Source organism: Pongo abelii, chromosome 23 (assembly GCF_028885655.2).
Source record: "Pongo abelii isolate AG06213 chromosome 23, NHGRI_mPonAbe1-v2.0_pri, whole genome shotgun sequence".
Classification (NCBI taxonomy): domain Eukaryota; kingdom Metazoa; phylum Chordata; class Mammalia; order Primates; family Hominidae; genus Pongo; species Pongo abelii.
Window position 1 is genome coordinate 25,799,733 of NC_085929.1, and position 62,269 is coordinate 25,862,001.

At 46.8% G+C, this 62,269-nt stretch overlaps 1 pseudogene and 3 gene segments (V, D, J or C); all 4 read right to left on the reverse strand.

The window, feature by feature from the left end:
• Window positions 1-14,003: 14,003 nt before the first annotated feature.
• On the reverse strand, window positions 14,004-14,698 carry LOC129052791 (immunoglobulin lambda variable 3-22-like; annotated as a pseudogene).
• A 1,893-nt stretch (window positions 14,699-16,591) lies between these two features.
• On the reverse strand, window positions 16,592-17,899 carry LOC129052701 (immunoglobulin lambda variable 2-8-like). The segment is given in 2 exon segments: window positions 16,592-17,707; window positions 17,815-17,899. Coding segments are annotated over 2 exon segments (570 nt in total).
• Window positions 17,900-23,396: 5,497 nt separating this feature from the next.
• Window positions 23,397-34,149, reverse strand: LOC129052792 (immunoglobulin lambda variable 3-19-like). The segment is given in 4 exon segments: window positions 23,397-23,533; window positions 33,443-33,458; window positions 33,598-33,923; window positions 34,070-34,149. Coding segments are annotated over 4 exon segments (525 nt in total).
• A 15,613-nt stretch (window positions 34,150-49,762) lies between these two features.
• LOC134761229 (immunoglobulin lambda variable 3-22-like) lies at window positions 49,763-50,456 on the reverse strand. The segment is given in 3 exon segments: window positions 49,763-49,807; window positions 49,939-50,258; window positions 50,411-50,456. Coding segments are annotated over 3 exon segments (411 nt in total).
• Window positions 50,457-62,269: the final 11,813 nt, after the last annotated feature.

A 62,269-nucleotide genomic window follows, 5' to 3' on the forward strand; every position in this document is an offset into this window, starting at 1 on the left:
AATCCTACTCTGAGAGGGAAGATTCCATGCAGTAGGGTGTCAGGATATATTCTCAGGAAAGAAGTGTGGGGCACATGACTGGGAATGTTTTACAACTGAGTGCTCAGCTAGAAGGCACTTCAATGTGATATTCAGGGTCTTAAATTAAAGCATGACTTTCAGATTAAGGCATCAGGGAGTCATTGCCCCTGAAACATGTTCTGAAATGGGCAATTCTTTAAGCAAAGCTATTGTCTGCTCTGCATGGCATTTTTTGGTGGGGAAGAGCTGTGAGAAGCCAGGGCCTCCCTGAAGCCCTGGGAGGATGGTGGGTGCATAATTCCTGAAATGGGAATCTAAGGGATGTCACAGTGCTCACTATGAAAAGCTTTCATGTTCAGAACATCAGGATGCAGAAAGCTGGGGCCTGAGGGTCTCAGTTAAACATGGGCAGTTTGGAGAAATAATCCAGGGTATTTGGGCCACAGAGTAGAGGCACTGTCTTGGGTTCAGTCAACATGCAGGAGGAAATTCAGGGACCATGAGCACTCAGTGGCTGTCTCCCTCTTACTGTCCTTCCACTCAGGTCATCTTGAGCCAAGGTACATCCACTCCAAGTAACAGCAGGACAGCCTGGTTCTGCCAGCCCCAAATCCTATCCTGACTCATTCTCTGCAGATCCTACCTGGAGAGCTGGAGTGAAGGGCAGCCTGGAGGGCTTCGATCCAGGTGACCTGGGCCAGCCCTGCTCATGACTGTCTCCACAGTCCTGCTATGGCTGGAGAAAGAGGGTGACACAGACAGTGAAGGTCTTCAGATCTCACTTTAAAATCTGTCTGTGTCATTGTGAGATGAGTACCACTGTTGTCCCATGAGTGACGGTAATAGTCAGCTTCATGTTCAACCTGAGCCCCAGTGATGGTCAGGGTGGCTGTGTTCCCGACTTGGAGTCAGAGAATTGGTCTGGGATCCCTGAGGGCTGGTTGTTGTTACCATGTATGACCGACACAGGGGCCTGTCCTGGCTTCTGCTGGTGCCAGTTTGTACCATGGCTTCTTAGGTTTTCTCCCTGGCAGGGTACCCTGGCTGATTGTCCCAGGGCCACAGACACTACCGGCTCCTGAGTCAGCATGGAGGAGGCCACAGAGCCTACAAGAGAGGACAGGAGAGGTAATTATGAAGATGAGGGTCATTCCCAGAGCCCCACACTCTGCATCACTCCCTGTGCTGAGCTGAAGCTCAGGGCCAGGCTGATCTCTGGTCCTTTGGGGGCTGAGCCCTGGGAGGCAGCACAGAGTAAGGAGGGTGAGCAGGGGAGTGGTCCAGGCCATGGTGGAGATGCCACAGAGCTCTGTCTCTGAGCCCACCGCTGGGGAGGGACCTTCAGGCCTCTCTTATCATAGGAAGGAGAGGCTCTTCATGCAAATCTACTTCTTTTATTCTTGTATTCTTGTTGGGTGGGCTCCCTGATGAGCACTGGATGCAAATCTACTCCTCATTCCCCAATGTGCCTGTCCTAGCTCTCATCTGAGCCTTGAGCCTTAGCTTAATACTGGCAATTTGCTAAGGTCAGAAGAAGCACCAGATGGGTGTCAGGAGTGGAGAGTAAATTTTACCCAATAGAAGGGGCCTGGGAGGAAGCAGCTGTGAGGCTCTTCGCACTTGAGCACTACCAGGGGACTTGGTGTCTTTCAGAGTCCTCAAACCAAGGTCCATAGTGCCACCTCTGCCCACAAGACGAAGGCCATCCTCCACGCATCACTTAAAATTCAGAATAACCACTTCTGAGAGCATAGTGTATGCCAGATACATTGCTGAGTGTTTTACAAGTGTGACCTCAAGAAGACTTGCATCACATGGAATAGGAGGATGAGGAACCCTATGCTGAAGGCCCGATTGTTATTAGGAAATTAATATTGGGGGGTTAATTGTCTTTCCCCAAGTCCCCAGACAGCAGTGAGTGGAGTCAGGATTCCACCCAGGAGATGCACCTCAGAGCCTGAACTTCCAGCCCCTCCCTGCTCCATCTCCTGCACCCTGCTCCATCTCCTCCTTCTCCCGCATCCAAGGTCTTTGGGGTCCCTTTTGTTTTCATTTGCTAGTGCTACCTTAATGAGATACCAAAGACCTGCTACCCTAAAGAGCAGACACTTATTTTCTCACAGTTCTGAAGCTGGGGAGTCAAGATGAAAGTGTTTATAGGTGTGGTTTCCCTGGAGGCCTCTCTCCTTGGCTTGCGGGTCACTACCTCCTTGCTGAGTCCTCACACGGTCTTTCCTTTCTAGGCTCATCTCTGGTGTCTCATTTCTCTGTGTGCAGATTTTCTCTTCTCAGGAGAACACCAGTCAGATTGGATAAGAACCCACCCTCATGACCTCATTTTTACTTAATCACCTCTTTAAAGACTGTCTCCAAATTCAGTCACACACTGTGCATTAGAGCTTCATTGTATGAATTCTGGGGGACACAATTCAGCCAATAACTCTCCAACCTACGGACCCAAAAACTCATGTATTTTTCACTTGTAAAGCACATTCACTCCATCCCAACAACCCAAATCCTGAACTAACTCAGCACCAACTCTAAGACCAAGCTCTCATTTAGATATAATCCAACTCAAGTGTGGGAGTTTCTCCAGGATGATTCCTCCTGAGGGTTTAAAGGATAACAGCTTTAGGGGGTTTCACCTCCTCTCTCCTGTTGTCATCTGGTTGTTCAGAAACATCAAATTTCCCACTTCGTTTGCTGAGGTTGGAAGAGATGAGTGAGTCAGCATCAGCAACATCTGTGAATTAGATGTGGGGAAATCACATCTGTCCACTCTTGAAATAATTTAAATAATCTAAATATCCATAAGTTGAATTTAATAATCATTAGCCGTGGAATATCTTTGCCAGTGTTTGGGAAAAAACAGAGCTGATACAGAAAATAGAACAAAAGATAACACAAGTTAAATTGTTTTAAGAACAGAGTATGTCCCTATTAAGATAAATTACAGACAGAAATGGTACAGTCAGAAGAAAATTCATCACATACACATATTAAACTACTATTTCCAATGTTACCATTAAGCATCAACATTTTGATGTGCAAATAAAGACTCTCCTAATGGTTATACAAAAGTGCATTATTTTTTCTATTTGATATTGAGGTTCCCTTGTGGGGTGAGGGTGGTTTTGAGTTTAGGAGAGAAGAATGTTCCATGGGATGTTTCCTTATACCTAAAAAATTATTTCATAGAAAATGGTAATTTGCAGCATAAACATATTTCTACCAAAAAGGTCCAGTTCTTTTCTTGGCAACTTGGCTTGTGGTCTTTATACGTTTAACATCTCAAGCTGTCTTCCTTATCCCATTGTTAAATTCTGTTCCAGAATTTTCATGTAGTATAAAAATATTCAATACATTCAAAACTTAAACTATTTAGTTATTTATTTGTTATTCTCAGAACTTCCATGTTCTCTTCTGTTTTTGGCTTCAGTCAAATACTGATATTAGGACCCTTCTCTCTGAGCGTGCCCTAGATATTCCAGCTTTAGTACAAGATTTCTTGCCGACTTGCTCCTCCCTCTCCCTCAGACTTTGCCTTAGGAGGAGTCTATTCCTGATATATTAAAACGCTCCCAAAACTCAGAACAAGCAATGCAGATAAAAGTTATGTGACTGTGACACAGGGTTGTCTTGGGCAAACCCATGAGCCCATCAAATAGATGATGCGAGCATGTTCTTATCCAAGGAAAGATCTCAGGCTAATACAGGAAGTGAAATACAGTGACCCTCACAGAGAGATCCCCACCTAGATCATATGCTAATGGAATTTTCAACCCTCAGATAACTCTACAAACCAGGGGCTGTTCAACCACATCCTGTGACCATCCCTGGCCTGACACCTGTTTTTGTATGGCCCAGAGCTGACAGTGGCTTTTATCATTTTAAATGGTTACATTGTAAATGATGCTATAAGTACCTGTGTAATATCCCTGAAGTTGATTCTTGGACCTCAAAGACTAAAATAATTCTTTTTTAAATTTATTTTTATGTTTTTTAATTTAATAGAGATGAGGGTTCACTGTGTGGCCCAGACTAATCTCAAACTCCTGGGATCAAGTAATTCACCCGTCTTACCTTTCCAAAGTCATTGGAATTGCAGGCGTGAGCCCCTGTGCCTGGCCACAAAGACTAAAATTCTTCTTATCTGGATATTTAAGAAAAAGTTGATGAAATCCTAAAAAAGAAAAAACTACTGAACTCTTTCTGAAAAGGCCCAAACATAAGCAGGAGACTCAAAAATAAAACTAACAAGGTACCATTTTTCAGTTTGATAGGTTGGCAAAAATTTCCACTTTCAACAACGTACTCTGAACAAGTACTTCCGGCCGGCATTGAAAATTAGTAGAATCTCCCTGGAGGGGAATCTGACAACAATGGGTGAAAATTACACACACACATCTTTCTGACCCGCAATTTCACTTTTAGAAATGAATCCTGTGGTCATATTCACACAGGAACTCAAAGGAGGCTGCATAGGGATGTTCGCTGCACTGCTATTTAAGATCAAAGTTGTGGCGATAACCATTAGAATGTAGTTGCTAAAATTCTACCCACAGTGTAGGGGATGGTGATGCATTTAGGGTAAAGACATCCCTGAAAAAAGCAGTGACTGCACCAATCAGGCAGCTCCTTGTCACTGTCCCTGCATTTGAAGAGCTGGGAAGAGTTGCACATTCAGGGACCACAGCACACAAGCATCAGGAAGCTGTCCCTGTCCTGGATGGGAAACGACAGGGCAGGTTTCCTTTTGGAATTCACGGTGGAAAGGGAAGGAGCTGAGAGAGAAGAATTTTCAAGGCCGCACTGCAGGAAGCCACTTGCACTGGGTGAGGAAGCATCTTCAGAGCAAGGAGGGAGCCTGAGAGCCCAGGGCAGGTTTTGGTCTCAGTTCCCCATGAACTTGGACCACTGTGGAAATTGTTGCTGCCTGCATATGAGCTGCAGTAATAATCAGCCTCGTCCTCAGCCTGGAGCCCAGAGATGGTCAGGGAGGCCGTGTTGCCAGACTTGGAGCCAGAGAAGCGATCAGGGACCCCTGAGGGCCGCTTACTGACATCATAAATCATGAGTTTGGGGGCTGTGCCTGGGTGCTGCTGGTACCAGGAGACATAGTTATAACCACCAACGTCACTGCTGGTTCCAGTGCAGGAAATGGTGATCGACTGTCCAGGAGACCCGGACACGGAGGGAGGCTGAGTCAGGGCAGACTGAGCCCAGGATCCTGGAAAAAGGAAGAAACACACTTTAGTAAGTCAGTGCTGGGCCCAGGTGAGCCTGAGGAGCAGGAGCCAAGGATCAGCCCTGAAGCCCCTTCCCTGGAGGCGTCACCTGTGTCCTGAGTGAGGAGGGTGAGGAGGAGCAGAGACCAGGCCATGGTGGAGATATTCCGAGAGACCGGCCTCCTGAGACCCCAGCACTGGGCCTGCCCCCAGCCCTGTCTTATCCCCTCTGCCTCAGAGGAGGGTGGGGCCTTTATGCAAATCTGCACCCTGAGCTCCTCTCCTCACCCCACCCTCACCTGGGCCTGGGCTCAGAGACTTCTGCTTCCCTGGACAGCGGGGCTCAGCCGAGGAGACTAGAGGCCCTTTTTGTCTATTCTGATGGCAGGATCTTAATTTCTTTGTGCCTGATTTGCTCAGGAGAGAAAGATCTGCTGACATCACTTACCTGAGTGAACTCCTGGCCCTCAGTGTCTCTGCTGTGTAGCGCCTGTGTCTCTGTGGCCCTCCAGGCCTGGGCACATGGCACAGTGCCCTCTGCTTGGCACCCACCTCCAGGCTGTCCCTACAGTCAGGAAATGGGGCAGCCTGCCCCATGGAAACCTCTGCTGGGCATCATTGGTCCCTGGTCTCCACAGCTGCAGCCTCATCCCATCCCCACTCCCTACCCTTGGTGCTGAAGCATCTGCCACATTGAATCCCTGGAGCACATCAGCCACCCCAGGCAGTGCACCCACATCCACACAGGCACATGTGGGAGGGACCCTGTGGAGAGAACAAGGAGCACTGACCAGGGCCACAGTCCTGAGCCTGAGTCCACTGCTCCCAATCCTTGCCCTTCCCACTCATGAGCAGGCCACTTGTCCTTCCCAGCCTCTAGTTCTCAGCCTGAGAAATGGGGACCAGAGAGTCCACTCTGCACACAGGTGATCCATGGTGATATGAGCCAGCAGGTCAAAGGGAAAGTTTGTTAACAGGCCTTTCTGTGTGCACCAGAGTGATATTTATTGTGAATGATTTATTGAAAGATTTTTTCCATTTTACTTTGATTTATGTTTTGAGTCGCAGAGATGTGTGTTTTTGGCTTTCTTGGTTTCTTCCATCTTAGCACATCCTTTGGGAACAATAAAACTGACCTCTCTCAACCCTGAAACCCTGAAGACACACAGACAGTCTACAAGTACATTGTTGGTTTTTTCCTTAAAAAGCTTTCAATCTACTTTCACTTTCCCATTGTCTATGACAAAACTCTTAACATTTCATATTAAAAAAACTATTGTGCTGGGCGCAGTGGCTCACGCCCGTAATTCCAGCACTTTGGGAGGCCGAGATGGGTGGATCACCTGAGGTCAAGAGTTCAACACCAACCCGACCAACATGGTGATACCCATCTCTACTAAAAATACAAAAATTAGCCGGCGTGAGGACGGGGGCCTGTAATCCCAGCTGCTTAGTAGGCTAATACAGGAGAATCACCCAGGAGGCAGAGGTTGCAGGGAGCCAGGTGTTTCTGCCAGGTTACTCTCTGCTGCCCCCTGGTGTCCTCTCTACATGGGCAGCTGGAGGCTAAGGGGCCTCCCAGGTCCAGGTGTAGCTTCAGAATCTGCTGCTCAGGCCCCTGATTCCTTGATTCATGGACTGCTGACCTCAGGGAAGAAGTTCCTCTTTTCTGTGTGGCTCCTTCCTGCCTCAGGACCTGGGCACAAGGTGCTCAGATTCCTGATGGAAATACAAACACTCCCACATGGATGAGGTGGTGACAGGGCCCCCCTGAGGCTCCCTGCATGTGTCTCTGAGTGGTGGGTGGTCCTGAAGGAGGACTGGGGCTTGATACTGAGGGATGAAGGAATGAAGTGTGGCTTTGACTGGGTCTGGCTGCAAATACAGGGCCAATGTGGGTTGGTGATGACTCCTGCAATACAACAGAGACAAAAGCTCATTCACCCAACAAATATTCACCCAACAAATATTCACCCTGACTCACTCTGTCCTGGTGAGACTGCATTTTAGGAATTCAGCACGAGGAAGACACAGTCCTTGCTCTGAGGAGTTTCCTGTCCTGTTGCTGGGTCAGTGCAGTAGGCAGACTGGGTTTACAGACCCAGCAGATACTCCCTACCACCTTCTACCTGTGTGTCATCCCCTCTATTCAACTGAAAGCCAGGCAAATTTCCAGTTGTTTCCCCCAGGGGTTTCCATGTAGCCTGGTGTTGGTCCATAGGATGTAACAGTCAGATGGCTGAGGTTCTTTTCAGGGAACTTTTCCTCTTGTGAACGAAAGACTAGATTGGATTTGTGCTTTGCTTTTTCTCTTGAACATGGGCGTGATAGCTGGAGCTGCCACAGCCATGCTGAGGTCTTACATCAACGACAATGAAAGCAAAGTCGACATCGCATTGAAAGGGAATGGAAAGTTAGAAATATTTGAGCTTCCTATGGAACTGGAGAGCATCTGGAAAACAAACACCAAGCACGTGCAGACTTATTTTTGTGGGAGAAAATTGGATGCTCCCTGGTTCCTGCCACATGTGTACTTGTAGTGAAAAAGCATTTCTGACTGATAATGCAATGATTAATAGAAATCAAACAATCAAAAGATAATGATAGAAAAAAGTAAACGTGGAAATGTAGGCTGTATGCAGATAATCATGGAAAGTTCCGACAGAAGCTGACTGGCCGGCTGCTGTAGATTCAGCGTTTGGAGAAGGCCTCCCTGTTTGAGGAAGGAGTGAAGAGACAAGTGATGGAAGTGTGTGCAGGGAGCTGTGTCTGTGCCCTGAGGGGAAAGGTCTTGGGTGTGTGAGGATCTGAAAGGACAGTGGGAAGCCTGAAGGGGATCTGAGATGTAAACCAGTTCAGGTCAGATGTGACATTTGCTCACAAGTGAGGAATTTGGGGACAAGCATGATATGCAGTGTGTGAAATTCACAGGTAAGAAATTAGGTGATCTGGGGCAGCATAGCAAACAAAATCACTGATGACCTCCAGAAAGATGCTACTCTGTGAAGACAGGTGTGGCTCCTGTGGGTCCAAACCATGTCCCAGCCCCGCCCTAGTTCACCTGACCCTCAAGACAGTCAGCGAGTGGTTTCTGGTCTGTCTCCTCTACCCGATGCCCACCAGGCAGCCCTGTGGGGACCTACCCTGCTGCCTGTGTGCCTGGTCCTTAGCCAGCTTTCTGGGTCCCCATGTGGGTGACCCAGCACTGCTTTCCCTGAAGTTCTAGAGCTTTGCTGACCCAGCAGCAGAGAATTCAGGGAGTCCACTTGACTGGGAAAGGAAGAGCTTATGAGAGGGAGTGACAATTCCAAGGTCACTGGGTAAGAATGAAAGACGAGCAGGATTAGGGAAGTTTTAGACCCATAATGATGAGCTCTTCTGAGTGCCCTGGGACCAGCCTGGGCTTAGGGAGGAACATGGAAAAATCCTGAGCCAAATTCTTGAGGCGCTGATGCAAACAGCTTCCCCTCTTCAGTTCCTCCAGCTGCCTGTGGGAAGCGCTGCTCTACCTGGACATGGAGCCAGTCAGGGCCTGGGAGGGCAGCCAGCTCCCTGCATTCATTGGCTGATTGCAGGCCAAAGTAAAAGACTCCAGCTTTTAATCAAACATTGGCTTTTTAATGATCTTTTCACCTGACAAAATTTTTCATACAATGTTTAAGGGTTAGGGGTCCCCCAATAAAAATGATTTCTCTAAGTTATTTTTCCATTAGCTCAATTAATAAGTTGTAGATATATTAATACAATAGTATTTCTCAATGCTTTTTTGAGCAGAGTATTACTTTCTTTTCTGTTTTTTTTTTCCATTTCCATGAAGTATGGCCACGAATACAAGCCATGAACATTGATACAGGAAGCCTCTGCTTTTCCTGTTCAATATATCCCACACCTGACACGCTTACAATATGCAGGTGTCCTTAAGTGAATTACAAAAAACATCAGCTGAAGCAATAGGCAGAGAAATGTCACCAATGGTAAAATTTTACCCAAGAGTCACACAAGGTATTTTCTCATGGAGCAAATAGATGATGCTCACACGCAGGTGACCCTGCACAGCTGTGACTGAGTCATTCCGGGTCAGATGTGAGCTGAGCACGTTTCCTTCCCACTGACCAAGGTGGCTTCTGTCCTGCTCAGCCCCGGGAGAAGCTCCCTCTCTACTCCTGGCTCTTCATGCGGGGAAGATGCTCTTCCTTTTGGGAATGCAGAGCTCAGGCTGTCAGGGGAGAATGAGGAGACCTCATCTGTGGGGTTTGATGTTACCAGACTCACAGGTCCTTATGCTTCTCTGGATGCCAATTTTTCAGGGAACAGAATATCAGAGCAGTGGTTCCTTACCTGTCCCAGGTTGTGCTGAAAAGGGTTTCCTAGTGCAGATCTCCCAGGAGGTCTCCAGGAGCCTGAAACTGGCTGAGTCAGTCCTTACTGAGGCCCAAGCAGCACAGAAACATGTGAAGCTTCCCTCTTCTGTTGTGATTCATCCAAATATTTAGTTTTCTTTGAAATCCCAAAATCCTGTCATTTGAAATTCTGAGCCTTGCAGAGACATGTTCACTGCATCAAGTGGTGGAAAGTCTCCAGATGGACAATTCCTGCATCTGTCTCTACTTTCAAAAGTCTCTAATTTAGAGCTCAGGCATGTTTGTAGAGCAGAAGTTCCAATAAAGTAGGTGTCTAAGAGTGTGTTAGATAAGCAAGGGAGATGGAGAGAGAGAACACATGAAAGCTTCCCAATCCCCTTCACCTCTAACCCCCATGGTCCACATCTCCCAGGAACATACAGATGAGAGGGGCATGGACAGCAGAGACTGAGGGCTGGAAATTCCATGTTTAGAGCCACAGGTTTCTTCAGCTTCCTGTTCCACTAGCTGATCTAATCCCCTTATGCTCATCAGATATAAGGTGTCCTCAGCCACTGTCTGTCCCTCCGTGTGACTCAGTGTCCAACAGCTATGAATGACCTTTTTCTTGAGAATCAAATTCAGATGTAGACTCAGCAGTGGACACGGTCCTCCCAAGCACAGGCATCAGAGTCCGCAGCACAGAATCTGCCCCGTGAGCACAGTGTGCACGGCTCCACTGCACACCCAGCATAGCCCTACTGCGTGGAAACAGTCCTGCTGCCAACAGTGAACACTGTCATCTTCAGTGGTACTTTTTACAAAACTCTTCCCAAGCCTTGACAAAGGATCCTGATTTAGAAATGCTGGCTGGAGACAGCCGACACTCAAATATGAGCATGAGAAGTTTGAGTATTCTTCCTGGCAACAAACTAACAGATTCAACAGACATTCCTGGAAAATTGGAAATGTGTGACTTTGGACCAGACAGAAGATCATTGTTAATTGGAGAAAGAGTGAGAAAGAGACAACATTGAGTTGTAGCATATAGAACAGAGAAAATGGTGCTTAGTACATAATTATTTCCATTTTTAACAGTTGTATGCTTTTGAAATTAAACTGGTATTACTTTGCTTCCAGAGTATGAAATATTTTTATTATGGTAAAATAAACATAACAAAATGTCTTATCTTTTTAATTATTTTTAAGTGTGTAATTAAGTGGCAGTAAGTACGGTAAAAGTGTTCAAACATCACCACTATCCAACCCCAGAGCTTTTTGATCAGCCCACACAGAACCTCTGTATTAGACAGCTACTTTAGCAACTTTGGACATTGTAGACAAAATGACGAGTGTATGATAAAAAGAAAATCCCAAGGATGAACCAAAGACGGTGTTTGCACTTCATCCCCAGCTTCTGTGGAATCTCAGTGCAGTAGGGGGTGTGCCTCATCCAGGAACCCAGAGGAGACGCAGCCCCTGGGGCCTTTTCTGGGCTGTTTCTTCCCAAGGAGCAGAGGAATTTCAACAGGACTGTGCCCTCTGAGACAGCTTTCTCCTCTCCCGCAGTACGTGTGATTACTTCTGGTGTCCTGATTTTCAGTTTACTGGACTGATCTCTACAATAGTTGAATGATCCTGGAAGATGAATTTGGATTTGTACAGACTCAGAAAGGCAATAGTGGCATTAGCAATATCTGTGCCAGATGGGGATCTCCTGGAACAGAATGCTATGGCTGCAGGTGCACAGTTACATCACTGAAGCAGATACTGAGGTCTTGTCTATTTCCCTCAGAGAATAGGATCAGAATCAGTGTGCATTCACGTGGAATGGACGACAGTATACATTCACACTTTTTCTGCCCAGCTTCATTAGCTCTCCCTTCCCTATCATGATATCATCATGCGGGCTCAGATCATCTGGATATCATAGTTCAATCACATGTACGTGATGGGCATGGTGTATTGGAAGCTTTTGTGAGATCCATGCACTTTTGATAGTGGAAAATAAACTAAGATGTTTCCTCCTCCATATTAGCTGAAATTGGGAGTTTAGTTGTCTGGAGCAGCAGAGTATCTCCTACAAAATAAACAATATGTTATGGCCGGACGCAGTGGCTCACGCCTGTAATCCCAGCACTTTGGGAGGCCAAGGCGGATGGATCATGAGGTCAGGAGATCAAGACCATCCTGGCTAACACGCTGAAACTCCATCTCTGCTAAAACAAAACAAAACCAAACAAAACAAAAAACAGCCGGGCTCGGTGACGTATGCCTGTAGTCCCAGCTACTAGGGAGGCTGAGGCAGGAGAATGGCGTGACCTGGGAGGCATAGCTTGCAGTGAGCCGAGATCACACCACTGCACTCCAGCCTGGGCTACAGAGTGAGACTCTGTCACAAGAACAAAACAAAAAACAAACAAACAAACAAAACACCAAACATGTTATTATATCCTTCAATTCTCCCCAGGAAGAAAGAGACACAAGGCCTATAAAGATCTAGGAGTAGCATATTTTACACTTGTGGATGTGACTCCAACACATATATCAGGAGCCATAAATGTCACCCACTGATGTCCAGGCCCAGAGCAGGGAGGCTGTGCAGCAGGTGCAGGCAGGGTTGTGAATGTCCTGCTGTTGGGGCCAGAGAATCCAGCAGACTCCACTATGGGAAATAAAACCTCCTGCACATGGCAAACCCCACTGGAGAATCCCAATGTAGACTCCTGGGGTTTTGGAAGAAGGCCATGTCATGTGCAGTAGAGTATTACTCCCCTTTCTAAAAGCAGCTCCTTTTGTCTTACTGGGCCCTGAGAGAGACAGGATAACACTGGACATCAAGCGACCATGTTGCCAGAAATGCCAGATCCCCCCAGTTGTGAGCTCAGGCAGGCCAGCAGTGGTCTCTGGTGAGATGGATGTGACACATCTAGGTTAGAGCAGGGTCAGGGCTCCAGGACTCAGTCACCTGCATAAACAGCTGGTCCACATCTGTGTTCTCATTTCTCTTCTACCAGTGCCTCTCCCTGGCTTTGAAAATATGTCCTACGGGTGGAGATGGGGCTTGCTGAAGCAGGTTACTCCACAGCACCTGTCACCTGAAAGGGTAAGACCAGACCAGCATTGTACAATCACAACATGATCTGAGTCTCATGTGAATCCTACTGTCCAATCACCATATTAGTGATAAAAAAATAAAAATGTAAACTAGTTTCAATAATACACTTTATTTAACACAAAGTGTAGAAAATAATATTTACACATGCACACAATCTAAAATCATTTATGAGACATTTTATAGATGTTTTCATAGCTACTGTTACTATTATTATTTTGAGGAGATTCTTTATATTGAGATTGTGTGGTTGATGGAGGTTTGAAGGAGTCTGATCGACAAGGGTGAGCTGTGCTGGCTTCGTAAGTGTCAATTTTGATAAGCTGAAGGAAGGGTGAAAAGATGATTGTGCAGGATGTGCAGGGTCAAGGTGGGCAGCATCCATCCTACAGGTGCCCCTGTGGGAGCAGCTCTGGTCTCTGCATGAGGTGAGGCTGCTCCCTTTTCCTTGGATTCCTTGCAGGAGGATTTGACTCCACCTCTCCTTCAGGACTCAGAGCACCTGGCATTTCAGGCTCCCTTTTCATTTTATAAGAATACAAGGAATTCTCAGAAATAGTTGGGCATTTGGATGCTCACAATGGAAATTTAGGAAATTCGCTGGTGCATTCCAGTGTATAGTGGCCACCTCAGGTCTATGGTGGTTCATTTTGGTGACAGCTGGCCATTTTAGTTTGGATTCCCTGGAAGTAGACTCTGAGATAAATATTTCCATGCACAGCGGATCTGAAAGGAGTGAGAGAGGCATCGCCCGCAGAAGGAGACCCTGACCCATCATAGGATTGTAACTGACAACTCAGGCATCCACAATGGGAGGTCTGGAGCTGGAAGGCCTTTCAACGTCATCCTGTATTAAGGCAGGGCCTTGGGTTCTTGGCTCAGGCAGTCATCAAACCAAAACTCTCAAAACTGAGCCTAAATATGAGAAAGGAAGCTTTCTGGAAACAAAATAGCACTTTCCTGTGAGGGCACAGCTTTGAGCTTCTAGAAACTCCCAGCAGTTGAGGGTGGGTGAGCTCAGAAAAGCATATCTAGGCAGATGCAACAGTGTCCCCTCCTCTGCTTTTCCTGTTCAAAATCCCAGGCTGCCATGGAAGCCTGGAACCTCAGGTGTTGAGCTGAGCTGGGCATTTTTGGGCACTGATGTAGGATATTTGGAAGGAGTGACCCAATCACCATCGTATGGAAATCTAAGGCCACGTGATGGATCTCTACATCTCTCTCATCTTCCATCCACTTCTTATTTCCCCAAATCACTCCTGAGGCCCCAAAACACCATAAATTCTGATTATAGCAGCCCTAAATCCACTCCTGCTCTACGCTCTGCAGCGCCAACCTGTAGGGGTGAACAAAAGGATGGTCTGGAGGTCTCAGATCCAGTAGTACTTGGCCAGACCTGCTCATGGCTTTGTCCACAGTCTTCCTGGTGCTGGAGGAAGAAGAAGAGACAGATGAAAAATGGATTTGTCTCACTTCCCCATCTGCCTGTGTCACTGCGGGATTGTTCTAATCCCCAGAAAAACAGTAATAGTCAGCCCCGCCTTTGGTCAGGACCCTGCTGATGGTCAGGGTGGTTGTGTTCCCTGAGGTGGACCCAGAGAAAGGCTCAGCGATTCCATGAGGCCCCTCACCATCTTGATATATCACCAGCACAGGGGCCTGGCCTGGTTTCTGCTGGTACCAGTCAGCATAATTATCCCTCAGTACATCTCCAGAGCAGGTGATCCTGGCTGTCTGTCCTGGGGACACTGACACCAAGGGTGGCTGTGTCAGCTCACAGTAGGCCACAGAGCCTGCAGGAGAGGACAGGAGAGGGGGCTTGAAGATAACAAACACATTTCCAATGGTATCACCCTGAGGCTATGCCTGGGCTGAGCTCAGGGTTCAGGGCAGGACCAGCTCAGGAGCCTGCAAGGGCTGAGCCTGGGGAAGGGCTTGGGGGCAGCACCTTCGAAGAGGGTGAGGAGGGAGAGCCGGACAGGGGTCCAGGCCATGATAAGACACCCAGAGCTCTGCCTCCTGAGCCCACAGCACAGCTGGGCTCCCCAGACCTGTCTTATTTCCTCTCAGGCCCCTTGGGCAGTGGATATTTGGTATTTATGCAAATTTACTTCTCTGGAACTCCTCATGGTGGGATGTCACTCAACCCAGATCTGGGGGACACAATTCAGCCAAGAACTTTCTACCCTATACACCCCAAAACTCATGTCTTTTTTACTTGTAAAACACATTCACCTCATCCCAACAACCTTAATCCCGAACTAACTCATCACCAACTCTGAGATGAAACTCTCATTTGCATATCATCCAACTCAAGTGTGGATGATTCTCCAGGTCTGATTCATCCTGAGGATTTAAAGAATAACAGCTTTGGGGGCTTCACCTCCTCTCTCCTGTTGTCATCTGGGTGTTCAGGAAAGTCATATTTCCCACTTTATTTGCTAAGATTAGAAAAGAAGAGCAAGTGAACATCAGCAACATCTGTGAGGTGGATGTGGGGAAATCACATACGTCCACTCTTGAACTAATTTACATAAGTTAAATATCCATTAATTAAATATATTAATCAGTAGTCATGGGATATCTTTGCCAGTGTTTAGAAAAAAACAACTGTTACAGAAAATAGAACAAAAAGTATATTAAGTTAAACTGTTCTAAGAGAAGAGTATGTCCTTATTAAGAAATATAACTCACAGAGAGAAATAGTCTAAAGAAAATTCATCTCATATGCATATTAAAATACTATTTCCAATGTTAACATTAAGCATCCACATTTTGATATGCAAATAGAGACTCTCTAATGGTTATACAAAGTGCATTATTTTTTCTATTTGATATTGACATTTTGTTTAGGTTCCCTTTGGGGTGAGGGTGATCTTGACTGTAGGAGAGAAGGATGTTCCATGGGATGTTTCCTTACACACACACACACACACACACACACACACACACACACACATATTATATGTATAAAGGGATAATTTGCAGCAGAAACATAGTTCCACCAAAAAGGTCCTGTTCTTTTCCTGGCAACTTGGCTTGGGGTCTTTATAGTTTTGACATTTCAAGCTCTTTTCCTTATCCCATGGTTAAATTCTGTTCTAGGGCTTTCATGGATTATAAAAATATTCAATACATTTAAAACTTAAACTATTTGTTTATTTGTCATTCTCAGAACCTCCATATTCTCTTCTGTTTTGGGCTTCAATCAAATGCTGATATTAGGACCTTTCTCTCTGAGCCTGCCCTGGATATTCCAGCTTTGGTATGAGCTTTCTGGCCCACTTGCCCGTCCCTCTCCCTCAGACTTTCCCTTAGGAGGACTCTATTCCTGATAAATTAAAGCTCTCCCAAAACTCAGAACAAGCAATGCAGATAAATGTTATGTGATTGTGACACAGGGCTGTCTTAAACCCATGATACAATCAAATAGATGATGTGAGCATGTTCTTATCCAAGGAAAGACCTCAGCCGAATACAGGAGGTGAAATACAGTGACCCTCACAGAGAGATTCCCACCTAGATCATGTGCTGGTGGAATTTTCAACATTCAGATAACTCTGCAAACCAGGGACCGTTCAACCACATCCTGTGGCCATTCCTGGCCTGACACCTGTTTTTGTATGGCCCAGAGCTGACAGTGGCTTTTATCATTTTAAATGGTTATGTTGTAAATGATGCTATAAGTACCTATGGAATATCCCTAAAGTTGATTCTTGGGCCACAAAGACTAAAATAATTCTTTTTTAAATTTATTTTTATTTGCATTAATTTAATAGAGATGAGGGTTTGCTGTGTGGCCCAGACTAATCTCAAACTCCTGGGAACAAGCAATTCACCTGTCTTACTATTCCAAAGTGCTTGGGATTACAGGTGTGAGCCACTGTGCCTGCCCACAAACACTGAAATTCTCCTTATCTGGATATTTTTTATAAAGTTTACCAAATCCTAAAAAAAGAAAAAGTGCTGAACTATTTCTGAAAAGGCCCAAATGTAAGCAGAACAGGAGACTCAAAAATAAAACTGTAACAAGGTACCATTTTTCTGTCTGATAAGTTGGCAAAAATTTCCACTTTCAACAACGTACTCTGAACAAGTTCTTCCAGCTGGCATTGTAAATTAGTAGAATCCCTCTGGAGGGGAATCTGATAACAATGGGTGAAAATTACACACACACATCTTTCTGACCCGCAATTTCCCTTTTAGAAATGAATCCTGTGGTCATATTCACACAGGAACTCAAAGGAGGCTGCATAGGGATGTTCGCTGCACTGCTATTTAAGATCAAAGTTGTGGCGATAACCATTAGAATGTAGGTGCTAAAATTCTACCCACAGTGTAGGGGATGATGATGCATTTAGGGTGAAGACATCCCTGAAAAAAAGCAGTGACTGCACCAATCAGGCAGCTGTTTGTCACTGTCCCTGCATTTGAAGAGCTGGGAAGAGTTGCACATTCAGGGACCACAGCACACAAGCATCAGGAAGCTGTCCCTGTCCTGGATGAGAAACCACAGAGCGGGTTTCCTTTTGGAATTCGTGGTGGAAAGGAGAGGAGCTGAGAGAGAAGAATTCTCAAGGCCGTGCTGCAGGAAGCCCCTTGCACTGGGTGAGGAAGCATCTTCAGAGCAAAAAGGGAGCCTGAGAGCCCAGGGCAGGTTTTGGTCTCAGTTCCCCATGAACTTGGACCACTGTGGAAAGTGTCTCCGCTTCTATATGAGCTGCAGTAATAATCAGCCTCGTCCTCAGCCTGGAGCCCAGAGATGGTCAGGGAGGCCGTGTTGCCAGACTTGGAGCCAGAGAAGCGATCAGGGACCCCTGAGGGCCGCTTACTGACATCATAAATCATGAGTTTGGGGGCTGTGCCTGGGTGCTGCTGGTACCAGGAGACATAGTTATAACCACCAACGTCACTGCTGGTTCCAGTGCAGGAAATGGTGATCGACTGTCCAGGAGACCCGGACACGGAGGGAGGCTGAGTCAGGGCAGACTGAGCCCAGGATCCTGGAAAAAGGAAGAAACACACTTTAGTAAGTCAGTGCTGAGCCCAGGTGAGCCTGAGGAGCAGGAGCCAAGGATCAGCCCTGAAGCCCCTTCCCTGGAGGCATCACCTGTGTCCTGAGTGAGGAGGGTGAGGAGGAGCAGAGACCAGGCCATGGTGGAGATATTCCGAGAGAGCTGCCTCCTGAGACCCCAGCACTGGGCCTGCCCCCAGCCCTGTCTTATCCCCTCTGCCTCAGAGGAGGGTGGGGCTTTTATGCAAATCTGCACCCTGAGCTCCTCTCCTCACCCCACCCTCACCTGGGCCTGGGCTCAGAGACTTCTGCTTCCCTGGACAGCGGGGCTCAGCCGAGGAGACTAGAGGCCCTTTTTGTCTATTCTGATGGCAGGATCTTAATTTCTTTGTACCTGATTTGCTCAGGAGAGAAAGATCTGCTGACATCACTTACCTGAGTGAACTCCTGGCCCTCAGTGTCTCTGCTGTGTAGCGCCTGTGTCTCTGTGGCCCTCCAGGCCTGGGCACATGGCACAGTGCCCTCTGCTTGGCAACCACCTCCAGGCTGTCTCTACTGTCAGGAAATGGGGCTGCCCTCCCCGTGGAAACCTCTGCTGGGCATCATTGGTCCCTGGTCTCCACAGCTGCAGCCTTATCCCATCCCCACTCCCTACCCTTGGTGCTGAAGCATCTGCCACATTGAATCCCTGGAGCACATCAGCCACCCCAGGCAGTGCACCCACATCCACACAGGCACATGTGGGAGGGACCCTGTGGAGGGAACAAGGAGCACTGACCAGGGCCACAGTCCTGAGCCTGAGTCCACTGCTCCCAGTCCTGCCCCTCCCACTCATGAGCAGGCCACTTGTCCTTCCCAGCCTCTGGTTCTCAGCCTGAGAAATGGGGACCAGAGAGTCCACTCTGCACACAGGTGATCCATGCAGATATGACCCAGCAGGGGAAAGGGAAAGTTTGCTAACAGGCCTTTCTGTGTGCATCAGAGTGATATTTATTGTGAATGTTTGATTTATTGAAAGATTTATTTCCATTACTGTGATTTATGTGTCAGGTCACAGAGATGTGTGTTTCCTGCTTTCTTGCTTTTTCCCATCTGAGCACATCCTCAGGGCAACCTAAAGCTGGCTGCGCTCAACTCTGCGACACTGAAGACACACAGACATTCGATAAATACATTTTTGTTTTTTTCCTCAAAATAACTTTAATATCTTTTCCTCTTTCCTCATTGCTTATGACAAAATTCTTTTGTTTCATATTAAAATAAATATTAATGGATTCAGCTTCCATTTAAATATTATAACATACACTATCCTGTCTTCCCACCTAGATTCATCTCTGAAACCATGACAAGTGCATGGAGCAGCTATTTGAGCATCAGGAAAGGAAACGGTACGCAGTAGTTTGGGATGGCCCCAGCAGATGAAATACAACAGTCAGTGTGAGACTCCCGGATTTCCTAAGTGTCCCCTGGCTGGAATCCAGACAGCCCCAAACCTGAAGGGGCACAAGCCTGAAAGCAAAAAGAAGTCCAGAAAGCCCTCTTGTTCAGGATTGAACCTGGGAAAGAAAACTTATTTGGCTCAAAGTGAAGGCTCAGTCCCCTGCACAAGCAGGTGGTTCACACCTGGGTTCTCATCTCTCTTATACCAGCGCCTCTCCCTGGGTTCACACTGATGTCCTGTGGATAGAGACGGGGTTTCCTGCACCAGGTCACTCCACAGCCCCTGTAACCTGAAGCCTTGCAGACCAGCCTTGTTCAATCACAATATGATGTGAGCCTCATGGGAATCCCACTGTCTTAGTCATCATGTTATAAATACAAACAGAAGAAGTCAATGAGTTTAAATAATGTATTTTATTTACCTAGCGTATCAAAAAGAGTATCATTTTCATATATTATCTAAGTACAATTATTTATGATATATGTCATATACTTTGCATGGCTATTGCTATTATTTTTTGAAGAATCTTGGAGATTGTGTGGCTGACGGAAATGTGAATGGGTTTCCTGTTGACAAGGGTGGGCTGTGGTGGCTTTTTAAGTGTCAACTTTGATAGGCTGAAGGAGGGGTGGAAAGAATGATTTTTTGCACAGGATGTGGAGGGTGGAGGTGGGCAGTGTCCATCCTGCAGCTCACCCTGTGGGTGCATTTGTAGTCCCTGCATGGGGTAAGGCTGCTCCTCCTGCCCCAGGTTTCCCTGCAGGGAGATCTGACTCCAACTCTCCCTCAGAACCCAGAGCACCTGGCGAGTCAGGCTCCCTTTTTGTTCCATACAAATGCAAGAAAAACTCAGGTCTTATTGGGCATTTGGATACTCACAATGCTAACTTAGGAATAAACGGGTGCTTTCCAGTGTGCTGTGGCCTCCTGAGGTCCCGCATGGCCCATGTTGGGGATGGCTGGTGATCTTAATTTGGGTTCCCCGGAAACAGACTCTGAGATGGAGAATTGCATGCACAGAGGATGTGAAAGGAGCTGAGGGAGGCAACACCGGGCAGGAGACCCCGACCCTCATTGAGGTCTCAGTCTCTGCTACAGGGAGCTGTGGAGCGGGAAGGATTTTTAGGTCCTCCTATGTTGAGGCAGAGTTTTGAGATCTTGTCCTGGGGCAGTCATGAAATCTAAGCTCGCTGAGGAAGGGCATAAACCTGGAGGAGGCAGTTTTCTGCACTGAGCCACACTTCCCAGTGAAGGCACAGCTCTCAGCTGCCACAAGCTCCCAGGAGAGCTGGGTGGGTGAGCTCAGAAGAAGAATCTGGGCAGATCCCACAATGTCCACTCCACTGGTTTCTCTGTAGAGAATGGCACGACATGAGCTGGGCAGTTCTGGGAACTGATCCAGGATATTCAGGCCAAGGACTGGCTTGTCATGATCTATGGAAATCCAGAGACCTACTGTCTGATGATTCAATCAGGCCCCATTTCCCTAAGTCACAACTGAGTCCCCAAACCGCAGTACATCCTGGTCACCTAATTCGTACCCACTCGTGACACCCCCTCTTCAGAGTCTGCCTGGAGGACTGGAGGGACTCAGTTCTGAGGTTCTCAGATCCAGGTGAACTGGGCCAGCCCTGCTCATGAATTTGTCCACAGTCTTCCTGGCTGGAGGAAATGTCCCATCCTGGCAATTTCCTCTAAATGATGGATTGTGTCATTAGGACACTAGTTAACTATTTCAGTGAGAATAGTTGAGTCATTTATGGAAGCCTTCACCCATGTGGAGTCATCAGGATGTCTGGTCTCATTTCACCCATGGTGCCGATGCTCCTAGGCCATTACCATCCCCACAGTAGACCAGCCATTGCCATCCTCAGCTCTGCCATTGTTTATTTTTCCCACCAATAATTTATGTATACTGGTAAAAAGCACCAAGATTCTCTATCCAATGTGGTTTTCTGGTGCTTTTTACAAGTTTACATGAAATATTGATGGGAAATTCAACTTTAAGCCCCATGGTCTCAGTGAGCATCCTGGGGACACAGCCTTTGCATAGGGTGTGGCCTCCATAGGATGGGTGGTCCCTGGTCCCTGCAATGAGATGTATCTTGTCAATGAGCCAAAGACCACCTGGTGGCCAGAGCTGTGGCCTGAGGCAGGTGAGAATCCCCTTCCCTGTGGAGAGCATCTCCTCAAGGAGGCTGGGGATGCCCCATCCAGGAACCAGGGCCCTGAATGCACCACCCCACCCACCTGAGACTCTCCTGAGCACAGAAGCTGCCCCCAGAGCCAGAGTGTGCTTGGAACTGGAAGGAAAGGTAGAGGAAGAAGGGGGTGGGGGTCTCTTGAAGTGCCCAGGATTGAGGGCTCAGATCCTCAGAATGTTGCTGAACAGAGAGAGAAAAGACCCTGAGAGTGGCAGAAGGCTCAGGTAGCCATCCTGGGTGAAGGACTCAGGCCCTGGGAGCCCCATCGCCTCACACTGTGTTCCCATCCTAGAGCACCTCAACCTCGGGGCATCTCCCAGGGAATCCCAGCCCTGTGGGAGCTGCCCAGGCTGACAGCGGGCCCAGATGCCTCCAGCTGCATTTCCCAGGCGAGGCCCTCATGTTCCCTATCTCCTGTCAGTGTCCTGGGTGAATGCTGTGTAAATCTAGCACTCAGGATGGGGTAACTGCAGCCCGAGGGGATAGGATGCACTTTACTGGGCTTCCAGACCCAGGACTGATCCTCAAACACCTCCTGAGCCTTCAGGGCTGGCCTCCCTCTTAGGCTCCTCCTGGGCAGCCCCGGAGCTTCTGGCTGCAGCTCTGCTGCCTCCTGCTGGTCAAGAAGAGGGAACCCAGGAGCTTCCTTCCTCCAGGTGACTCCAGGACACCTGACACCTGGGAGGTTGAAAACTATGGAGTCCAGCCTCAGTCTGTGCCATATGTGAACCCCTCTGGCTCAGCACAGAGAGGTGACAGATATGGTTACAGGGAGGTGGGGCAGGTGCAATCCTAGTAACTGAGTCTCAGGTTGAAATGCTCTTCTTTTCCGTGGTTTTTGATCACAGAATGGATAGTGCAGGATAAACTGTATATCTTCTGTTTAAAATATAAGTCCAGTGAAATGTGGTCATATCCACATGTACTCCTGCTTCCTGTGTATACTGAACACAAGATTCATTTTCCCACCCCAATAAGAACAGCTGCACTGTAACCGGGAGTACCTGATGTTTCTGTCACTAAACCTCAGTGTGTACTTGAACCATCGTCACCATCATTGTCATGGTATTCTTTCCATTAATCGTAAGAACAAGAAGATTAAGGTAGAAAATTATGAGCATAACTAGGTGGGACCTTTCTGTGTTCAAACCACATATGAGAAACTCTATAGCATTCCCTACAACTGTGGTTTTATCAGCATGGTTTTATTTTTCCTTATAAACTTAAATATTTATCAAAAGTTAACATTTCAGTGATTAAAACTGATGCATTTCTTCCCCAAGATTTTGATCACTTTTATGTTTTTGATGTGAAACTGTGCTTTTTATTGCTAGAAGGCCTTTTCTTTCCTGTGGGAATAATAAAAAAATACTTTCAATCGACAGTAGGCCCCTGTTGGATCACAGGCCCTAAGTGGATTCCTAGGTCCCAGGTGCACATCAGGAGCAGGTGTACAAGCAGGCCCTGGGTGGACTTACCTGTGTACAGGTAAGGAGCTGACCTGGGGGGAGGGTGAGCAGCCAGCAGCCCAGGGGGTTCTGAGTAGGTCTTATGGAAGGAAGGGGCTGAGGATATGGAAACTTGAAGAAGTGACTTCACTTCCTTGGTGATATACCCTCACAGAACTTAGAACTCTGGTAACCAGGCACCCACATCCTAGAGACAGTCCTGCAGCCAGTTCCCTTTGTGGGAGATACTCAGGAGAGCAAGATGTTCTCATGCTGCATCCGCACATCTTGAGGCTCCTGCTTCAGGAGGGCCCAGAGTGAGAGCCTTTTCCCATGATGACAATGCAGTTTCATTCCTCACCCCAGGCACCTCTGGCCGAAGGTGCCCCCAGGTACAACAGGACAGCCCTGGGCAGGCCCTACGAGGCCAGGCCTCACTGGTGATCCCATCCGGGCCACATCTGTGCATTGTCTTTGGCCAGCTGGAGCCTCTGGAGTCCCTCCAGGTACAGGCACACGGTGAGGGGGGCCTGTAGTTTTGGAGACTTTGTGGGGGCAGTGTTTTTGGACTGGAATTCCTTTAATTCAGTGAGGCTGATTCTGTGTGTGGAAATTCCAGTGGAAAGTGACTGACATTGGTGACTCTTTCTTCTTTTTCATCTCCTGCTCAATGTGCAGCAATACAGGACCTTCCAGCACCAGCTGATGAGCCAGTGCCAGCACTAGGGGAAGAGCCCCCTTCAGGGACAGAACTGGACCTAGAGGCAGCTGCAGAGCCCTCCTGCCCCTGCCCTGGCCCGGCCAAGGACCAGCCCATTAAGGAGCTGCCTGACATCATGGCACCTGCTCTAGCCACTGGCCTCAGCCCTGGGGCTGAAAGCATGGCTGGAGCAAGAGGTGGAAGAGAGTGGGTGGCCAGCACAGCCCCAGTCAGCAGCTGCCACTCTGCTCTCAGCCCTGGGCACTGTGGGAGGCATGGAGGCAGAGAGCCGGGTATGTGGCCTGGGCTGTCTGACTCACTGGAGTCAGCACTGAGTGGTCAGCACATTTTGTGTCTGGTGAGGGCTTCCTTCCTGGTTCATAGATGGCCATCTTTGTACTGTGTCCTCACATGACAGAAGGGATGAGGGAGCTCTCAGCTGTCCCTTTGATAGGGACACTGATCCCATTCACGGGTTCTCTGCTTTCATCACTTAATCACCTTCCAAGGCCTCACCTCCAAATCCCATCACATAGGGAATTAGATTTTAACACATGAATTAGAGGGGACAGTAAGATTTAGTCTATAGCATCAGGGCACTCTGAGCCCTTTGCACTCACAGGAAATCTCTAATCTTCTACAAGTGTTTGCTGGTCCCCTTTGGGTTTAGGGAAATTTGTAATTGCCGCTCTTGATTCAGCTTGGTCCAAACTTAAATTTTACATTTGCCCACATAACTTGTTCAGGAGACAGAGGGAACTTTATTGGCAACTGACCATTTGGAGGTTTAGCGAATCCGTGGGGGAGGGCTTGGGATCTGGATGAGCAGAAGTAGAGGGAGGAAAGGAGGAAGGTGCAGAAGGAGAGAGGGCAGAATATGAAAGGGGAAGAGGACCTCTGGATGCAAGGGTCAACTGAAGGGCAAGAAAGGTAATTTTCCTGGCATTGTAAAGTCGGATCCCGTATCATGTCAGCATCATCTGAGGAATACATTGTTTCAATGCATATTCCTGGGTTCTGAAAATGTTGATTTCGGAAATCTGGAGTTATGTCAATTTGTCTGTATTTATCATAAGAATTTTGGATAATTCTGATGAAATTAGACCACAAAGCAGAGCTTGACAACCACTCATTTGGGATGTGTATCTGGAAGACATTTGATTATATGAAATAATCACAGAAATCTGAGGAGGAATTGTTTATCTAAAAATGCTTGCATATAATTCAACTCTTCCTATATATGCAGTTTGACCACACATTTGGTCTCTATAATACTAAGATTGGAAATGTGCAGAAAGTCTTTTAAAAGTCAAGTAGACGGAGGAAAGGAATTGGAGAGAAAAGAAAACTGACAATTATCTGATAAGAAGAGAAGAGAAGCGAAGGGGAAGGATGTAGCACATTTTTGTACATTATTTGATGACATCTAAATTATAAGCTCAAATTGTGTTTCTAAGAAAGCCAATAATACAAGTTTTCAGAGTATAGAGGGTGTAGTGCCAACACTGATTTGCTGGGAAAGAGAAGTGTACTCTGTCTTGCGGCATAATGTGAAACAGGCTCAAAAAAAGGGTCATTATTTAAGAAGTGTTTGTTTTATTGGTGCTGAATTATTTTATCTCATACTTAGTTGAAAATGAAAGGGCTGTAAAGTGCTTAGGTTGAACACAAAGTCCTCTGCTATCGGTAACATCTTCAGGAGCCGTATTACAGGAGGGACAGGTAGCAATGGTGGAGTGAATGGCTCTTTGCTTATGTATTAAACCAAACAGTATGGCATGTATTTTATTAAGAAATCTGTTAAAATGAAGTAAACCTCTGGTTCTTGTTCTTAATAGGCACACTATTTGCTATGGCAGCAAGAGCAAAAGGCTTAAGTACCAAAAATGTACGTTAACAACAAACATTTTCGTATAAACAAAACAATGTGAACATCCATATGTGACAGTAACTCCTAAGCCCAAAATATTTTTAACTGAGATTGAAATCATTTTCTGCATAACAAATGTTATTATTGTATTCTGAGATGATGTATTATTTGTATATAGACACTATAAATATTAACTTATCTAAGTTACTCATTATTTATTCAACAAATCTCTGGAATCTACAAAATGCTGGTTTCGGCACTGAATGTAAAATTTATATAAAATATAATACTTTTTCTTAGTGGTTGATTAAAAACACAATATATACATATTAGATGGAGGCTGTACGATTGAAATCAGGCAGAGACTGACTTGCTAATAAAAAAATCAGGAAACCCAGTGTGATTATTTTTAATAATAATCTATATTTAATACAGGGCTCTTGTTTTTTCTCATAGACATATATTACAATATGGAATTGCTGGTGTTTGGTATCTGAATGTTTTAGTATAGCAGGTATAGTGAGTTTTCCAAAGACATATTACGTGGAACCACATCCTCTCCAACAACTTCTAGTATCAGTCTTTGTAAAGTGTGTCCATTAAATGGGTGTGGGTTTTGCAGGTGATTATTCTGTTATTGAAAGATAACAGGATACCTAGCTGTAATAAGCAAGGCATGCAGAGGCACATGTTTAGAGTGTGTCCCGACCCTGGAATTAAAACAAATCCAATTTGTGCCTCCACTGTTCAATAAAAAGTTTCCTTAATAATCCAGAGATCAGGCATTCTTTTGAGAAACCACTCTAATATGGTTTCTCACCTACTCACTCCAAGAAAATTGCTCTTATCAAAGCACAAACAATATCCATATCGTTAAATGATGAATTGAAGCATAATTCCTCAGGCTTTGTCTTAATTATGTATCAGCAGCATTGAAAGCAGTTGATCTCTCCCTCCCTCCTTTTTTCAAAACTTTCTTTGAGAGAATTCCAGAACACTTAACCTACTTCCCCCTTGACATTTTTGATAATTACCCCTAGTACTTTTTTGCTGGTTTCTTCTCATCTTTATCACTTTTTTTTCTTTTTGAGATGAAGTTTTGCTCTTGTTTCCCAGGCTGGAGTGCAATGATGCAATCTCGACTCACCGCACCCTCCACCTCCTGGCTTCAAGCGATTCTCCTGCCTCAGCCTCCTGAGTAGCTGGTATTACAGGCATGAGCCACCACACCCAGCTGATTTTGTAGTTTTAGTAGAGATAGGGTTTCTCCATATTGGTCAGGCTGGCCTCGAACTCCCGACCTCAGGAGATCTGCCCGCCTTGGCCTTCCAAAGTGCTGGGATTCCAGGCATGAGCCACCGCGCCCGGCCTACTACTTTTTGGGTGTTAGATAACCACTGGACTCAGGACTTTGACTAACATTTCTTAAGTTTGCTTTCTTACTAATTTTTGTGTCATTCATTTCCTGATATTTTCTTTGATACCATAACACTAGACTATGCACAACACTGTCTGACTTCTCCATTTGGACATCTGTTAGGAATGTCAAAATAAGTCCACATGGAGCCACTGATACTCCTCAAACTTGCTCTTCCCCATTCTGTTTAATGGCAATTCCCGTTTTATAGTTTCTCAGCTCAATATTCATGGTGTCCGCTTTTAATTCTCTCTGTCACTGCAGCTCTGTCGTCCTCTCTCTGTATCTGTCTGGTTTTCACTCTCTCTTTCTCTCTCTGTCTCTCTCTCTGTAACACACACACACACACACACACATTTTTTCAGATCTGACATGTATGAAAATCCTGCCAGCTTTACCTTTAAAGTGAAGTCATTCCAAATGGTATTTGCAAATTCACCTTCCCACCCTCACCGCTTGGTGACTATAGTACTTCCCTCCCAAGGCCAAAGCTCTACTGCACAGATTTCTTGAGGAAATAATGAGAACTATTATACATTCTTATTTCAAGAGCCCTCAAAATACAGGCTAGCCATATTCTATATGAATTTAAGCTCCTCTCATCACCCTATTTTTCAATCCAGTCTCCACACAGCAAGCACAGGATGCAGTTAGAATTCCAAGCCATATCACAACACTCCTGTTTTAAAGTCCCTGATTAATTATTTCTTTTTTCCTCATTAGAATTTAAGTTTAACGAAGCTGGGCAACTTTGTATGTTTTTCCACTGACCTATCTTCAGAGCTGGAGATCACTTGGTACAAGATAAATGATCAGTAAATATTTTCAAACAGCAGAATCAATTATAAATAGTTTTACTATAGAGTATACACTGAGACTTAAAAATCAAGAAAATAGATTCATCAAGAGAATTCTGTTTTGATTTTGTTATCCCTTGATTGGATTATCTGTCTTAGTATAAATTTCAGTGTGGAAAGCTGTAAGCGTTTTCTAAATTTTAAAATAAAAGACAAGGAATTTAAATATCTGCTCCTTTTATTTAAGGGATAAAAAAGACAAGCTTATCTTTTAAAATAAATTTTATATATGTATACACAATCTAAATTTATTTTTCTCTCTTTATCCCTGAATACTTTGTAAAGGTATTCACATCCTCATTTTTTTAAAATCCACTTCAATGATAACATTTTAAAAGATATTTGCAACTTCCTTAAGAATATCTTGGTGTTCCACTGAACAGCTTGCCAAGTAATACATTAGCAGTACAACTTCCTCATAATGCTTTAACTTGTTTGATTAAATTTATAAATTTCCTACTCTCAACTCATAATTTCATTCACACATAATACATCCTACTTGATCTCTGTGGGGTGTTCATACCATATATTTACTATTGAAAATGGTTTTGATATCTGAACAGAAATTTATAATTGTATTGCTTATTAGACTGTTCTATAGAATCTCTTTCAGTTTTGGTTCTGTTGCTTATTGATTACAGAGTGGCTCTGGTACTCTAAAGCTTGAAATATCTTCTTTCTTTTTTTCTTTCTCCTTCCTTCCTTCCTTCCTGCCTGCCTGGCTTCCTTCTTTCCTTCCTTCCTTCCTTCCTTCCTTCCTCATCCTTCCTTCTCTTTCTTTCTTTCAACAGGTTTTGCTCTGTTGCCCAGGCTGGAATGCAGTGGTGCTAACAGGGCTCATTTCAATTATTTTTTAAACAGAATCATATCTAATTACATTAATCAAATTTCTTTTCAATGTAACCAACATTTCTTTTAAGTGATGGATTAAACATTTACCATGTTTTAGCCTCGACAGTTTACCTTCTGCAGCCTCAGCTTGTCTGGCTCCAGCAATCCTCCCATCTCAGTCTCTTGAGTAGATGGGACTACAGGCGGTGCCACCATGCCTGGCAAAGTTTTGTAACTTTTGGTAGAGATGGAGTTTCATCATGTTGCCCAGGCTGGTCTTGAGCTCCTGGGATCAGTCAAAACTCACAGCTCGTCCTCCCAAATTGCTGGGATTATAGACTTGAGCCACCATGCCCAGCCAAAAGGTTGAAACATTTTCTAAGTTTGAAAACAAAGTTCATGTTATTTAAATACCTGTTACTTAAAATTTGGAAGACATGTTAACACCATATAAACCCAGAGCCTGCATTTTTAGATTAGTAACCTGTAGATGTTTTTCATTCCTTCTAAAGTTAAAACAATGCATATTTTGTATTCAGATAATTCTTGATAACAGAAGGTAACTATTTAATTTTTCACTTAAAAGAAATGCGGTTACTTTGAAAAGACATTTGGTTAAGGTAAGTGAGATAAATTTCTGTTTAAAAAATAACTTAAGAAAAATAATGCTCAAAGAGCAGAGGTCATGGCATTTATCCCAGAGAGAGGAAGTTGATCTTGTTCTGCCTGTGATAGCAAAAGTGTATGGATCAAGATTATTCTATAGGGTCATAGATTACAAGATAGCATAACATTTTATTTTAAAAATGAAGACAATTTTGGGTACATGTATTAAATGTAAGAGAATGAACAAGCAGCTTAAAAAATGAACTTTTCATGCTCACTTTTGGGGGATATTATGGGATACAAACAAGTGCAGACAGCAGTGTGAGGAATAAAATTCTCATCCTGGCTTAGGAATAAAATTCTCATCCTGGCTTAGTGTAGGCAGAACCTCACAGTCTCTGAGCAACCCCACAATGTGGTATGGTTAGGGCATGGACCCTCAATATAAAACGTGTTCTCATTTGGTGAGAATTGAAATAAAAATGTATACTACTAACCTCAACACCAAATGATTGGTTCATTATTTGATAGACCCTGTGACTTTATAACATATACAATTGTGTTATCATTCTATAAGGTTTATCATTTGTGACACTGAAAACCAGAATAATTTCAAATTTGAAGTGAAAGAAGTCCTTTAGAGAAATAAATTTCAAGATACAACCCCCTATCTATCTATATCTATATCATCTATGATATCGGCCATTTTCATATTGCAAAAAGCAAGGGCATTCTTCTAGGTCTTCTAAATGTTATAGGATCACACAGACATTGACACAATGGCGATAGACACAGATAGATGTTAATATTATTTGGAAAACAGTTTCATTTCTAGTGTGATGAACAAATGTTTAAGGTGTTGGTGGTCTTAGGCATTATTTCCCACTAGGGTCCATATTTTTGCGTGTGAAAAATAGTTACTAGAGGGAGAGCAAAGACAGAGCGCTCTCATTGTTCCCAGAGAATCGGACTAGAGAAATATGAAGTCGCCTACCTTCACCAGCATTTGCACTTTTTGTCTTTTTGCTCATAGCCATTCCAGCTAGGGTGAGATTGTATCTCACTGGAGTTTTGATTCTCATTCCCTCGCTAATTAGTGATGTTCAACATTTTTCTCGTATGCCTGTTGGCCATTTGTATATCTTCTATTGAGAAAAGTCTCTTCAAATTCTTGGCCCACTTTTTAATGGTATTATTAGTTTTTTATGCTAGTGAGTTATTTCAGTTTTTTTTTTTTTTAATTTTCTTATACTGAATGTTAGGTCCTTGTCAGGTGAACAGTTTGCAAATATTTTCTCTCATTCAACACGTTGTCTTTACTCTGTTGATTGTTTCTTTTGCCTTTCAGGAGCTTTGTAGTTTAAAGAAGTCCCATATCTCTATTATTTGTTGTTGTCTGTGCTTTTGAAGTCTTGGCCATATAATTTTTTATCTAGAACAATGTCCTAAAGAATTTGTTCCTCCCCTACATTAAGTTCCCTTCTAGTAGTTTTATAGTTTGGGGTGTTATATTTTGGTCTTTAATCCGTTTTTAGTTGATATTTTTTGTGGAGAGGATAAGTGTCTAGTTTCATTGTTCTGTACATGGGTATCCAGTTTTCTCGTCACCATTTATTGAAAATTGTGCCATTTTCTCAGTGTACATTCTTGACATCTTTGTTGAAAATCAGTCAGCTATATATAGATATATGGATTTATTTACGGGTTTTCTATTTTGTTATATTGGTGTCAGTGTCTGATTGCATGCCAATAACTTCCTGTTTTGGTTACTATAGTTTGTAGCATATTTTAATTCTAGTAGCGTGATATCTTCAGCTGTGTTCTTTTTGCTCAGTACTGCTTTGGCTATTCAGGGTCTTTTCTAGTTTTATACCAATTTTAGAGGTTTTTTTAATTTCTGTGAATAATGTCATTGGTATTTTGATAGAAATTGCATTGAGTTTGTAGATTGCTTTGGGTAGTAAGTTTCTTTATTTAATATATTCTAAATATAACTCCACTGATTTAGGCTTGCATTACTTCTAATAAGAAATCAACTATTATCTGGGGATGGTTACTGGGTAAGAAAAAACTAGTTAGAAATAATCAATAAGGCCTACTATTTGACAGCACAACAGGATGACTATAGTCAATAACAACTTAATTGTACATTTTATAAAGCTAAAAGAGTGTAATTGAATAGTTTATAATACAAAGGACAAATGCTTGAGTGAATGAATACTGAATTTTCCATAATGTGACTATTTCACATTGCATGCCTGTTTTGAAACATCTTGTGTACCCAATAAAAATATATGCCTACTATGCAGCCACTAAAATTAAAAAAATTTTTAAAAACCAAATTTGTTCTTGTCATTATGTTGTTCACCTGTATCTCTCTCTCTCCCTTTCTCTCTCTCTCTCTCTGTCTGTGTGTGTGTGTGTCTTTGGGACATGTTAAACTTTTTGGAATAGTAGGTTTCTAGTTTTCACAAAATTAGGGAAATTTTGGCCATTGTTCCTTTAAATTGTTTTTCTGCCTTTTCTCTTCCCTATCCAATCTTACCTCCTTTAATGACTTTCATTATACCAATTTAGGCGGTTGAAGATGTTCTAAAGCTCACTGATGCTCTGTTTACGCTTTTGTGCTTCGTCATGAATAGCTGCCATTGCCATATCTTCAAGTTCACTCATCTATTCTTTCACAGAATCCAATCTGCAATCAGTCTCATTCAGTGTATTTTTTATTGCAGACATATTATGGATCATTTATAAGAGCATACCTTGCGTCTCTCTTTATATGTTTTATGTATCCACTTAACATGATTTTTCAATGTTATATCCTCATGAACAAGTAGAATAGAATAGAGTTATAAGAATTTCTTTCATATCCTTGCCTACAAGGTCTATCATGTGTGCAATTTTATTGCCATTTGGGATTGATTCACTTCTCTGTTTGACATAGCATATATTTTCTGATTACCTTGCAGGAAATATTGACAGGATGAAGGCATTGTGCATTTTTCCTGCTGGGTTGAGAATTCTTTCGCAGTTCATTCTCTATTTCTGTCTTTTATTGTTGAATTCAGTAAAATTACTTGAAAACAGTTTGAGTTTTTCTGTTTGCTTTTACAATTTCTTTTTCTTTTTTTTTTTTTTTTTTTGAGAGAGTCTCTCTCTGTCGCCCAGGCTGGAGTGCAGTGGCGCCATGTCTGCTCACAGCAAGCTCTGCCTCCCGGGTTCCCGCCATTCTCCTGCCTCAGCATCCTGAGTAGCTGGTACTACAGGCACCCACCACCACCCCCAGCTATTTTTTGTATTTTTAGTAGAGATGGAGTTTCATCGTGTTAGCCAGTATGGTCTCAATCTCCTGACCTCGTGATCCGCCCGCCTCGGCCTCCTAAAATGCTGGGATACACTTTCATAGTTGAGATCTGAGCAGCATTTTGTCTAGGGTGACATTTTCCCCAGTACTGAGGCAAAGCTCTTCTGATGAGTCAACCTCATGCCCTGTAACTCAGGCTTTTCCTCTATGACTGTAGTGTGTGAGTGTGAGTGCGTGGAGGTGTGTGTGTGAGAGTGAGCTCTGTGAGGTGCTCCCTCAAGAGTCTTTGCATGGTTCTTTTCTCTTTCAGAGGTGTTTCTTTACACACAAGTGCTCATCAGTTCATGTATATTTGCAGACCTCAGAGTTCTCTGCATGTGCAACTGCCTCCTCTTTGATACTCTTCCAACTAGACTGTTTTTGTTCATTTTTAAAAAATTTTTGAGATCACTGGAATCCTACTCTAAGAAGCAGGATTCCATGCAGTAGGGTTTCATGATATACTCTCAGGAAAGAAGTGTGGGAGGCGTGACTGGGAATGTGTTACAACTGACTGCTCAGCTAGAAGGCGCTTCAAGATCATTCTAAATTAAAGTATGGCTTTGGGATTAAAGCATCAGGTAGTCATTGCTCCTGAACTACATTCTGAAGGAGGCACATCTTTGCATGAAGCCATTCTTTGCACTCAAAGGCATTTTTCGGTGGGGAATTGCAGTGTGAAGCTGGGGTGCGAAGGGATGCCACAGTGCTCACTAGGAAAGACTTTCTTGTTCAGAACATCAGGATGCATGGAGCTGGGGCTTGAGGGTCTCAGTTAAACATGGGGAGTTCAGACCAATAATCCAGGGCATTTGGGCCACAAAGTACAGGCATTGTGTTAGATCCAGTCACCACACAAGAGGAACTCCAGGGATCATGACCACTCAACAGCTGTCCGTCTCCTTCTTGCGGTCCTTCCACTCAGGTCATCTTGAGGCAAGGCAAACTCAGTCCAAACAACAGCAGAAGGCTTGATGTCCTTCAAGCCTTACATCATCCTGACCCACCTTCTGCAGAGCCTACCTGGAGGAATGGAGGGAAAGGCAGCCTGGAGGTCTCAGATCCAAGTGAACTGGGCCAGCCCTGCTTATGGCTTTGTTCACAGTCCTGCTGGGGCTGGAGAGAGAGGATGACACAGATAGTGAAGGGGTTTCTGTCTCACTTCCCCATCTGTCTGTGTCACTGTGGGATGGTTACCACTGCCGTCCCAGGAGTTACAGTAATAGTCAGCCTCATCTTCCGCCTGAGCCCCAGTGATGGTCAAGGAAGCTGTGTTTCCTGAGCTGGCGCCAGAGAATCGGTCTGGGATCCCCGAGGGCCGGTTGTTGTTACCATAGATGACAAGCACAGGGGCCTGTCCTGGCTTCTGCTGGTACCAGCTTGCATAATAGCTTCTGAGGCTGTCTCCTTGGCAGGTGATCTTGACTGTCTGTCCCAAGGTCACAGACACAGCAGGGTCCTGAGTCAGCTCAGAAGAAACCACAGAACCTGCAAAAGAGGACAGGAGAGGTGAGGATAAGGGTTTCACGCTTAGAGTCCCACACCCCACACTACTCCCTGTGTTGAGCCAAAGCTCAGGGCCAGGCTGGCACAGCTAGCATGATAATATGGGGTTGAGCCCTGGGAGGCAGCACCTATGCAAAGAGTGAGGAGACTAAGCCAGAGAGGGGTCCAGGCCATGGTGGAGACACTCCAAAACTCTGCCTCTGAGCCCACAGCTGAGGAGGAAACTCCAGGCCTCTCTTATCATAGGAAGGGAAGTCTCTTCATGCAAATCTACTTCCTTTATTCTTGTGTCGTCGTTAGGTGGCTCTGGTGAGCAGTGGATGCAAATCTGTTCTCCATTCCCTAAAACATTTGTCCTGGTTCTTGTCTGAGCCCTGAGCCTGATGGCCTTCTCCGAGTAATTTCTCAAGATCAGAAGACAGGCCAAGTGCGTTTTCAGATTTACCCACTAGAAGGGGCCTCAAAGGAAGCAACAGTCAGGCCCTTTGCACTTGAGCATTACCAGGTGCTTGGACTCATTAGAGGCCTCAGACTAAACCTCACAGTGCCCCCTGGTGCACACAGCATGAATGCCATTTTCTGCACATCACTAGATCACTCAGAAGGGCTACTTATGAGTCCATAATACATGCCAGATGCATTAGCGAGAGTTTTACAAGTGTTACCTCAAGAAGACTTTTGTAATATAGAGTAGGATGATGGGGAGCCTTATGCTTCAAGCCCATCTTTATTAGTGAGTGAATATTAGGAGGTTAAATGTTTTTCCCAAGTCCTCCAGACAATAGAGAGTGGAGTCAAGATTCCACCCAGGAGATGCACCTCAGAGCCCGACCTTCCAGCCCCTCCCTGCTCCACCTCCTGCACCCTGCTCCATCTCTTCCTTCTCCCTCATCCAAGGTCTTTGGGGTCCCTCTTGTTTTTGCTAGAGCTCCCACAAGAAGATAGGAAAGAATTAGTGACCGAAATGGCAGAAACATATTGTCTCACGGTTCTGAAGCTGGAAAACCCAAGATAAAGGTGGTAGTGGGTTTGGTTTCACCTGAGGACTCTCTCCTTGGCTTGCAGGTTGCTACCTCCTTGCTGTATCCTCACCTGGTCTTTTCTCTGCATGCTCACCTCTGGTGCCTCATTTCTGTGTGTGCAAATTTCTTCTTCCTAGGAGGACATCAGTCCAATTTGAGAAGAATCCACCCTAATTTTTTCATTTTCACTTAGTCACCTCTTTAAAGACCCTATGCACAATTTCAGTCACATATTGTGTGTTACAGCTTCAATGCATACATTTTGGGGGACTTAATTCAGCCAATAACCCCCACCCTCTGGATTCCAAAAAACTCATGTCTTTCTCACTTGTAAAAACATTCACCTCATTACAACAGCCCAAGTCCTAAACTAACTCAGCACCTACTCTAAGACCCAACTCTCATCTAGATATCACCCAAATCAAGTGTGGGTGATTCTCCAGGATGATTCATCCTGAGGGTTTAAAGGAAAACAGTTTGGGAGGTTTCCTCTCCAGTCTCCTGTTATCATCCAGGTTCCAGAAAAGTAAATTCCTACTTCAATAAGAATGAAATAAAAAAGTGAGTCAACATCAGCAACATTTTTGAGTCAGATGTGAAAAATTCACATATGTGCATTTTTAAAATAATTTAGAGTATAGAATAAATTAAATGCCATAAAATTGAATTTTATAATCAGTAGCCATGGGCTATTTCTGACAGCATTTGGAAAAGAGCTATAGTTGATACAGAAAATATAACCCAAAAAGCAAGAGTTGTTTTTAGAGCAGAATATTTCCAAGTTAACTAAGATAAATCGTACACAGAAATAATATAATCCAAAGAAAATTAATCTCTTGTAGGCATATTAAATTACTAAATCCAATTTTAGCATTGAGCATCAACATTTTGGTGTGCAAATAAAGCCACCTCTCAGGGGTTATATAAAAGGGCAGTTGTTTCCTACTTCATGTTACAGTTTATGTGTGGCTTAATGGTGCTTTGACAGTCAGAGAGAAGGTGCTCCAGAGGATGTTTCCTTTACCTAAGAAAGGGAAAATATTCTTTTACATAAAATGATAATTTGCAGGATAACATATTTCCACTTCACCATCCCTGTTCTTGTCATGGCAACTTAGTTGGAGGACTTACAGTTAAAATCTCAAACTCGGCCGGGCACGGTAACTCATGCCTGTAATTCCAGCACTTTGGGAGGCTGAGGCAGGTGGATCATGAGGTCAGGAGATCGACACCATCCTGGCCAACATTGTGAAACCATGTCTCTACAAAAAATACAAAAATTAGCCTGGCATGATGGCAGGAGCTTGTAATCCCAGCTACTTGGGAGGCTGAGGCAGGAGAATTTCTTGAACCCGGGAGGTGGATGTTGCAGTGAGCCGCGATTGTGCCACTGCACTCCAGCCTGGCAACAGAGTGAGACTCCACCTCAAAAATAAATTAATTAATTAATTAATTTTAAAAACATCTCAAACTCTCTTCTTTATTCCATTGTTGCATTCTGAGTTTAACGATCTACTTGCTTTATAAAAATTTGAAATACATTTAAAAGTTGAACTTCATTTATCATTTGTTAATGATGCTCAGAACACCAACCATCTTGTGTGTTTTTGGTTTCAGCTACAAGGCTGATTTTAAGAACTTTTTTCTCTCAGCCTACACTGGATCACTCCCGACTTGGTGCAAACTTCCTTGCCCATTTGCCCCTCCCTCTCCCTCTAATTTTTCACCTCAGAGGAACCTCTATTCCTGATATACTGAAGCTCTCACAAAACTTAGAGCAAATGGATGAAGATGAAAGTCATGAGCTTGTGACACAGGACTGTCTTGAGCAGACACAAGATCCAATCAAACACATGGTACAGGTATGTTCTTATCCAAAGAAAGACCTCAGGCCCCTAGAGGAGGTGAATTACAGTGTCCCTCACAAAGAGATCTCCACCTAGAACATATGTGGGTGCACTGTTCAAACTTCAAATAACCCTAGAAACCAGGGACCGTTAAACCACATCCTGTGGGACATCCCTGGCCTGCCACCTATTTTTTTAATGGCCCCAGAACTGATAGTGATTTTTATATGTTTTAATGATTACGTCGCAGGTGGTGTATCAGAACCTACATATTATCCCAACGTTGTCTCATGCGTGGCAAAGACTAAAATATCTCTTATTGAGACATTGAAGAAAAAGTTTACCAAATCCTAAAAAATAATGAGCACTGAAATATATGAGTAAATGCTCAACCTCAAGCAAAATAGGAGAAATCAAAAATAAATGTGTAACAAGATAACTTTTTATATCTGATAGGTTGGCACAAACTTGCACTTTCACCAGTGAGTTCCAATCAATATGTAGGGCTGGTATTGTAAACTGGTAGAACTGGAGGGGAATGTGAAAACAATGGATAAAAGTTAGAAATGCACATCCTTTTGACCCAGCAATTCCACTTCTGGAAATTTATCCTACGGTGATACGCACACATGAACTCAAAGGAGTCTGCACAGGGATGCTCGCTGCTGTGTGATTTGTAAGATCAAAATCATGGTGATAACCATTAGAGGCTGCATGGCTAAAATCCTACTGTGGAATACTCTACAGCTTTAGAATGAATGGGCAGTACTCTATGCCTAGAATGTCCCAGGAAAGAATAAGAAATGGTGCAGGTATGGGATGGCCTTTGACAAGTGTGACGAAGGCAGGCGCCTTACACTTCACTCTCTCCTTTTCCGCTGAGCTTTTCCACATCAGACAAACTGCTTAGGGACAGTGGAAGGCCCTCAGGCTGGGCCTGGCCACCTGCTCTGGCCTCGGAATGCAGCCTGGCCTGACAGCTTGGCTGCAACTTCATGACCAACCCAGAACCAGAACCACAAAACTAAGCTGCTCTCAATTCCAGATGCACCGAAGTGACAAGATTACAAACACGTGTTCTCTTACCATGCTAACTATCAGGGAGCAATTTTTATGCAACAATAGACAATAAATACAATTGGTTTTTGAAATATATTTTCTTGTGGATATTTCAGGTACACAACATGTTGATATAGTCTAAACACATAATAAAATGGTTACTTTGTTTTTAATAAAATCTATTTAATAAAAGTTTATGAAGCCTAAATTATATATAATAATGGCTATGTCTACCAATTGACTCATAAGATTTAAATATTGGATGCAACTAATGTCTGAATATTTGTTAAATTCATTCTCACCTTTAGTAGATTAAGGACGATTTCAGCTACAAAAGTATTGACACCCATGGAAATTACAAATGCTGAATGTCAATGAGGAAGAAGGAATGGACTCAGGTTAACTCTTCCCTGTGGGGCCATTTTGGAAACTCCCAACCTATAGGGACACCATCCACTTTTGGGGAGTTTCCAGGACAGGGCCTCAGCGATGTGAGACAGGAGGATTTTGAGGGAGCACTGAGCCTGTCATGCAAAATCTTCCCAGCTCAGCAACCTGAGGTATTGAGGCAAAGAGGAGGAGCAAAAAAACAAAAAAAACAAAAAAAAAACACAGCCAGGTGCAGTGGCTCATGTGTGTATTCCCACCCCTTTGAGAGGCCAAGGTGGGTACATCACCTGAGATCAGGAGTTCAAGACCAGCCTGACCAACATGGTGAAACCCCGTCTCTACTAAATATACAAAAATTAGCCAGGCATGGTGGTGGGCATCTGTTATCCCAGCTACTCGGGAGGCTGAGGCGGGGAGCATTGGTAGAGCCTGGGAGGCTGAGATTTCAGTAAGCCAAGATTCTGCCACTGCACTCCAGCCTGGCGACCGAGCAAAAGTTTGTTTCAAAAACGAAAACAAAAGAATAACAAAAACAACAGCTTCCTCTCGTCCTTAATACCTCACAAACATGTTCAGATCTTCTCACAGTGGTCACTGCTTCAGGACAGACATGCAGAGGAATAGTCCATCCAGGAGGGCCATCTTTACCAGACCGTGGTGGACACAATTGAATAAGATGCAGTTTCTTGAAACTCCCCGTAATGACTTCTGTCCAGATTGTTCTTCACAGTGTGGGAGGAGGATGCATTTTGGGTGAGGACATCCCTAAAAACAGCAGTGAATGCACCAGTCAGGCAGCTTTTCTCACTATGTGCCTGCATTTGAAGAGCTAGGAAGAGTTGCACATTCAGGGACCACAGCACACAAGCATCAGGAAGCTGTCACTGTCCTGGATGAGAAACCGCAGAGCAGGTTTCCTTTTGGACTTCCTGGTGAGAAAGGAGAGGAGCTGAGAGAGGGGAAATTCTCAAGGCGGTGCTGCAAGAAGCCCCTTGCACAGGATGAGGAAGCATTTTCAGAGCAAGAGAGAGGCCGAGAGCCCAGGGCAAGTTTGGGTCTCAATTCTCCATGAACTTGGACCACTGTGGAAAGTGCCACCTCTCCTACGTGAGTTGCAGTAATAATCAGACTCATCCTCAGCCTGGAAGCCAGAGATGGTCATGGAGGCTGTGTTTCCAGACTTGGAGCCAGAGAAGCCATCAGGGACCCCTGAGGCCTGAATACTGACACCATAAATCATGGGTCTGAGAACTGTGTCACCCATTGTTTTGGGGCCAAGAGCAGAAAGGCTGTGCAGCAGGTGCAGGTGGGGGTGTGAGTGTCCTGCTATTGGGCCAGAGAAACTAGCAGACTCTACCATAATAGAGGAACTGGACATAGGAACTGAAACCTTGTGCTTAAGGCAAGGCTTTGGAGGAGAATCCTACTCTAGACCCATGGATTTAGCAACAAGTCTATGTCATGTGCAGCAGGTAATTATTTCCTTTTGAAAACAACCTCTTCTATATACGAGGGCTTTGTTACATCCAGAACCACATGAGACACCAGTAACCACACAGTCAGACCTCCCATATCCCCTCAGTCATGAGCTCAGGCAGGGCACGAAATATTACACCATGAGGTGAATGTGGCACACATAGGATGGAGCAGGAGCAGGGCTCAAGGGCACTGTCTTCCGCATAAGCAGGTTCTTCTCTCTATTGTTCCAGTGCCTCTTCCTGGGTTCACACTTACATGGTCTGGTGGAGATGCAGATGCTTGCAGCAGGTTACTTAACAGCACCTGTCACCTGAAAGAGTTGGGACCAGCTCTGTGCCATAACGGTATGACACGATCCTCCTGTGACCCCCTAGTGTCTAGTCACCACATTAAATATGAAAAGATAAGACAAATAAATTCAGATAAATATATAAAATATATTTTATTTATTTCAGTACAGCAAAATGCTATCATTTTCACATGTTATCAACATGAAATTATTTATGAGATAAATTACATCGATTTTCATGTCTATTGTTGTTATTTTTCTGGAGATGGAAAATTTGGAAACTATGTAGTTGATAGGGATGTGATTGGGTTCTTTGTTGACCAGGGTGTCCTGCAGTGGGATTTGAAGCGATGAGTGATCCGTATTTTACGTAGTTCACCACATCTACATATCTGATTGGAGTTGTAGAAGGGAGCAACATTTACAGAGGATGTGGAGGGTGGAGGTGGGCAGCGTCCATCCTGCAGCTCACCCTGCGGGTGTATCTGTGGTTCCTGGGAGGGGTGAGGCTGCTCTCCCTGCCCCGGGCTTCCCTACAGGGAGATCTGACTCCAACGCTCCCTCAACCCAGAGCACCTGGCATGTCAGTCTCCCTTTTCATTCCATAAAAATTCAAGGAACCATCAGTTTGGGCATTTCAACATTTACTCTGAAAATTTGGACAGAAACCAGAGTTTTCAGTTTATAGTGGCGTCCTCAGGTCCCTGATGACCCATATTGGGGACAGCTGGCCATCTTAGATGGGGTTCTCTGGAAGCCAACTCTGCAATAGAGATGTCCATGCACAGAAGATTCAGAAGGGAGTGAGGGAGGCAACACGGGGCAGAAGAAGACCCTGACTCATGATGGAGTTGACATTGAGGCTCAGGCTCCACAGAGGGAGCTCTGGAGCTGGGAGGCCCTTCATTCAGTGGCATCTTAAATTGAGGCAAGGACTTGAGATCTTGGTTGATTAAACCCCTCTGAGAAGGGACATAAACTTGAGGAAGCTTTCTGCAACCAACAGCACTTCCCAGTGAGGGTACAGCTCTGAGCTGCTGGGCTTCTCAGCAGTGCCAGCTGGGTCACATTGAGGAGGGGATCTGGGCAGAGTTCACAGTGTCCATTCCTCTGGTTTGCTCTGTTGGGAATCACAGGCTGCCACACAGCCTCAGGCCCAGGACCTCAGCAGAACTGGGCAGTAATTCTGGGGCCTGATCCAGACAGTTGGTTTAAGGACTGGCCCTGTCCCCACCATATGACCATCCAGAGGCAGAACAGTGGACAGAGGTTGCCTCTGTTTGTCTTTCCACCCAGGCCCTCATTCTCTAACTCACACAACAGCCCCAAGTCACCAGATGATTCTGGCCCTTCCGGGCCATGTGTATGTCTGATGTATGCTCTGTAGAGACTCCTGGAGGGGGCTGGAGGGAAGGGCAGCCTGAAAGGCTCAGATCCAGGTGAACCGGGCTAGATCCACTCATGGCTTTATCAACAGTCTTCCCGGGGCTGAAGCAAGAGGGTCACTGAGGCTGGGAGGGTGTTTTTGTCTCACTTCCTCATCTGCCTGTGTCACTGTGGGATAATCACTACTACTGTCCCACACCTGACAGTAATAGTCGGCCTCATCCCCGGCTTCCACCCTGCTGATGGTCAGGGTGGCGGTGTTCCCAGAGTTGGAGCCAGAGAATCGCTCAGAGATCCCTGAGGGCCGGTTGCTATCACCATAGATGACCAGCACAGGGGCCTGGCCTGGCTTCTGCTGGTACCAGTGCACACTTTTACTTCCAATGTTGTTTCCCCCACAGGTAATCCTGGCCGTCTGTCTTGGGGCCACTGACACCGAGGGTGGCTGAGTCAGCTCATAGGAGGTCGCAGAGCCTGCAAAGATAAAAATAAATAAATAAATAAATAAATAAATAAATAAATAAATAAAGAGACAGAGGTTGGCTTGCAGGTGAAAGATGCTTCTTATGAAATCCCTTGCCCTGCTGCCCCGGACAAGCTCCAGAGAGTCTGAGAACACTCAGGGTATCCCCTGCAGTCAGCCCCAGCCCCAGTGGCCCATGACTTTCCTGTTGTATGGAGACTTTGAACTGAAAACTCACTACTCTCTCCTGGCAGGTGCAGTCCCTCAGGCTCTCACAAGCCTTTGAGCAGAGTTTGGGGGGAGTTCAGCCCCACCAGCCTCCCACCCTGCAACAGGGTCATGAGCATCCTGCCCAGCACAGGAAGGGCCCTCCTGAGCTCAGAATCAAGGACACGCTGGACCCAGAGCCCTTGGGCTGGGCAGGTTGGTGAGACCCTGGGCGGAGCACCTGTGCAGTGAGCGAGGAGGCCGAGGAGAAGAACGGTCCAGGCCATGGCTGAGGCACCACCAATGCTGCTTCCTTAGGCCTAGACTGAGCAGGTTCCTCCCAGGCCTCTCTTATCCCCTTGCTGGAGAGAGCGGCCCGTGATGCAAATCAGCAGAGTCAGAGGCTGCTGCTGGAGGAGATCTGTGGTTTCCAGAGAAGGGCTCAGCCCCAAAGGAAACAGAGAGAGGAGGGATGGCCCCTGCTTACCCACTCCCTCAGCCCACGCGATTTTCCTTCACCCACTGGTCCCATGGTCTGGGCTCACATCTTTACCCAGGTTGTGCCCAGCCTTGCTCCTTGGCTGGGCTGGTCATGGAAAAGCTCAGAGCTGACTTCCTCTGTATTTTCTAGGGGATATAAAGTCCTTCCTGTGGGATAGATGTTGGCTGTGATTTAAGAGGTTGTTAGAGTCACAGTGGTGACGCGGGAATTATCTGGGGTCCACAGTCCCCTCCTCCACTCCATCCTGGCTCAGGAGGGAGGTGATTAGCTTTTTTCTGCTTCTCTAGTAATGTCCTGATTGTAAATATTTTCTGTCAGACATGAGATGTCTGGTACAGGCCTAAGTCCATTTTAAGTCACATTCCAGAGCCCAATGCCGGGACCCTCTTCATCCTCACTCATGTCCAAGACGGGTCCCCAAGAGCCCAATGCGGGGACCCTTCTCATCTCCCACAGGGGACAGCACAAGCCTTGGACAGGTACAGGCCCCACTCCAGGGCACAGCTCCTCTGTGCTAGAGGAGAATGCAATCCTTGGTTGCCAAGGGCACATAGAATTTTGGAAGATCCATGGGACGCGGTAAGTTTCTACTTTGGCTGTGAGTTCTAGTGCCAGGTCATAGGTGCTGTGCCTCAGTACCACCAGGGTGCTGTTAGGACCAGGGACAGATCAGGAGTTGAAGGAAATGTTTGCTTCATGAGAAAATGAGAGGGGGCTGCAAACTCCAAGACCCTGGAAGTGAATGTTTATTATAACTATGTTGTCTTCAGTTGCTGGGAAAATGTATCAATGGATAAAACGTTAAGTCAACAAAAGATTAATCAGTAAGTATTGTGTGCCTCATAAGGAAATCAAGAACTATGAATTGGCAGGTTCCCCAGGACAGAGTCAGGAAAGACCAGGGACAGTGGATGTTGAGGGTGGCCAGGGACGGAGAAGCTGCTGTGTCTGCAGGACAGGGGCTCCCAGAGCAAAGGCAGGGAGGTGGGACACGTGTGACTGCAGGATGGGATGGCATGTGTGACAGTGAGATGGGGGCCATGTCGATGAGAAGAGGCAAAGTGGCAAAGTGCCTGAATGTGTGTGAGAAAAATAAGGATCATCTCCAAGAGTCAGATCTGAGAACCAGGAAGTCAGAAGAATGTAAACATCGGCGTCAAGGACAAATACTCTAAGAAAAGAAGAACCTCTTTCCCTCTGGATCTCAGGTCATGTTCACTGACCCTCCCTGCTTGTCAGCATCTCCCTGATGCCCAGGCTCACCCCATCCCGAGGTGTTTCTGCCAGGTTACTCTCTGCTGCCCCCTGGTGGCCAGTCTGCACTGGCGGCTGGAGGCTCAGGGGCCTCCTGGGTCCCGGTGTTGCTTCAGAATCTGTTGCTCAAGTCCCTGATCCCTTCGTTCATGGACTGCTGACCTCAGGGAGGAACTTCTTCTTCTCTGTGTGGCCCCTTCCTGCCTCAAGACCCGGCACAAGGTGCTCAAGATTCCTGATGGAAATACAAACACTCCATGTAGTAGTGGAGGTTTCAGGTTCTTCCTCGGGCTCCCTGCACCTCTGTCTCTCTGGGTGATGGGTGGTCCTGAAGGGGGACTGGGGCTTGGCACTGAGAACTGCAGGACTCAGGGGTGGCTTTGACTGGTTCTGGATAGAAATACAGGGCCAGCGTAGCTTGGTAGTGACTCCTGCAATAAAACAGAGACAGAAGCTCATTCACCCAACATATGTTCACACTGGCCCACTCTATCCTGGTAAGACTGCTTTTTAGGAGTTCAGCATGAGGAAAACACAGTCCTTGCTCTGAGGAGTTTCCTGTCCTATTCCTGGGTCAGTCCAGTAACCAGTGCATGGGTCCAGACCAGGTCCCAGTCCCTCCCTAGTTCACCTGGCCCTAAGGACACTCAGGGGAGTTGGTCCTGGTCACTCCCCTCTACCCGATGCCCACCAGGCAGCCCTGTGGGGACCCACCCTGCGGCCTGTGTGTCTGGTCCTGGGCCAGCTTTCTGGGGCCTCATTGGGTCACCCAGCACTGCTTTCCCTGAAGTTCCAGGGCTTTCCTGACCAGGACCAGAGAATTCAGGGAGTGTAATTGACAAGGAAAGGAAGGGCCTGTGAGAGGGAGTAACAATCTTAAGGCCACTGGGGAAGGAAGAAAGAAGAGCAGGACCAGGGAAGTCCTAGACCCATAATGATGTGCTCTTCTGAGTGTCCTGGGACCCGCCTGGACTTCGGGAGGGGACATGGGAAAATCCTGAGTCAAATTTTTGAGGCCCTGATGCAAACAGCTTCCCCTCATCAGTTCCTCCAGCTGCCTGTGGGGAGCCCTGCTCTACCTGGACATGGAACCAGTCAGGGCCTGGGAGAGCAGCCAGCTTCCTGCACTCATTGGCTGATTAGAAGACTCAAAGTACAGTACTCCAGGTTTCGATCAAACATAGGCCTTTTAATGATCCTTTAACCTGACAAATTTTTAATATAATGTTTAAGGATTAGGGATCCCCCTATAAAAATGATCTATGTATGTTAATATTTCATTAGCTCAATAAAAGAGTTGTCGATCTATTAATACCATAGTATTTCTCAGTGCTTTTTTGAGGAGAGTATCATTTTCTTTTCTGTTTCCCCATTTCCATGAGGTATGGGCCCAAATACAAGCCATGAGCATTGATATGGGAAGCCTCTGCTTTTCCTGTTCAATACGTCCTACACCTGACATGCTTACCTTATGCCAGTGTCCTAAAGGGAATCATGAAAAACATCGGCTGAAGCAATAGGCACAGAAATGTCACCTATGGTATGATTTTACCCAAGAGCCACACAAGGTATTTTCTCATGGAACACATAGATGATGCTCACACGCAGGTGACCCTGCACAGCTGTGACTGAGTCATTCCGGGTCAGATGTGAGCTGAGCACGTTTCCTTCCCACTGACCAAGGCGGCTTCTGCCCTGCTCAGCCCCCGGGAGAAGCTCCCTCTTTGCTCCTGGCTCTTCATGCCGGGAAGATGCTCTTTTTTTGGGAAAGCAGAGCTGAGGCTGTCATGGGAGAATGAGGGGACCTCGTCTGTGGGCTTTGAAATTCCGGGACTCACAGGTCCTAATTCTCCTCTGGATGCAAAATTATCAGGCAGCAGAATATCAGAGCAAGCGCCCCTTACCAGCCCCAGGTTGTGCTGAAAAGGGTTTCCTAGTGCAGATCTCCCAGGCGGTCTCCAGGAGCCTGAGACTGGGTGAGTCAGTCCTCACTGAGGCCCAAGCGGCAGGGAAATGTGTGAACCTTCCCTCTTCAAAGATTTAGTTTTCTTTGAAATCCCAAAATCCTGTCACTTGAAATTCTGAGCCTTGCACAGACGTGTTCACTGCTTCAAGTGGTGGAAAGTCTGCAGATGGACGAGTTCCTGCATCCGTCTGCACTTTGAAAAATCTCTAATTTAGAGGTCAGGCATGTTTGTAGAGCAGAAGATCTAATAAAGTAGGTGTCTAAGAGTGTGTTAGATAAGCAAGGGAGATGGTGACAGAGAATATGAAAGCTTCCCAATCCCCTTCACCTCTAACCCCCGTGGTCCACATCTTCCAGGAATGTACAGATGACAGGGGCATGGACAGCAGAGACTGAGGGCTGGAAATTCCATGTTTAGAGCCACAGGTTTCTTCAGCTTCCTATTCCACCAGCAGATCTAATCCCCTTATGCTCATCAGAGATAAGGTGTCCTCAGCCACCTTCTTTCCCTCTATGTGACTCAGTGTCCAGCAGCTATGAATGACCTTTTTCTTGAGAATCAAATTCAGATGTAGACTCAGCAGTGGACACGGTCCTCCCAAGCACAGGCATCAGAGTCCGCAGCACAGAATCTGCCCCGTGGGCACAGTGTGCACGGCTCCACCGCACACCCAGCATAGCCCTACTGCGTGGAAACAGTCCTGCTGCCAACAGTGAACACTGTCATCTTGGGGGGTACTTTTCACAAAATTATTCAAAAGCCTTGACAAAGGATCTGGCTTAGAAATGCTGGCTGGAGACAGCTGACACTCAAATATGAGCATGACAAGTTTGAGTATTCCTCCTGGCAACAAATTAACAGATTCAATAGACATTCCTGGAAGACTGGAAATGTGTGACCTTGGACCAGACAGAAGATCATTGCTAATTAGAGAAAGAGTGAGAGAGAGAGAAGTTGAATTGTAGCGTACAGAACAGAGAAAATGGTGCTAGTATATAATTCTTCCACTTTTAACGTTGTATAATTGCAAAATTACTTTGCTTCCTGAGCATGCAGTATTTTTATTATGGTAAAATACACATAACAAAATGTTTCATCCTTTTAATCATTTTTAAGTGTGTAATTAAGCGGCAGTAAGTACAGTAAAAATGTTGTGCAAACATCACCACTATCCAACCCCAGAGCTTTTCGTTCAGCACACACAGAACCTCTGTGTCTATTAGACAGCACTTTAGAAACTTTGGACATTGTGGACAAAATGACGAGTGTGTGATAAAAAGAAAATCCCAAGGATGAACCAAAGATGGTGTTTGCACTTCATCCCCAGCTTCTGTGGAAACTCAGTGCAGTAGGGGGTGTGCCTCATCCAGGAACCCAGATGAGACGCAGCCCCTGGGGCCTTTTCTGGGCTGTTTTTTCCCAAGTAGCAGAGGAATTTCAAAGGACTGTGCCCTCTGAGACAGCTTTCTCCTCTCCTGCAGTATGTGTGATTACTTCTGGGGTCTTTGTTTTCAGTTTACTGGACTGATCTCTACAATAGTTGAATGATCCTGGAGAATGAATTTGGATTTGTACAGACCCAGATAGGCAATAGTGGCATTAGCAATATCTGTGCCAGATGGGGATCTCCTGGAACAGAATGCTATGGCTGCGGGTGCACAGTTACATCACTGAAGCAGATACTGAGGTCTTGTCTATTTCTCTCAGAGAATAGGATCAGAATCAGTGTGCAGTCACGTGGAATGGACGACAGTATACATTCACACTTTTTCTGCCCAGCTTCATTAGCTCTCTTATCTCTATCATGATATCATCATGAGGGTACAGACCATCTGGATATCATAGCTGAATCACATATACATGATGGGCATGGCCTACTGGAAGCTTTTGTGAGATCCATGCACTTTTGAGAGTGGGAAATTAACTGTTTCCTCTTCCTTATTAGCTGAAATTGGGAGTTTAGTTGTCTGGAGCAGCTGAGACTCTCCTATGAATTAAAGAACTTGTTATTATACCCTTCAATTTCCCCCAGAAAGAAAGAGACACAAGGTCTATAAAGGTCTAGGAGTAGCATATTTTACACTTGGGGATGTGGCTCCAACCCGTATATCAGGAGCCATAAATATCACCCATTGTTTTCCAGGCCCAGAGCATTGAGGCTCTGCAGCAGGTGCAGGCAGGGTTGTAAGTGTCCTGCTGTTGGGTCCAGAGAATCCAGCTGACTCTGCTGTGGGAACTGAAACCTCCTGCACGTGGCAAACCCCACTGGAGAATCCCAATGTAGACTCCTGGGTTTTGGAAGAAGTCCATGTCATGTGCAGTAGAGTATTACTTCCCGTTCTAAAAGCAGCTCCTTTTGTCTTACTGGACCCTGAGAGACAGGATAACACTGGACATCAAGCGACCATGTTTCATGAACTGCCAGATCCCCCCAGTTGTGAGCTAAGGCAGGCCAGCAGTGGTCTCTGGTGAGACGGATTTGACACATCTAGGTTAGAGCAGGGCCAGGGCTCCAGGACTCAGTCACCTGCATAAACAGCTGGTCCACATCTGTGTTCTCATTTCTCTTCCACCAGTGCCTCTCCCTTGCTTCACACATATGTCCTACGGGTGGAGATGGGGCTTGCTGAAGCAGGTTACTCCAAAGCACCTGTCGCCTCAAGGGGTAAGACGAGACCAGCATTGTACAATCACATGATGTGAGTCTTATGTGAATCCTACTGTCTAGTCACCATCCTAGACATAAAAAATAAAAAGGTAAACTAGTTTCAATAATATATTTTATTTAACCCAAAGTGTGAAAAATAATATTTCCACAAGCACACAATCTAAAATTATTTATGAGATATTTTATAGTCATTTTCATAGCTACTGTTACTATTATTATGTTGGGGAGATTCTTTACGTTGAGATTGTGTGGTTGATGGAGGTTTGAAGGAGTCCGATTGACAAGGGTGAGCTGTGCTGGCTTCGTAAGTGTCAACTTTGATAAGCTGAAGGCGGGGCGAAAGAGTGCTTGTGCAGGATGTGCAGGGTGGAGGTTGGTAGCGTCCATGCTACAGCTGTCCCTATGGGAGCATCTCCGGCCCCTGCATGGGGTGAGGCTGCTCCCCTTTTGGTGGATTCCTTGCAGGAGGATCTGTCTCCACCTCTCCTTCAGGACTCCAAGAACCTGGTATGTCAGGCTCCATTTTCATTTTATAAGAATACAAGGAACACTCAGATATAAATGGGCATTTGGATGCTCACAGTGGAAATTTGGGAAATTCGCTGGTGTTTCCACCTCAGGTCTATGGTAGTTTATTTTGATGACAGCTGGCCATCTTAGTTTGGGTTCCCTGGAAGTAGACTCCGAGATAAAGATGTGCATGCACAGAGGATCTAGAAGGAGTGAGGGAGGCATCGCCCACCAGAAGGAGACCCTGACCCACAATAAGGTTGCAACTGAGGCCTCAGGCATCCATACTGAGATGTCTGGATCTGGAAGGCCTTTCAGTGTCATCCTCTATTAGGGCAAGGCCTTGGGATCTTGGCTCAGGCAGTCATCAAACCAAAACTCTCAAAACTGGGCCTAAATATGAGGAAGGAAGTTTTCTGGAACTAATAGCACTTCCCAGTGAGGGCACAGCTCTGAGTTCCTAGAAGCTCCCAGCAGTTGAGGGTGGGTGAGCTCAGAAAAGGGTATTGAGGCAGATGCCACAGTGTCCCCTCCTTGGCTTTTCCTGTTCAAAATCCCAGGCTTCCATGGAAGCCTGGAAGCTCAGGTGTTGAGCTGAGGTGGGTATTTTTTGGGACTGATGTAGGATATTTTGAAGAAGGAGTGACCCAATCACCATCGTATGGAAATCTAAGGCCAAGTGATGGTTCTCTACATCTCTCTCATCTTCCGTCCAGTTCTTATTTCCCCAAGTCACTCATGAGGCCCAAAAACACCATAAATTCTGATTATAGCAGCCTTAAATCCACTCCTGCTCCACTCTCTGCAAAGCCAGCCGGGACAGCTGGACAAAAGGATGGCCTGGAGGTCTCAGATCCAGTAGAACTTGGCCAGACCTGCTCATTGCTTGGTCCACAGTCTTCCTGGTGCTGGGGAAAGAACATGACACAGACGAAAAAGGAGTTTGTGTCTCACTTCCTCATCTGCCTGTGTCACTGTGGGATTGTCCTCATCCCCAGACAAACAGTAATAGTCAGCCTTGTCTTCGGTCAGGACGCTGCTGATGGTCAGGGTGGTCGTGTTCCCTGAGGTGGACCCAGAGAATCGCTCAGGGATTCCAGGGGGCCGCTCACTATCTTTGTATATAACCAACACAGGGGCCTGGCCTGGCTTCTGCTGGTACCAGTCAGCATAATTTTCCCCCAGTACATCTCCAGAGCAGGTGATCCTGGCTGTCTGTCCTGGGGACACTGACACCTAGGGTGGCTGTGTCAGCTCATAGGAGTCAACAGAGCCTGCAAGAGGAAAAGAGAAGGGGCTTGAAGATAACAAACCAATTCCAGTGGTGTCACCCTGAGGCTATGCCTGGGCTGAGCTCAAGGTTCAGGGCAGGACCAGCCCAGGGGCTTAGGAGGGCTGAGCCTGGGGCAGGGCCTGGGGGCAGCACCTGTGTAGAGGTTGAGGAGCGGGAGCAGGAATGTGGCCCAGGCCATGGTGAGACACCCACAGCTCTGCCTCCTGAGCCCGCAGCACAGCTGGGCTTCCCAGACTGCTCTTATTTCCTCTCAGGCCCACTGGGGCAGTGCATCCTTGGTGTTTATGCAAATTTACTTCTCTGGGACTCCTCACGGCGGGATATCCCTCAAGCCAGCTCTGGGGGCAGCACGAGAAACTTAAAATGAAGGGGTGAGTCCCCAGCTTCCTTCATCTGCTTCTCTAGTCAGAAAATCAGCCTTGGCTTCCAAGGCCTGTGATCACAGTCACTGTCTTGAGGATTGACAACGTGGTCCCTGTCTCAAACCTCTGTGTCATGTGGTCTGTCCTTGGCTGCATTGAGCAGGACTATGGACCTTCCAGGAGCCTGGCCTGGGGCTAAGCTGGGCCCTGCTGAGAAATCATTGATGACGCCTGACTCAGCAGCAAGTACACCAAAGACGCATCATCTTTCTCCTCTTTCATCTCCTCTCCGGATACCCCAGAATCACTTGGCCCCATCCTGGTAATTTTATGTACATGATGTACTGTGTCTTTAGGACACTTATTAATCATTGCAATTGGAAGAGTTTTGTCATTTGAGCAACCACACGTATTTCAGATGCATCACAATCTCTAGTCTCATTTGACATGTGATGCTGCTCTTTCCATGGTATCCCCCAACCCCACAGTAGACCAGCTATTGCCATCCTCAGCTCTTCCTATATTTATTCACTTGTTCTCATCAACGTTTTATGTAAACTTGCGAAAAGAACCAGATAATCACACTGGACTGAAAATCTAACTTTAGGCCCCATGGTCTCTCTGAGGGTCCCCAGGTCATGGTCTCCACACAAGACATGAGCTCCAGAGAGCATGTGGTCAGTAGTCCCTCCAGCCATGCAGATCCTGCCACTGATCAAAGGACAGCCCCGTGGTCAGAACTGTGGCCTGAGGCAGGTGAGAATCCCCTTCCCTCTGGAGAGCGTCTCCTCAAGGAGGCTGGGGATGCCCATGCAGGGACCAGAGCCCCAAATGCCCCACCCCACCCACCCGAGACTCCCCTGAGCACAGGAGCTGCCCCCTGAGTCAGGGTCCACCTGGAGCTGGAAGGAAAAGCAGAAGCAGGAGGGGCCGAGTGTCTCTGGAAGTGCCCAGGACAGAGGGTTCAGCTCCCCAGTACACTGCTGGACAGGGAGGGACGAGGCCCTGAGAGTGGCAGGAGGGTCAGGCTGCCATCCTGGGTGAAGGACTTGGGACTTAGGAGCCCCATCCCCTCAAACTTTGCCTCCTCCTAGAGCACCTCGACCTCTGGGCATCTCCCAGGGATTCCATCTTGTGGGAGCTGCCCAGGCTGACCCCTGGGCCCAGACTCCTCCAGCTGCATTTCCCAGGCAAAATCTTAACTATACCTGGTCTCCTACCAGTGTCCAGGGGTGATGCTTTGTGTGCTTGACTCTCAGAACATGGATACTGCAGCCTGAGGGGGTATGATGCACTGTCCTGACTTCCAGTCTGAGGACTGACTCTCGGACATCTGTTGAATCCCAGTCTGGCCTCCCTCTTAGGCTCCACCTGGGCAGCCCCAGCCTGTCTCCTGGCTGCTCTTGGATGCTGCTCTGCTACCCCCTGCTGGTAGATGTGACTCATACCAGCAGCTTCCCTCCAGGTGACGTGTAGCACCTGTCACCTCAGAGGCTGTGGACCAGGGAGTCCAGCTTCATTCTGAGCCAGTGTGACCCCATCTGCCCTGCTCGGCACAGAGAAGTCACATGCACTTGCAGGGAGGTGGAGCAGGTGGAATTGCCATAATGGTGTCCCAGGTTTGAATTGTCCTGCACCAGTGCTTTGGTTCTGTCAGGACTAATTAGAGTGAAGCAACCGAAGCTCTTCTGCAAAGCTTTCAAAGTCCGGAGAGATACGTATGCCATTCTTCAACGATTCAGACTTCCTATACACTTAGGAGGCAAACCGGTGCACCTCCCACCTAATAAGAGCAGCTATGACTCACTGTGATCACCCCATGTTTCCAGCACTGCAGCTTAGTTGTGAAGTAACATGACCATCGTTGGTATGATTAATTTCATGTTTATGTGTGTTTCATTCCACACCTCTCAGAGTTTGTGCCGGGAGGATTTCTACACTAGCCTAGTCTGTCTTCCTGATAAAGCTGGGATTCTCCTGCTTATTCTCAGCTGGGGACCGTTGTTCCCACCGTACAGAAAACCAGCTCTTTCTGACCACCTTTCTTGGGATTCCTGCAGGGGAATGATGAGAGATTCCATGTCTGAGGCCCATTAGAGCCCATTCAATGATACCCCCTCATCAGACTTTAATTAATATGGCTTTTGTTGCTTTCCTGTCATGTAATTTTAAATTAAGAAAAAAGATTTTTAAGTTCAATATAAGCCTCCCCAATTCACAGGAAGCGATATTGAGGTCCCAAGAGACTAAGTGGCTGAGGAGAAGAGAGAGCAGTGGTGGCAAGTCCAGGAGTTGACACACGTGTCCTCAGTTCTGAACTTGGGCCCTTTGGGGCAGAGCTTGACCAGGGTAGGGAGGAAGTGGCATGAGGGCCAGGCAGGCAGCAGAGATGTGCCCCATGGGCACACTGCCATCCCCCGTCATGGTCTGGCCATCCTGAGAAGCTCACTTCAGCCTGCAGAAGGTGGCGGCTGTTCCCCAGGTTAGAGCTGGAGAATCTGTGGGGACTGAGGGCTCCTTTGGGTGCAGGACCTGGCTTGGCTCCTGCTGGTTCTCTCTGCACTGTTGCCTGCTCCACTCTCTCCTGAGAAGGTGGTGGACAGCTGTCTCATGGCCCCCTCTCCTGGGGGCAGCTGAGTCTTTAGGGGACCACAGAGCCTGCGGATTGAGGAGACTTTTGGGCTCATTTTCAGGGACCCATCTCCTGAAGCATCACCTGGGCTTAGGGTCCTGTGGGGACTTATCCTGGGGGCAGCATCTGTGCAGAGTGAGGAAAGGTGACAGGTGAGGGGCACAGGCCACAGAGAGATGTGCCAGAGCTTTGTCTCTGGAACCCGTAGCTGAGCCTGTTTTCCTCCGGCCTTCTCCATACTCTCAAAGGTCCCCACGAAAATGCTCACTTCATCACACTGGACTGGAGAGACCTTGGAGGCTTCAGTGTGGGATTCACAGGTTTGGTTCATGTGGGATTATTCTTCTCATATCTCACAGGGGAGTGATTATTTGAACAATCTTAAAGGAAGGCCGGTATCCCATACCCAGGGTTGTCTGTGAAGCTCACAGGGGTGGGAAGGTGTCTCCATGTTGCCAGGGACCTGGCCACTGTTGTGCCTCAGTCCCCCTTCTGCTCTATCAGGACCAGACAGGGGTGTACTTGTGGCCCACCCTGAACAAGGTTCTATATGAGCATAACAATAGTTAATGACCCTTACTCAGCATTGATATGGCCTGTGCCTTGCCTGTTTGTGGGCCCTGCCCACAAGAACTCATTTAACCCAGAAGCACATCCGAAGAAGGAGGTAAGTGAGGAAAACAGAAAAGTTTTGAATTTGGGACTTTTGATACTTGAGGCACTCCTTGTCAACACCAGCATGCACATGTGCACACGTGCACACGTGCACACACACTCACACACAGGCATATGCATTTACACACATGCACACACACTCACACACAGGCATATGCATTTACACACATGCAAACACACTCACACACAGGCATATGCATTTACACACATGCACACACACTCGCACACAGGCATATGCATTTACACACATGTACACACACTCGCACACAGGCACATGCATTTACACACGTGCACACACACAGGCATATGCATTTACACACATGTACACACACTCGCACACAGGCATATGCATTTACACACATGTACACACACTCGCACACAGGCATATGCATTTACACACGTGCACACACACTCACACACAGGCATATGCATTTACACACATGCAAACACACTCACACACAGGCATATGCATTTACACACATGCACACACACTCGCACACCGGTATATGCATTTACACACATGTACACACACTCACACACAGGCACATGCATTTACACACGTGCACACACACAGGCATATGCATTTACACACATGTACACACACTCGCACACAGGCATATGCATTTACACACATGTACACACACTCGCACACAGGCATATGCATTTACACACGTGCACACACACTCACACACAGGCATATGCATTTACACACATGTACACACACTCGCACACAGGCATATGCATTTACACACATGCATACATATGGCACTGTTTTGTGCACAGGTAAAAAGGGAGCACAGCCTTCATCCTGCTGTCCTGTTCTGTGGGCTTTCTGTTGCAGGCACCTGAATGAGTTTTGAGAGACATCACCAGGTCGTGTCTCAGCAGAACTACAGCAAAACCACTTTGTCTTGTCCAAACTCTGTGATGTATGTTACACTCCTGCTTGCCTTCCTACACCTACCTTGCTTGAGACTTCCTGGTGCTGGGAGGAGATGTCCAGTTCTGCAGAAACAGTCAGGACAATCTGCTCAAGATTGGCAATTAGTTTTTGACCTATGGCCATTTCCAGTGGGCAGCATGGAGCCCCAGATGGGCAGGCACAGATGAACAGACATTAGGGCTTGGCTGCTGCAACTGAAGGGAAGAGGCTCTGGGGACAGAGAGCAGGGCAACCTCCTACTCTTTTCTCCAGGTCAGGCCATGAACACAAGTGGAGTCAAATGGGCTCTTAGGCTGCAAAGGCCACAGAGCTGGGCTCAGGATAACTGAGCTGGGCTGAGCTGGGCTCAGGATAACAGCAGCACAGAGCTGGGCTCAGGATAACTGGGAACTATGGTTGGAGGAGACAAGCTTAGTGTCCCGGGGAGACCTTGTCAGGGAGGTAGCTGCAATGAGCTCCAAGCACTGAAGAAAGGACGTTCTTTCATCACTTTCAGCCTGGCCAGGAGCCCGTGAAAGCAATTCTTATTCACATTAGAGCCTTGCTCACTCTGGGGATGCTCAGAGAGCATGGATGAGTGCTGGACTTTCAGGGAATACTGACAGCTGATGATTCATATAATTATCCAGTCACCCAGGTTTGGTTCCTCTGAACCCAGCTTGGGCACCTGCTTGGGATAATGGGGTGGGTGAGGGAGACCTTTCAAAAGCCACACTTCTTCAGCTTTGCGCAGAAGAGATGTCACCTTCCAGGAAAGTGACAACAGACCTGGTGTCAGGTCACAAGTCAGGAAGCTCAGGAGGATTTGGGTCTTACTTCCTCATCACTTGGGATGTGTGGGAGAGTGATAATGATCAGCCTCACTGCTGGAATCCCAGGGAGTCTCAGAGAAACTGACTTGTCAGACTGAGAGCTTGAAAGTCAATCCTGGGTCTGTTCATTCAAAAGCAGAGAATGAAGTCCCCTGTGTCAACATAAAAAGGGCGACAAGGATAGCATGAAAACCTGCCCCTCAGGATGCACAAGAGATCAAGTGTTTTGCAGAGGGCCAGGAGTCCTCCTAGGCTGTCAGTTAATGCCCCACCTCAGAGCTTGGTGGTGCAAGTCCAATCTTCAGAGCCCCAGAGTTCAGAAGCTCAAGCCATGTGACAGACGCTGTTGGGAATTTGAATTGTGTGACCCCTGAAATTCATATGGGATGGTCCCAATCACCAGGACTTTACAATGGGACCTTGTATGGAAATAGGGTGTTTGCATTTGTGACTAGTTAACGTGTGGTTATACTGGAGTAGGGTTGGCCCCAATCAAACAGGACTGGTGATATTATAATAAGGGGAAACCTGGAGACAGGCATGCCGGATGAGGAAAATGCCACGTGAACATGGAGACAGGGATTGGGGTGATTTACCTACATGCCAGGGAACAGCAAATAACTCCAAACCACAAGAAGCCAGAGAGAGGCATGAACAGATCCTCCCTCAGCCATAGAACAAACCAACCCTGCCGACACCTTGATGTAACATCACCTCCAGCTTAGTGAGAGCTTAAATTTCTGTTCTGTGAGCCATCCACGCTCTGCCACTTCTTTATGGCAGTCCTGAAAAAATAACATAAAACAATGCCCCTATTTTCAGGGAACCTCCTGCAGGGCTGGGCTCCTTGCAGACGCTTTTGTCTCTATCATCACAATCACCTGGGAATGGACCTTTCTGTCCTATGTTTTCTTCTCCTAAACTGTCTGAATTTCCTCTCCAGGATCCTGTCCCAACCCTCCAGACAGGAAACAGTGTATCCTGTGACCTTAGACCCCTCCCTCCCACACCTGCTCCCTCTGGGGCCCCTGATGGGGTCTCTAACCAGACTTACAGGTCAGTCTCCTGGTCTGGGCTGTCAACCGAGGAATGAGGCTCTAGTCATAGCAGGATGGCCTAGGACTCCAGGCCCAGAAAACCTTAAACACTCCATCAAATGAGCTCAGCTGCATCTTCCCATCCCCTAACTCCACGTTCCTCATGCATGCAGTTGCAATATTTGATTCTGCAAACTCCACCCTTTGCTCTCTGGCTGACTTCTCCTTGAAACAGTTTCTGAGGCATTGTGAGAGTTGGCAGGAAAAAGCCCCAGGGATGCTCGCCTCCGCTCCTAGGCCTTCATTTTAAATCATTAAAGTCCCTCTCCACCGAAACCCTCTGAAACCCACTTGCACTGCGTTTTTTCCATCCCATGTCCAATTTTCATGAGCATTGTCAGGAATAATTGCTGCCAACTCGTGAGCTCCTGGGGCATATCGGGCTCTGTGTTATACCCTTGTAAACATGATTAAGTTATTCCTGTAGACTTAATAGGGAAGAATTATTATAAGTTCTTGTTTAACTTCTTTTTTTCACTAACTGGCGCTGGCCTGGCTGAAGCCACTGCTGAGTGACCATCTGTCAACAGCAGAGACCAATGCAGAGATCCCTATAGGATGACCTTCTCTGTGGAAAATAGCCAGGGGCCTTCTTGATATTAATTTCATTAGAGCTCTTCCATCATGGGAGAGACAGCTCTTTTTCTTACTAGAATTGACATTTACTCTACAGAGGATTTGCTTTCATTGACTGCAGTGCTTCTGCCAAAACTGTTATCTCTGGATTACAGAATGATACACGCATCATGATGGTATTCCACAGGAGGTTCTGACCAGGGAACTCATTTCACAGCAAATAAAGGGCTGTGGGCCTTTTCTCTTGGCATTCAAGAGTCTTACTATTGTCCCCAACATTCTGAGGCATGTGGCTTATATGAATGGTTTAATGACAACTTGAAGACTCTGTTACTGAATCAGGCAAGTGGCAAGTATGTGTAGGGCTGGGCAATGTCTTCCAGGATGGTGCATGTGCTGTGCATCAGTGTCCAATATATGGTGCTGTTTCTCCCACAGTGAGGATCCATGAGTTCAGAATCAAGGAGTAAATTGTAGTGGCTCCACTCAAAAATGTCTTTAGTGATCCATTAGCAAATATTTAACATCCTCTCCTCCTGATCTCAGGCTCTGTGGGTCTAGAGGCCTTAGGCACACTGGAGGAATGCTTTCCCAGAGGATACAACAATGACTGTATTGAACTGATACCTGAGAGTTCCCCACATCCCTCTGGACATGCCTGCATGGATGTCTCCATGTGTCTGTCTTTCCAGTCAGACCCTCCATCAACAACTCAAACCCCAGGCAAAGAAACACAGGACAGCCTGGCCTGCCAGGCACAAATCCACTCAAGACTGATTCCTCTGCAGCGCCTGCCTGGAGGTCTGGAGGGAAGGGCAGCCTGGGGGTTCAGATTTGGGTGAATTTGGCCAAGCCTGCTCATGGCTTTGTCCACAGTCCTCCTGGGGCAAGAGGAAGAGGATGAAATAGAGGGGGAGGGGTTTATGTCTCACTTCCCTGTCTGCTTGTGTCACTGTGGGATAAGTACCACTGCTGTCTGCTGATTGACAGTAATAGTCAGCCTCGTCTTCTGCCTGGACTCCACTGATGGTCAATGTGACCGTTGTCCCTGAGCTGGAGCCAGAGAATCGCTCAGGGATCCCTGAGGGCCTCTCGCTGTCTTTATATATCACCAGCACAGGGGACTGGCCTGGCTTCTGCTGGTACCAATAAGCATAATTTTCTGGCAATTCTTCTCCAGAGCAGGTGATCCTGGCCATCTGTCCTGGGGACACAGACACCGAGTGTGGCTGTGTCAGCTCATAGGAGGCCTCAGAGCCTGCAAGGAAGAACAAGAGAGGGGGCTTGAAGGCAAATGACCCATTCCCAGTAGTCTCACCCAGAGGCTGTGTCTGGGCTTTGCTCAGGATTCAGGGCTGGCTCAACTTGGGATCTGTGGGGAATGAGACTGGAGCAGGGCCTGGAGTAGGGCCTGGGGACAGCACCTGTGCAGAGAGTGAGGAGGGGGAGAAGAAGAGGGATCCAGGCCATGGTGAGACACCCAGAGTTCTGCCTCCTGGGCCCACAGCACAGCTGGGCTCCCCAGGCCTCTCTTATTCTCTGTCAGGCTTTTTGGAGTAGTCAGTGTTTGGTGTTTATGCAAATTTACTTCCTTTGGGACGACTCCTGGAGAGATGTCACTCAAACAAGCTGTGGGGGCAGCACAGGCGACAAGAGGAAGAAGAAGAAGCAGGATCTCTGGTTAGAAAATCAGCTGCAGCCTTGAAGCCCTGTGATCACAGTCACCTTCCTGGAAATTGACCTCATGACCACTGTCCCAAACCTCGCTGACCTGGGGTCTGTCCCGGGCCAGGCTCAGCAGAGCTGTGGACCTTCCAGGAGGTTGGCCATGGGGCTGAGCTGGGCCCTGATGAGAGATCATGCTGACACCTGACTCAGCAGCAGGTGGACCAGGGACCCATCATCTTCCTCCTCCTGGTCCCTCAGACTCAGTCCCCTCTTGTTCATTTCATCTAAATGCTGTGCTGTGTCATTAGGACCCTTGCTAATTATTCAGTAGGAATAGTTGGGTCATTTAAGCAACCACACACCCTTGTGGAGTCAACAGGGCCTCTGGTCTCATTTCAGCCATGGTGCTGCTCCTTCTATACCATTCCCCCATTGCCACAAGAGATTAGCAATTGGCACCCTCAGCTCGTCTGTTATTTATTTATGTTTTTCTCATCAATGTTTTATGTAAACTTGCAAAAAGCAGCAGAAAACCACAGTGAACTGAGAATCTACCTTTAAGCCCCATGGATTCTGTCAGGGTTCCAGGGTCCCAGGGTCCCAGGGTCCCAGGGTCCCAGGGTCCCAGGGTCATGGTCTCTGCACAGCATTCGAGCTCCAGAGGATGGGTGGTCCCTGGTTACTCCAGCCAGGTTCCTGGTTATTGTCCTGTCACTGAGCATGGACAGGTCCGGGGTCAGAGCTGTGGCCTGAGGCAGGTGAGAATCCCCGTCCCCCTGGAGAGTGTCTCCTCAATGAGGCTGGTGATGCCCATGCAGGGACCAGGGCCCCAAATGCTTCATGCCACCCACCTGAGACTCCCCTGAGCACAGGAGCTGCCCTTGAGTCAGAGTCTGCCTGGAGCTGGAAGGAGAGGCAGAGGGAGGATAGGGAGGGTGTATCTGGAAGTGCCCACGACAGAGGGCTCAGCTCCCCAGGACACTGCTGGACAGGGAGGGACAAGGCCCTGAGAGTGGCAGGAGGCTCAGGCAGCCATCCTGGGTGAAGAACCCGGGCCCTGGGAACCCCGTCACCTCACACCGTGCCCCTCCTAGAGCACCTCGACCTCGGGACTTCTCCCAGGGAATCCCCTTCCTGAGGAAGCTGCCCAAGCTGACACCTGGGCCCAGCCTCCTCTAGCTGCATTTCCCAGGTGAGGCCTTCACAGTGCCAGGCCTCTGTCAGTGTCCTGGGGTGACACCGTGTGAGTCTGACCCTCAGAACGTGGTCGCTGCAGCCCGAGGGGATAGGATGAGCTGTCTTCACTTTCAGTCTGAAGACTGATTCTTGGACACCTGTTGAACCCCAGGCTCGCCTTCCTCTTTGCCCCAGCTGGGCAGCCCCCAGCCTTAATCCTGACTGCTCCTGGCTGCAGCTCTGCTGCCCCCAGCTGGTGAAGGAGAGTCAGCCCAGGAGCTTTTTCCTTCCAGGTGACCCCACAGCACCTGTCACCTCAGAAGTTGAGGACCAGAGAGTCCAGCCCCATTCTGTGCCAGTTGACCCAATCTGCCCTGCCCAGCCCAGCACAGAGAGGTCACACACGCAGTGCAGTGGGGTGGGGCAGGTGCAATTGCTATAGAAGTGTCTCAGGGTTGAAATGCCCCCCTATAGTGGTTTTGTTCCGTCAGGACTAATTAGAGTAAGTCAACTGAAGCTCTTCTGCCAAGCTTTCAAGGTCCAGAGAGACACGTGTGCCATCCTACAGGGACCCAGGCTTTCTATGCACTTAGGAAGCAAACTGGTGCACCTCCCACCTAATAAGAGCAGCTGTGATTCACTGCAATCACCGCATGTTTCTGGCACTGCAGCTTAGTTGTGAGCTAACATCACCATCGTTGGCAGATTAATTTCATGTTTATGTTTATTTCATTCCACACTTCTCAGAGTTTCTGCAGGGAGGATTTCTACACTAGCGTAGTCTGTTTTCCTGATGAAACTGGGACTCTCCTGCTTATTCTTAACCGGCAGCTGCTGTTCCCACCATATAGAAAGCATGCTCTTTTTGAGTCCCTTTCTTGGAATCCCTGCAGAGGAAAGACAAGAAATTCCATGTCTGAAGCCCACTGAAGCCCATTAAATGACATCCCCCCTTTCACATGACTTTCACTGTTTTTCTATCTTTTAATTTTGAATGAAGAAAAGAGCTTCTTCAGTTCAGTATAAGCCTCCTCACTTTGCAGCAGGTAACACTGTGGCCAAAAGAGACTAAGTGGCTCAGGAGAACAGAGAGTAGTGGAGGCAAGTCCAGGAGCTGACCCAGGTGTCCTGAGTTCTGAACCGGGGCCCTTTGGGGAAGAACTTAACCAGGGTGGGGAGGGAGAGGCATGAGGGCCAGGCAGGCAGCAGGGCTGTGTCCCATGGACACACTGCCATCCCCCATCATGGCCTAGCCATGGTGAGGAGCCCACCTCAGCCTGCAGACGTGGGGCCTGTACCCCAGGTTAGAGCTGGAGGATCTGTGGGGATTGGGGGCTGCTTTGAGTGCAGGGCCTGGCCTGGGCTGCTGGTTCTCTCTGCACTGTTGGCTGCTCCTGAGCAGTTGGAGGGACAGATGTCTCATGGCCAACTCTACTGGAGGTACCTGAGTCTTTAAGAGACTACAGAGCCTGCAGGTTGAGGAGACTTTAGGGCTTATTCTCAGGGTCCCATCTCCTGAAGCATCACCTGGGCTGAGCTCAGGGTCAGGACTAGGATTAGGGTCCTGTCGGGGCTTAGCCTGGGGGAAGCATCTGTGCAAAGAGCAAGAAGAGGTGGCAGGCGAAGGGTCTAGGCCATTAGGAGACATCCCAGAGCTCAGCCTCTGGACCCCACAGCTGAGCCTGGTTTAATCAGGTCTTCTCCATACTCTCAAAAGTCCCCATGAAAATGCTCCCTCCGTTGGGCTCGACTGGAGACAACTTGGCAGGCTTCAGTGTGGGCGTCATGGGTTTGGTTCATATGGAATTATTCTTCTTCTCATATATCATATGAGAGTGATTGTCACTGTTTATTTGAACAATCGTAAAGGAATGACAGGAATCCCATACCCAGGGTTGTCTGTGAAGCTCACAGGGGTGGGAAGGTGTCTCCGTGTTGCCAGGGCCCTGGCCATTGTTTTGTCTCAGTCCCCCTTTCTGCTGCTCTGTCAGGACAAGACAGGGGCATACATTTGGCCCACCCTGGACAAGGTTCTATATAAGCATAACAA